This window comes from Mauremys reevesii, linkage group 27 (genome assembly GCF_016161935.1).
Source record: "Mauremys reevesii isolate NIE-2019 linkage group 27, ASM1616193v1, whole genome shotgun sequence".
Taxonomy (NCBI): domain Eukaryota; kingdom Metazoa; phylum Chordata; order Testudines; family Geoemydidae; genus Mauremys; species Mauremys reevesii.
In genome coordinates this window covers 8,685,036-8,737,927 of record NC_052649.1, presented here as the reverse complement: position 1 = coordinate 8,737,927, position 52,892 = coordinate 8,685,036, and the positions used below count along the sequence as shown (strand labels likewise).

General features: G+C 47.4%; 1 protein-coding gene across 4 annotated transcripts; it reads right to left on the bottom strand.

Annotated features, from left to right (window-relative positions):
• Nucleotides 1-6,422: 6,422 nt before the first annotated feature.
• On the bottom strand, nucleotides 6,423-52,434 carry ATP6V0A1 (ATPase H+ transporting V0 subunit a1). Of its 4 annotated transcripts, XM_039516323.1 has the most exons (22): nucleotides 52,287-52,434; nucleotides 50,116-50,276; nucleotides 49,716-49,794; nucleotides 49,233-49,330; nucleotides 47,497-47,625; nucleotides 41,349-41,452; nucleotides 40,306-40,432; nucleotides 38,421-38,503; nucleotides 37,537-37,630; nucleotides 35,219-35,431; nucleotides 33,335-33,485; nucleotides 31,527-31,666; nucleotides 30,566-30,723; nucleotides 29,833-29,923; nucleotides 28,810-28,928; nucleotides 28,148-28,364; nucleotides 27,223-27,330; nucleotides 26,415-26,489; nucleotides 23,367-23,474; nucleotides 19,380-19,497; nucleotides 17,263-17,434; nucleotides 6,423-7,505 (listed from the first exon to the last, which is right to left on the bottom strand). In XM_039516323.1, exons 2-22 carry the CDS (start codon nucleotides 50,230-50,232, stop codon nucleotides 7,412-7,414), a joined length of 2,595 nt encoding a protein of 864 aa, XP_039372257.1. In that variant the 5' UTR covers nucleotides 50,233-50,276; nucleotides 52,287-52,434; the 3' UTR covers nucleotides 6,423-7,411. The 4 variants fall into 4 exon arrangements, with proteins under 4 accessions (XP_039372257.1, XP_039372253.1, XP_039372254.1 ...); XM_039516319.1 differs by lacking the exon at nucleotides 26,415-26,489; XM_039516320.1 differs by lacking the exon at nucleotides 26,415-26,489 and having other exon boundaries at nucleotides 7,368-7,505; nucleotides 41,349-41,431.
• Between the last annotated feature and the right edge of the window lie 458 nt (nucleotides 52,435-52,892).

Here is a 52,892-nt window from a genome sequence, read left to right as displayed (position 1 = left end):
TGACTGGCCAGTGCCTCTGCAGCGCCTCCTGGGGGGGCTGCCGCTGAGCACAGCGGCTCGGACCTGCTTTTGGGGGCTCCGCATGGCACCAATGGCCCCCGAGCGCTGCAGCTGCCCCTGGGGAGTGCCTGCCTGTGGGAACCCTGCCCCCGCCCCGTGGGGCCCAGCCATGTGGCCATGAGCTGGTTGGATACCTGCCCGCTCTGCCAGGAAGGCCGATGCTCAAAGGGGGCAGGCAGCCTGCGGCCCTCCAGCCCCCCGAGATTTAAAAATCCAAGTGAGCAAGGACGCCCCTGCTCCAGGGAGCCAGCCCCCGGGAGCTCCCAGCGGTGCCTCACTGTCCTGTCTCCTCTCCGCACCCCATGCCCAGCCGCGCCCCCCGCCCTTGCCCAGCTCTCCCTGGGGCCGTTTTCACCCCATCCCTGCCCTGCAGCCTTGGTGCTCCCGCTGCGATCTGCCCCCCGTGCTTGGCTGGGCTGTGAGCCCCTCAGGGCAGCTCCCCCTGCCCCCACCTCTCCCATGGGGAGCTGGACCCCTGGGTGTGGGGCAGCTCTGCGCCCCAGGCCCCTTTGCCCAGCCCAGCCCCACCCCAGGCCCTGCTGTTCAGAGGCTGCCCCACTCCTGTCACCTAGCCAGCGCTCAGCAGCGCACGGGCCTGATCCCTACGTGCCGGGCCAACAGCCCCTCGCAGTCGGGCCTGGCCTAGCTCCATCCTGCTGCCAAGGCAGCCGCGGCCCCGGCCCCAGCAGAGGCGAAGGGCTGCAGCCAGGGACCCCAGGGTGCTGGCGGGTGGTTAGCACTGCTGGGCAGCAGAGGGCAGTGCAGCTCCAGGCTGGGATGGGGCGCAGGCAGCTCCCCCCTCTGCCCTGGGCATTTTCATGGGAACCTGCAGGGGCAGCATCACCCCAAGAGCAGAGCCAGTGCCCGGCCCCACAACCCTCCCTCCCCTGGCCCCCAGGGCAGGGGAATCACGGGCCCCAGGCAGGAGCTGGCACCGAGCTCTCTGGGCAGCCACTCTTCCAGGGAGGAGGCCAGGGCTGTGGCCACGCCTTGGCCCAGAGGAAAGGCCAGGCTCCCGGCTGTCTCCCTGCACAGAGGTCAGGGCTGGAGCCCGGGGCCCCGCTCAGGGCTGTGGTGCACGGGCAGCCGGGTGCCATGGGGGGGGGTAAGGTAACCTATGGGGCACGGCGGGCAAAGCCCCCCAACCTGCCCCCGCAGTTACAGCCTCCTTGGCCCTGAGCCACGCACCTGCCTCCCCCTCCCCCCGCCTCAGGCTCTTTCTCTCCCCGGGGCCCAGGCTGCAAGGTGGGGTCTCGGCCCTGGCACCGGTTATCCCCCCTGGGCTCAGGCGCTGCACAAGGTTGGCCCAGGTCTCGCCCCCCCCCCCAGCTGTGCCCAGCCCGCCAAGGGCAAGGAAAGGGATTGATCTGCCAGCCTCAGGGGCCTCCCGTCATCTCTGCCTTTAGCAGCCCTTGGAAATGGGCCCCTGGGCGCAGGTAGGGAATAGGGGCAGGGGCTTCCCCCACGCTGCCAAACCCCCTGAAATGGGAGGGCAGCAGTTGAGATGCAGGAAACCCCCCTGCAGCCGGGTTAAGGGCTCCTGTCCCCTGTGGTACTGAGGGCAGGGTGGGGAGTGCAGCCCCCTCCCCAGCATTACTGGGGGCAGTGGGGAAGGGAGGGTGTTGCCCATTGGGAGGCGTGGGGAGATGCCAGGGGGCGAGTGGCACTGTGCTCCAGGGAGGGGCCCGGGTGCAGCATGTCCTGCCAGGGGCGGTGAGCCCAGAGAGGAGATACAGACTGTCCTGCTCTCTTCCCAACCCCGGGCTCCTATTTCCAAATGCTGGGCTCCAGGCCAGGGGATTCCTCACAGGCCCAGGCTCTGGCCGGCACCCGCAGTGGGAGGAACACGAGAAGGGGAGGCCTGAGGACGGAGCAGGTTTGGAGCGACGGCACAAGAGGCTGCTTTCACCCACAGCTCCTGGCCCCCAGGAAGTGGCTTACGGGGCCACTCCTCCAGCCCCAGTACCCAGGGGCCAGGCTGGAGCAGAGCTGCACCTTGCTGCTGTGAGACTAATACCACAGGCAGCATTCCCAGAATAGGGGGGCAGGAGTCAGAGAACCCCCCTAAGGAGGGGCCAGGCTCGCCCTGCCCCCCCCAGCCACTCCCACCATGCACAGCCCAGGGCAGCGGGGCACTGTGTCTCCAGCTGTGCCGAGCGCAGAAAGGGGAAGGTGCTGCCACAGGCCAGGCCTAGATACACCTGCGGGCTCAGGCCCTGCCGTCTGAGGCTGTTCTACCGAACGCAGCTGCGGGAGTGGCCCCCCAGTACGGTCAGCGATGGCCCTGGGGGGAGCTCAGCCTCTGGCCACGTGGGGCCTGCGGTGCGGGGAACACGGGGCAACCATTAAAGACAGATGGGGGCATGCCCCAGGGTACAGGTTAATCTGGGGTCTCCCAGCTGTGCTGCTCCTGCCTGCAGCCAGCAATCAGCTGCCAAGAGGGCTGGTGCCCCTCAGACAGCACTGGGGGTAGGGGGGCAGGGCTCCATGAGCAGGAAACAGCAGGAACAGAGTAAAATTAAGCAGGATCCTCCCCCGGGGAGCCAAGCACTGACCTGAGACCCAAGGAGATGGGTGAAAACCCCAGTTCCATGGGGCCAGCAAGCACCAGCCCCACTCAGCCCCACACACTGGTGCTGCTGCAGCAGGAGGGCGAGGTGGCAGATGCAGACAGGGCTAATGAGCCTAGGGGGAAGCAAGTCCAGAGAGCTGCTTGCCCCCCCTTTAGCCAACTCCTCCACTGGACAGCAGGGGGTGGGGGCACGGCCAGGAGCGACCGGCTGGACAGCGGGGGGTGGAGGCATGGCCAGGAGCGACCGGCTGGACAGCAGAGAGTGGGGGCACGGCCCGGAGAGGGTGGGGGCACAGCAGTTTCCTCAGCCCCTGGCCACGGCAGGACCTGCTGCCTGTGGGACAAGAGCCGATGGGGCTGGGTTTGGAGCCCACAGGCCCAGAGAGAAGGAAACACACAAAACAGCAAACGTGGGGGGAGGTGAGGGCTGCCCCGTGGTACCGATGCGGCACATCTGGCTGCAATAGCCCAGGGTGCGCTCAGGACAGACTGACCCGTTCCGGGCAGAGCCCTGGCCGGAGGCTTCCCTCTGGCTGTCTGGACAGGCTGGCTGGGGGCAGACATTCCTTGGCTCTAGCCAGCGCTCAGCCCTGTCAGCACCCTGCCCTGGCACCAGCTGCGGCTCCAGCACCCCCAACAGGGCACGGGAGGCGGATGCTGGCTCAGGCAGCCATGGCAGCAGCACAGGCAGGACTCTCCCTCCGGCCCGGTTTCTGGGGGAGGGTGGTCACTGTTAGAGAAGCAGCTGGCTGGTGGGTTTTGGCTCCCAAGGCTCGCCCGGCCAGGCCTGAAGGGGAGTAACCCCTAGTGCTGAGATGGCAGCCAGCCATGGGCTCGGACTGCAGGCAACCCAAGGCCCTTCCGCAAGGTGAGCGCGGCCCAGGACAGGCCCAGCTCCCCTCAGGAGCCAGACAGTGGAGGGGGGCACAGGCATCAGACCCATCGCTCCAGAGCGGTGAGCGAGAGACCGGCACAGCGCCAGCACCAGGCAGAGCCACGAAACCACCTGGGTACGTGGCCCAGAGGCGTGAAGAGCCGACGCTGCTTGGAGGGGGAGCCAGCAGGAGTTACCAGGAGGAAAGTACCTGGGGAGGTGCACAGTGAGCGAGAAGCCCCTCCCCCAGCCCCACTCCAGAGCTCCCGGCTGCACCCCCTGGGCCAGACCCTCTGGGCTCAACAGCCAGCGGCCGGCTCAAGCCGCAGCTTTTTTTACTGGAAAGATCTCAGGCCACAGCAACACAAACCCAGGGCTCAGCACAACTCAGCCCTGCCCCTCCGTGGAATGCAACGGGGCCCCGGCAGCCTGCGCCAGGGGAAACAGCCCCTCCCAGCTGCCCTGCGCCCTGGGAGCCCCGATCAGCTCGCCAGCCCCAGCGGGGAGGCACTGGGCTCAGCTGAGAGGTTGGGCCCAGGGAGGGATGCCCTTGCGGGGCTGGGGCCCATCTGCCCTTCGTGGAGAACAGAGGGAGCCACTAGCTGGAGCTCGAGTCAGCCCCAGGCCTGTTAAACACCAAACCCCCGAGTCACGTCCCAGGAGGATTTAAAAGTTGGCCTTTTGCCCCCCCCAGCCAAAGGCTTGTGGGCAGGGGCTGGTCTCCCTGCCTAGCGACGCTTCAAATAGCCCCAAAAGCGCTGGCTGGGGGGGCGGGGGGGGGCCGAGCGACCCTGCGGAGGTGGCCGGGTCTAGAACAGGGCTGACCAGCGCCGTTCCCTGCCCTGCGCCTGATCACTGCTCTGGGAGCTCACGCTCTGGCCTCCCAATTTGGGCTCTGTTAGACGAGTGCCATTTTATTGAACAGCTTCATCTGTCGTCCCCCCCTTGGGTTCCATCGCTCACTGCGGGATGGAGGCAGCACTACCCAACCGCATCTCAGTGACCCTAACCTGGCCCAGTGAGTGCCCCCAATGCCGGCTAGGCTCCAGGCGGAGAGGAACAGGAAGGCCCTGCCTCAGCACCCGTGGCTGGAAGGAAGGACTAGATGCAGACAGCTCAGGTTACACACAACTCCAACCATGTAATGTGTCAGGTGAGTCACAAAGCCAGCAGGGGAGTTAGCGTTACTGCTTCGGCTGCACACCAGACTTCATGTCACCTCGCACTTCGCACAAAACAGGATTGTAAACACACAGTGAGATCAACATGTAAACAGAACCCGGCTCAATTAGTGCAAATCCCTGTGGGCGTCCCACACCCACCCCCTGGGATAGTCACACAGGCTTGGCTAGACACACCCGGCTGTACCTGTCTGCCCCACCCAGCCTCGCTCAGACATTCGGACTGTTCCTTTCCGTGCTTGCTGCGCACTCTCCTCACGCCACGCTGGAGAATCCTGCATTTCATGGCATTTTCCCATTGGATGGCCAGCTCTCAATGATTCCAGCCACAGTTTCATTAGTATCTATCTGCCCCAGCGCATCCATTACAGCAGACTGTGCCACCCAGAGGGCTTAAACACACATCACCACTCCGGAGGCTGGGGAAGGCAAGCAACCAGTCACACCCTGCACAAGGGAACAGGCACCTGCTGCCCTCTGAGCAACCCTCTTTAAATCCTGTTCCCACAGAGGCCACTGCAATGAGCCCCAGCCTTTGCCCCTTCACAAGGTGACTCTTTGGACAGGACAAGTGCAGCTGTCAGGCCAGACAGTGTAACACTGGCCGTGCCTGGGAGGTTCTCTGGGGCAATTATCTGCCATCTAACGCTTGATCCGATGTCAGACTGGGTGGGAGTTACTTAGCACGACCAACCCTCAGAGTCCCTGGAATATCGGATTGTACTAACTTCGGGTGCACAACTGACAGCCTGGCAGCCCGGAGCCCGTCTTTCAGCCACACCCATCCGGCAGGGAACGCAATGCCCACATCCCGCAGAGCGACTCCTACCACTCCCCTCCACTCCATTGGGAGGGGAAGAATGTGGAGTTTCACATGGGTCTGGTATCGTTACCAGCCACCCCTGCACTTGGTGTCCAAGTCCCAGAGACAGCATCACACAGCCCAGCCCGAGGGGCAGCGTGATCAACAACAGAATTTTCTGAACAAAATGCCAAGAGTTCACTCTCCTTGGTTGCATGATTGCTAAGAATAGGCCGGCGTTGGCAGAGGGAGAGATACAGACACAATCGCAATGGAGCCTCTGAAACCAGAAGTGAGACAGGTTCCATGGTAGCAGATGCGTGACAGAAGGGAGAGAAACACCTTCATGACTATAGGCTGCAGCTCCAGTAGGGACCAAACAAGTGCGCAGGATGTCCTGCTTCCACCACTCCGGTCCATTATGGACTGACATCTGCCCAGCCCTCCCACACCACACGGACCGTCCCCAGTTCAAAGCAGGACCCTGGCACTGATCTAGTCACAAGGTCTCTGAATCCAGGGCCTTGCTCTCTGGGTCAGCCAGAGCTGGGAATTTTGTGGAAGTCCAGCGTTCGGCCCTTGAGGGAACTGAATAGCCCAAAGACCCTGCCTGGTTCTCCACTTTGCCAACAGCCCTGACTGATTCTGTGGGGAAGGTCACTGACCCCAGTCCTAGAGAGGAAACAGAAAACACTCCCTGCCCCACTGCACCAGCCCTGGGTTTGTTTGGCTTGCGTGCCTGGAGCACATGTGGATCTGGGCTGTTGGAGAGTTGTGGGAAAGCAGGTAAATTCTCTTTGCACAGACAGCAGGGCAGACAAACTCCAGCCCCCATGACAACACAAACGTGCAGGCTGCAGGGTCAGGCTGTGCCAGGGTAAGCCAGTCCCTGCTGGCAGGCCCTGCAGGATGCTCCCCAGATTACAGCAGAGCATGGATGCTGGGTGCTGTTTTAGGTAAGTTAGGTGCAGACCGTGGTGGGCAAATTCTGGGCACAGGCCTGTGTTGAGTTTGAGAAATGCTGGGCCATTGCTGAGGAAACAAGAGACCCGCCTCCCTGGGCTGAGAGTACAGGCAGGGCTGGAAAGTGTGAGTGGACCCTTCCGCAAAGCGTGCCAGGACCCATCCACCAGGCAGTGGGAAAGAATGCCGCAGGCTAGAAACTGCAACTGCAGACGGAAGGAGGCTACAGCCGAGGGAGGGAAGTGTGCTCTGTTGCCCCCGGCTCCCTGAGCGAGGATGCACCCAGCAGTATGGTGTGAAGAGAGCACCTTTCACAAGAACACCTCACTCAAGCACAGTAAGAATGCTGCACAGGTGGAAGCAAGAGGGACTTCTCTGGATTGCACATGGCCCCAGCTTTCCCCAAGACCCCTCTGTGCATCAGGGGATCTCAGTTTGTTTAAACAGAGGCAGCAAAGACAGTTAGAGGGAAGAGTCTGATGCTTCCCTCTCAGATTAGCTGGGCTATGGGCAGGCTGAAGTTTGCACGTCCTGTTCCTTATACAATAGGAGGCTGTATTTTCCCTACAGTGCTTTACGGGGATCTGCCAAGGAGCTAATTACTGTACAACATCATAAACCGATACATGATTAAATACACCAAGTCATGACATTTCCTATGCAACCCCCACTGTAAACACATCCAGCACTAAACAAGCTCTTTGCTTAGGGCGGAAAGGAGTGACTCTGAAGCAATGTCAGCTAAGCTTGCTACAGGGACATCACAGCTCTCCACTTAACAGCCTCAGACAGATACTTCGGGCGCTGCAGTAGAAGTTATTTTCTCAGAAGCAGCACATCATGGCAGGGGAGCTACACATAACTTCACAACACAAAACACACAGGGGACAAGGGCTAACCACAGCACAACACACCAGCATTCGAGTCTAACACTGCTCAGTTAGGCTGAGGGGGAGGGTCTAATCGTCCAATTTTCCTTCACGGATGTTGTCAAATGAGAACGGGAGGAACTTGAATCCAGTGCCAATGTAGAACTTATTCTGGAACTCCACCCTGCAGAAGAGACAGAGAAAGAACGATCAGCAGCAGCTACTTACCATGTCAGAAGCTAAGTGGGTACTGGCTACAACCTCATTAAATCTGCACATTGGGACAGGCAGATGAAATGAAGCTTTCAGCAGGAGGGTAGGGATCAGGACCCAACCAAACTATTACAGATTTCTCCTCTCCCCCAGCTCCTGGGCAGAATGGAGAAAAAATTGTCAAAATGCTGCTTTCACGGAGAAAGATCAATTTTACACAAGCAACAAACATGGGGAGAAATCCATGAAGCTGGTGTCACATGGAACTATTTAGATGACAACGAAAGGAACATGTGTTTCTAAAAGAAATCACGTTCTATAGATTACATTTATACACACACTGATCTCATGGTCTTATGCTGGGGCTTCCCATGGCAAAAAGACCCCCCAAAACCCCCACCAGAACGCTGAAAGAACAAACAAGTGAAAACCATCAGCACCAGCTGTGTACGTTTGCATTTCCTTCGTGCTGAGGGCTGTAAGAATGCCTGCTGGCCTCGTCTCTCATTGCATTTTTCTTGAAAAATTAAAAAAAGATTGAACCAACACTCAGGTGCAATCTAGAGACCCCCTCTGCTCCAGCCCTTGGGAAGGCCCAGGATGGTTCTCTGCCGAAGATTCTTGAGGGCTTTGCCTAGTTACGCTTTAAAACATCCTGTGCAACTGAGTTTCCACCAACTTACCTTGGAAAACTGATAGACCACGTCATTAGGACATTATCCCCAGACAAAGCTTCCCTCCTCACCCCCTTTGCCCATCGTGGATGGAGCCCTGCACCCAGGGGGAGCCTGCTGAAGGGTCAGGGCCTTAGATCAAGCCTGGCACAATGGGGCTCTGATCTCAGTTGGGGCTTGGAGGTGTTGTGACCTGAACTAGTGGTTTTCTCAGAAATCTGATCTGGACCTGCCCAATTCTCCGTAAGCTGCAAGTCGTTGTATTGGGAGCCCTCGTAAGCTTCAGGCACAGTTAACCCTGAAGGCTCTGACACTGTCCCCAGCACATCATAAAATAAAGCCATGCGGAGCGAAATGGCCTTTCCAGGCTCCGACACCCTCCCGTGGGAGCATTTGGTCTCCCACAGATTGACGCCAACATGCTGTAATGCCAGTAAGTCCACATGACCAACGGTGGCTCTTGCTAAAGTCCCGGGCGGGATTATTTCAAAACGGTACAAAAGGGGACAGGAATATTACACAGTCCCCCTCTCCCCCGGGCTACAGAAAATGTGCTACAGCGAATGAAACATTTCATGTTTGAACTTTTCTCATTAAATACTTTAGAAAGTGCGGGGGAGGGAGAGGGAAGTTCTAGAGCCCCCTCAGTCAGTCGTCTGGGTTTAGCTGTTGAAGCACATTTTCCCTGTCCCTCCCGGGTGCTCCTGGAGAAACAGAGATATCTGTTATCTCACAACCTCGGCAGTAACTTCGCTTTTTCGCTTGTTTTCCCTAATAAATGAAATTGGAAAGGAATGACCCTGGACAGCTGCCTGAGGGTCAAAACACTGCCAAATATGGAAAGAAAACCCATGATTCATAATGAAAACAAGTGCAGTGTTTCTGTGTGCCCCGTGAGAAACACTTTCCATTCTCCTGTCCACTGGAACCAAATCGGCACTGAGGAATCAGCTGACTCTCTCAGGAGCTTTAGCAGAATCATTTTTCAGCATTATTTTAGGACATTTTACATGATGAATATTTTTAAATGGAATAAACTGAAAAATGTCACAAGAACACTGGGAACATTCTTTGGAAAGCGACCGAATTCGAAAAGTCCCAAGCGACTACCACGATACAGCTCACAAAGTCACTGACGGCCCAGTCTGCAAAGATGACACTCTCCTGACAAACAACATTTTGCTGATAGATTCTCCTCTCTGCCTGTGCACACAGGGACCGAGTTCCCTGCTAAGGAATCCCTGGGATGAGCAGCAGTTTCCGCGTGGGAGTGAAAGCTTCGTTGCCAAGGTCCTCGGGTTTTGCAGGAACCCTGCCAATAAGCACCCTGTGACTAATTCCTATTCTGGAAGCAAGGGGAAATAAGAGGGAGAGGGGTGAGCATTTGGGTCCCACACAGAATCACAAGCAGATGACATTGTAACCATGACTGCTAATCTTTCTGATACCCCTGCTCAGGCAGCTCCTATCAAGCATGCACAAAGTCCTTGTCACCACCTCAGGTACCCTGAGTCTAAGAGAAGCTGCTGCAGCACGGGAATAGAGGGGTGAAGTAGATGGGGATACCAGGTCCCTTTCATTTAACAGAACTCCAAAGCTGAATGAAAAAGTTCCTGACATGCTTCTTCGCATTTGCTCCCAGGAAGGGCCAGAGCACACGGCTCTGCTTTGCAGCGGTGGATGCCTGCTGCTCCCGGGGGTGCTTGCTTCACTGCATAACTTTGTAGAGTGTCTCTTGTTTCTGATCAAGTGCCATGCAAGAACTCACTAAATCGTTAGCTCGGCACGTCAAGTAAACAAGGACTTTTTCAGTTTGTACTAAAGCCCCAGGACCTTCCCTGTGAGTTTTCATATTAACAGGCCTCTCCAACCAACTGCTCTTTGGCACAGCAAGAGATCCCCAGGAACTGCAGGGTCACACGTAAAGTACTTTCCTCAACCTGAGATCATCTACAAAGGCGTTTTGTTAAGCCATGAAGTCAAATTTTTATGCTTGTGTATAAGCTGCATCCAGGTGCCTAAGTGGGTGCTGAAGTGTTGATTTAGGAACCTAATTCAGGGCCTGCCCTTGAAAGAGGTGCCTGCTTTGCTTTGAAGTCAAGGGGCCTTGCCTGTGGTTAGATTAGTCAAGATTATTCGGCCAGGCTTTATCTTCAGCATGGCTGGTCACCCTTCCTGCACGCACGCAAAATGGCGATACCCTTTTAAGGCCATCGCACGCGGCTTATGGTCACGAGATTTGCCTGGAGCTCAGGGCCTTTTACAAACTCAAAACAACAAATAGTTGTGAACCAGTGGGCGGGGATCTGGGTCTCACTACACCCACGTCTGCCCACTGGATTCCAAGCCGAGTCTGACTCACAGCCCATCCCTGCCTCCTGGAAAGTAACATTCCCCCTCTGGTGATGGAACACCAAGAGCTTTGCAGGGCAGTCGGTGTGCGCCTGCCCATCCATCCCAGCCTTAGTTCTCAGTTTACAGCTCAGAACAGCTGACCACAAAGCAGCACATTAATATTCCTTTTCATTTGTTTTACACAGCTATTTGCGGCTTACCACGCTTGTTGGGTCTGAAGTCTATTTTGACATCACCATCCAAAACTGTGACCCTCCCGCCCGGGGACCCCTCCATTTGGAGCGATCCAGACATTGTGAGACTTAGAAGCAATTAATGCTTCACGGCCAAAAGGGATATTTAAGATCCATGTCACCGTCCTCCAATGGGTGAGCAACAGCACATTCTATGAGCATTTGTGAATCAGTGGCACACAGCTCAGGCAACACAGAGCACGAAAAAAATCCTCTCCACATGCCTGGAAGAGAAGCACCCTGAGCTGCAAGCGCCTGCCATCCGCATTGTCTTATACACTCAGAAATAAGAACAACACAGACTTGGTGAACAAAACCTTCCCCCAAATTCAGCAACCGCTGCCAAAATGACAATTCACTATCAGCTAGCTGACCTTCCTCAACTTGGAGTAGGGCTGGGTTCTCAAACTGGGGCTTGGGACCCCTCAGGGAGTCGTGAGGTCATTACATGGGGGGGGTCGCGAGCTGTCAGCCTCCACCCCGGACCCCGCTTTGCCTCCAGCATTTATAATGGTGTTAAATATATTTTAAAAGTGTTTTTAATTGATAAGGGGGGGGTCACACTCAGAGGCTTGCTGTGAGAAAGGGGTCACCAGTACCAATGTTTGAGAACCACTGGGCTAGAGTATTGCTGGGGTGATGGAAATGGGTCTGGGACTCCAGCACAGAAACGAATTGGGATTAGCTGCTCAGGCAGTGCCTGGTCATTTTACTGAGTTCCTGCAGCTCCAACAATTAGGCGGGTTAAATATCGCTCAGAGAAAAAGTCGGCACAGCTGACTCCATCTCTAATCAAGTTTCCTACAATAGTTGCAAGGACGTGGAACCTCCCTGTTCTGTAACTTTAACACCACATTAGAGATGGGGTGCAGATGCGTGGCAGCTGGTTAACGCCATCCGCAGGGTGCTGCGTGGGGTTAATTCACTGGAGTCAGGGCTGGGTAACAGGTTGGGAAAAATGGATGCTTGAGTCCGAATTGCATGGTTCCCCTGGAACATTAGCAGGTTGCAATCCATTAGTTCTAGTGCTTCTCACGCCTCAGCCTGAAGCTGACAGCATGGCTGCCAAGATAATCCTCTCCCCTGCAACAAATGCCAAGCCAAAAACTTTCAAACCCCCCACCCTGCCCCAGCTGACCTGACTTCTCCTTCTATCTGAGACATGCTGCTACTCATCCGTTCCACGCTGAACCCAAGGAGTGCTCCTAACCCTGGTCACAGGGAGCTTCCACACATCCCTCCCAACTGGAGCACACCAGCATCCTTCAGTGACTTCCTGGCCAACTCCACAGCCACCCCTGGCATTCTAATGGGTGGGAAGGGGACGCTCTCATTTAGCAATGCTAGTTTATAAATGCCAGGTCCATGGGGGCTGGCTGATCACAGGCCCCTGTCACTAGATAAGCTCTGTCTCTCTCCAAGGTTTAGGAATAGGGGTTTCAAGGAAGTCAATGACATGCCCGGCTGTGTTTAAGCCAAACAGCGATGCCACAAAATGTATTAATGAAAAGCAAATACAGATATAAAGGAGATATTTAAAACAAGCAGCCAAGTTACTAGCCACAGGGAAATAAAAGCCAGCCTGCATTCCCAATACAGCTGAGTCAGCAGCTTTTCATGTTGCAACAAAGATCTCAATCACAGAGTCTCAGGATTGGAAGGGACCTCAGGAGGTATCTAGTCCAACCCCCTGCTCAAAGCAGGATCAATCCCCAACTAAATCATCCCAGCCAGGGCTTGGTCAAGCCTGACCTTAAAAACCTCTATGGAGGGAGATTCCACCACCTCCTAGGTAACCCATTCCAGTGCTTCACCACCCTACTAGTGAAAAAGTTTTTCCTAATATCCAACCTAAACCTCCCCCACTGCAACTTGAGACCATTGCTCCTTGTTCTGTCATCTGGTAGCACTGAGAACAGTCCAGATCCATCCTCTTTGGAACCCCCTTTCAGGTAGTTGAAAGCAGCTATAAAATTTGTCCTCATTTCTTCTCTTCTGCAGACTAAACACTCCCAGTTCCCTCAGCCTCTCCTCATAAGTCATGTGCTCCAGCCTCCTAATCATTTTTGTTGCACTCTGCTGGACTCTTTCCATTTTTTCCACATCCTTCTTGTAGTGTGGGGCCCAAAACTGGACACAGTACTCCAGGTGAGGCCTCACCAATGTTGAATAGAGGGGAATGATCACATCCCTTGATCTGCTGGCAATGCCCCTGCTTATACAGCCCAAAATGCTGTTAGTCCTCTTGGCTACAAAGGCACACTGTTGACTCATATCCAGCTTCTCATCCACTGTAATCCCCAGGCCCTTGTCTGCAGAACTGCTGCCTAGCCACTCAGTCCCTAGTCTGTAGCAGTGCATGGGATTCTTCCACCCTAAGTGCAGGACTCTGTACTTGTCCTTGTTGAACCTCATCACATTTCTTTTGGACCAATCCTCCAATTTGTCTCAGTCCCTCTGTATCCTATCCCTACCCTCCAGCATAGAGATAGGATACAGGGGGAACTAAAGATGTGCAAGGATATCACTGCCAAAGTTTGAGAGCTTTATTGTTTCAACAGGTAGTTAAACATTAGTCAAAAACATAGTCCAGGTTACTGATGGAGGAATCTGTATTTTCTGAAAAAGTACAAAAATAAATCTTCTCCAACTGGGCGTGACAGGCAGACCTCACATTAATCTGTTTTTCCACCAGCAAGGCATATGTTAAATGACTTCTCTGTTCCATGAAGACTCAACGACCCACCCACCAGCCAAAAATTCCTGATAGGTGACTCCTCTTCCCCAGCTACAAACAGCCAACTAATCTGACACAAAGCTCTTACAGAGCTGTTCCTCCTAGGACAGCTGTACTTGGTCCTATTGTTCTTTTGAGTTTCCCTGTTAGAAAAGACAGCACTGGAAGTGCGTGGATTTCATGGTTAGACTACAAAGGAACGCTCATAGGAGATTATTTGGAGACCAAAAAACCTATGACTGTTCCACAGGGATGAGAGTCACCCAAGTGACAGTCTCAGCATAGTCCTTGAGATCTCATTTTATCTTGCTAAATCGCTTTTCCCATCGCCAAACTTTTACGAGCAGATTTGCTCTTACGGAGTTTACAGGTTTGAGGCACTTACGTTTAGGGGAAATAGGACTTTACAGAAGCATAACTCTGGAGTGGTTTCCCAGTAATTGCTCTGCAGTTGTTCTACACAACAACTGTGTTCCATGTTGTTATGGTCATTTCTTGGCTCAAGAAGTGTCTCCCACTGGGATGGGGCCACTTTCCCTGTAGTGTTTCCATGAGCTTAATATTTTTTAAAAATTGTACTTAAAAACCTGGCATCGTGCAAAGCTCCATTTCAGCTACGTTGTGGACAATATAATCACACCTGGTCTGACCCACTGATTGCAGGGGGCTTTGAATCAGGCCTTACCTGCGTGCGCTCCGGGCATACATACAGAAGCTATGACTGTTCAGCAGAAGAGGTGTCTATTTTAAAATATACCTGCTTTGTTTATTTCAGTCTATACTTTCAGAATATTTTTCTTGTGAAAAATCAAGGGTTTTTTTTAATTTTGAAGGAAAAAATTGTAAAGATTTTTTTAAATAATCTACCACCGCTGTGCAAATGTATGACCGAACGTTACAGCTCAGAGAGGAGACTTAGGCCTGCTACTAATTCAAAGATGCAGTTAAACATCTGAAGAGTCAGAAGACTAGCTGATGCTCTGTTCAATGTCTGGCCCTGTCTGCTGAGATAACTCACTACAGAGGGTGCAAGATCAAAGTTCTTTTCATTGGACTTTGCTGTTACATACTGTCAGTGACCGTTGTGTGAGGACAAGGAACACCAGCTAGAAGCAATGGGCTCTAACGTAACCAATGTGAAATTTTCTAGGCTGGATGCCAGGAAAAACAGAAACGCCATCCAACAGCCATTTTCAGGAGTTGCAGACAACTGTAGCAGAGATCCCCTCCCTACATAAGATGGCTACGCTTTAGAATTCCTGTATGAATCATGACTGTGTGGTTTGAATTCTGAAGATCCCTGAACATACTGGAAAGCTTCAATATGCACCTGGAAACTGTGCCATTAGGGGGTGCAAAAGGACTAAGATTTCATCCCAAAAAGAAATCAGAGGAAGTCCCAAAGGCTGCAGTTGTCATTACCATCACATTTGATTTCTTACTGGAAAAAAATAAAAATAAAAAAAGACTTCAAACAGTTTTATTTCTTCTCCCTGTCTCGAAGACACACTGGGTTTGGCTTTCCAGCCACAGGACTGCCAAGGCACCCAGGACAGAAAAAGTGGTGCTAGGTTAGGTGCTTGTTGCAAATAAAAAGCCCTGTGCTCCTATTTTCAGACTGTAACCGGCACATTTCACAAAAGGAAACGGACAGAACCGCAAGCAGGTGAGCTCGGAGCAGGACCAGACACCTCACAAGCTACGTTTGCAACTTCGCTTCGTTCTTTTGGCCAACCATGAAACACTCAGAACTGATGCAATAAATTACTGAAGGAGATGGGAGAGGAGGAGGAGGAGGAGAGAGTTACTCACAGGCTCTCCTGTCTAGTTCTGTGTGTAGCTGGGGAACCCAAAAGCTAGCTCCATCAATTCCTTGTTTTGTACTGTCCCTATGATCACACCAGAGAGCCAGCCACACTGGAATTCCAAGTGGAATAAGTGCTCTTTAAAAACAGGGACAAGGAACTCACTCTGGACCTGGGTGGAGAGAAAGTGATTATGCTCCACTGAGTGACCTCACTTCTCTTCACTTACTGACTCCCTGAATACAAACAAACAATCTGAACTGCTAACAAAGAGCAGTGGTGAATGTGTCTTCTCTAGACACACAGAAGGGTAACATTGAGGCTTTGTCTACCCTGCACTTTCGTCAGTAAAACTCAGTTCAGGTGTGGAAACCCTCCCCCCCCAAAAAACCAAACAAAAACAAAAAACGACAAGCGTTTTACTGCTGAAAAGCGCCGGTGTGAACAGCGCTTTGTCGGCGGGAGAGCCTCTCGTGCGGGTGGATTTATTTTGTTGTTGGGAGAGCTCTCTCCTGCTGACAAAGTGGCTACACTGCGCACCTTTTAGCAGCAGTGTCACTAAAAGGTGTGTAGGGCAGACATAGCCTGTGTGTGTTCTGAGCAAGTTACATGTAAGGAAGGGTGTGATGTAAAGAACAATGGACAAGTCATTTGATAGCTAGACAGAGGAAACACCACAGAGAATCTGGGAACACTGGCTGTATAAAATCCAGGTCCTGGACTGGACCAATGGCCTACAGCTCAGAGAGCTCCTAACGTTAGATTTAAAAAAGTCAGGGCTGACTGTGACCCACCATTGTCGTTTGTTGCTGGGAGTAAGGTGTATATCCACGATAACCACCACCAAGCTACCTGAAAGAGAGAAACCCCTCCAGGCTCTCCCGCTGCAACCCTCTGCATCTGTTAACTGCTACAAAGGGATCAGTAACAGCCTTCTTCATCCCACCCGCTCGCACTGGCTGCTGTCTAAGCAGGGCTTTCTTTCACTTTAAGCTGAATGGAGAGGCACATAACAAGTTACTCAAAGAATCAGGGTTTCAGCCGTGACCTCTGCCCAGACCACTGGCTTAATCTCTCCTATCTCAAAACACAGCTGTCCTTTCTGGAAACAAGTCTACTTCTCTTGCAGAAGAAATGGCCAATACAGACAGTTCTCCTGACCCCAGCACAAGATCTGGATAAAACGTCTGTTAGTCTATAAGGTGCCACAAGACTCTCTGCTGCTTTTACAGATCTTGATAATGAACCCCCCAGGCTGAGGTGTAACTGCTATTGTTCTGTTTTCCTGAGAAAGAACGGACTAACGATATTGCTGGCCGCACATGGAACTGCAGTTATCAATCACCATGTAACATCATTAAGGAGACAAGAGAAACAAATGCCATTATCAGGCAACACAGAGAAACTGCTGAAGGGCCCAAACGTTCCATACCCCAACACAGGCTGCCGAGAAAGGTTTAGCTGGTTTCAGTGGAACTTGTGTAGCATAGAACAGTTATGCCAGCTACTCTGCAGTAATGCCTAGTGACTTAACTGTAGAGGATGGGAGTGAGGACTATTACTGGGACCACCAAAGCAGAAAATACTCCACCTCCCTGTGGGGAATAACGTACAGCGCTGGGAGCCGCGCTCCCAGCGCTGGGGCTTTGACCACACTGGCACTTTGCAGCGCCGCAATTTGCAGCGCTGGAGAGGGTGTGTTACATTCAGTACTATTATCCACACAATGTCCCAGCAGCACCAGGCAACGCCGGTTTCAGCACGCCATTACCAACTCTCTGAACTTTATAACTGAAGCCTAAACTTGGGGTGGGGTGGGAAGTGTATACAGCTTCCTAGGAGACAGCGTTCATGGTGGCGGTGAATCATCAGTAATCATCTTGCTTATAGCAGCTTTAAAACCTCTACGTTCCAGGAAACTTACCAGTGCAAACGGAGCGCATGAAGGAACGCCGACAGGCCCTCCATGATCAGAAGGATTGCCACAGTCAAGGTAGCGAAAGCAGCAAACATGAAGAACAAAGCAAAACCTCCAGCGAAACTTCTCACACTGAGGCCAATGTGAATCACCATGGTCCAGAGCACCTCGGAAAGCTCTGCAGGAAGAAGGGCAGGAAGAATGCTGCTTATTTCAGGGTGGTTGTGAAGGGAAGTTTTATTTCACTGAGAGTGGGCTTCACGTAACATTCCAAAATAACCGTTCCCACCCCGCTGGGACTGTTTCTAGCACTGCAGGAGCCGGAAGGATGGTTCCACTTGAAGAACAGGAAGTGCTTGCAGCCAGGTAACTCAGGACCTGAACTCCAATTCCACCTACCCCTCCTGAGCCCAGGATGCTCTTCATAACCACAGCTTGCATAAGCAGACTCTGGGAAGCAACGACTCCTGCCTCTTACTACAGATACAGTCACCCACACAAGAATGGAGCGACACTGCATCTGCCGCACTACATGAGAGCGGCAGGGAACTTACCAATTAAACTTGAGCCAAGGATATTTTTTGGTAGGCTGAACAATTCTGGTCTATGAAAACTAACACATGAAACCGATTCTTCGCACACAGACCATATCACAGGTTGGCCAAAGCACAGCCCATGAGCCAAAGGTGGCGGCATGGAGATCTGCAATGGATTCCACTCATCCAGCGTGCAATACTTCATCCCGGGATTTATACTCTAAAGAGGTTGCAATTCTGCGTTAAAGGTGAAGGCAGCTGCAATCTACTCCATTTTATGCAGATTCCTTTGGGCTCCTGACAAGTTATTACTGCAGCCCCCACCGCTGAGCTAAATTTGGGTGCCATTGTCACAAATGCCACCAGTCTATACACACACTAGGACACACTGAGGTTCAGGATTTTAGCCTTTGCTTGTCATTGATTACCCCAGTCAATAACATCTGCCAACCATGAGCCCAGCACAGCCTGACCCTATCACACTGACCAAACGCACTCCTGTAGTTACACTCTCCATACTAGTGTAATCATCTTTGTACAAAATATGCCTTGTGAGGTATCATTTGAAAAGATAATATCATGGAGAAATGTGTACAGCAATATTACAGAGAAAGTCATGAAGATGAGCTGAAATATGTTTATCAGACAAATCTGGGGAGGGGGTAAAGCTGGTTTCTCAAAGACAAAATACAAGCTGACCCCCTCTCGCCAGGTGTCAGAGTTGATTGGCCAAAACCAGGCAACTGGCCTTGCTTTGGCAGCAAAGCAGGGAGGGAACCGATCAATTTTCGTTTTAACAAATGACATGAGACTCCATGCCTCCATCCTCGCATCTGGAAGGAACTGGGGACTTTGTGGAAGATCCTGACTTGAAAATTTGCAGGGAACATGGTAAGGACAAGCTAGACTTAGTTCAAGGTCAAACCAAGTCTTCGCTACTAGGAAGCGCTTTATCTTTCTTTCTCTATTTCTGACTTTAGCACCTAATACTTGTACTCGCTTAAAACCGCTCTTTGTAGTTAAACAAACTTGTTTTATTCTTTAATCAAAATGAATCCAGTGTTGTGTTTGAACAGAATTGTTTGGTAACCCCAATTAAAGTAGCAGACTGTTGTACACTGACCCCTTACAAGGGCACTGGACCCCAATATCTGAGCTGTCCAGAAGGCTGGGCCATGCAGAGCACACATTTTGGGGGAAAATCTAGCACTGGGAGTGTGTTGAGATCACCCTACAGGTAGTAACCAAGGCTACGGGAAGCCAGAGAGTAGCTGGTGTTTGCTGACAGGCTGCTGGGCTCAGAGTGGCTGGAGCAGGACTGCAGCTACACACAGACACTCAGGGTGTGACCTGCATGCTGTTTGTGAGCAGCTCACACTGGGAGCTACATCAGTGAGACACTATGAGGCACCCAAGGTTGCAAAGCAGGTGGTGACAACCCCTCACTGGTCCAGAGTGCACCCCAGAATACATGACACACGCACTAGGGCAGTTTCTCTCTGTGGCACATACACACATGCCTAGGCCAGCTCCCCAGGACATTTCTGAGACACTGATCAAACCTCCAGCTTTGGGAAAGATACTTACGAGCATGGGCCAGGCTGAGTGCCCAAAGCCGCAGGTAGGATGCTGTGTTGGAAATGCACCCCAGGCAATACTCAATGGTGTGGATGGCCTGATGGACCACCGTATCCCCAAAATCAAACTGCAGAAAGAACAACAGAGCAAAGAGGGAGTAAGACCAGCTGCACGACAGCTGTAATGAGCAAGGGTTGGCAGATTAGGGGAGCGGCACCACTGACTGGGGCTATTACACGGGCTCTTACTGATCATTTCTTCTACTGGCCATTTGGATACAGATCATTTAGGAAGACTATCAAATAGAATTTCACAATTGCAGTGACAGTTGACACTTTATTTCTAATTAGTTTCTCAGATTTAGCAAAAATCATTCAACACTGCAATTTGTAGACTAAAAAATGTCGACTTTCACATGACAGGCAATGAAAACAGTTATGATCGGACCCAGGATTTTACCAGGAAAAGACTGTTCAGTAAAAAGTGGTTCTGTATGAACACACTGGTAAGGGGCATCTATTTCTACAAGAGGAGAGGGATTACAAATACGGTTTTCCTTCTCCACAGGAATGAGATAAATGTATGGGGAAAAAAATCAGACAAAGCCTGAGACAATACTGCATCTTTCGCACTGCTGTGGGAACAATGGAAGCAATCTTGTAAGAGCAGGAACTGGCTCTCTGTGAAAGAAGAAATAATGCACAAAAAGTTATCTTGAAAATCTCATCTCTGCTTCACTTTTTCCATCTGCAGTCTCTATGCCTTCCAAGCATTTTGGCAATCAATTCAAAACGATTTCAAAATACATGTAGGATAGTTTGCCACACTGCAGCTTGGAAAAGAGGCCCATGTTTCTGCATCTTGGCGTTAATCCATGCTCCGTGAACTTCTCCAAAGCACGTTAAAGGGGATGCAGAATTTTATGACACCGAGTGATCAATGTTCTGAAAGGAATGCAGCATGCTATTTTTAGTCTTGTTCCCCCCTTAAATAGCCAAAGCAATAAACATTTCAAACAACTATGTCAAACTAGCTGTCGAGAGCCCAGATCTCTCTCTTCACAAGAGCGTAAACTGCAAGAATTCCTCAGTAAAACCTGCTCTGGTAAACAGAGTCCTCTGCCCAGCATGTACAGCAAGTCAGCGTAAAATAAACTGAAACCGACAAATATTTAAACAATACATACAGCACATGGCAGAGTTCGTGAATAACTGCCAGGGAGACGACCACTCTTGTGCTTCAACCCAAAGGCTCTCATGGGATGGCTTTAGCAGAGTTCCTGCAGCCTTATGGGTTATTTTTCACTCTGCTTATTTAAAAGAAGGGTTTATGTGCCTTCCTATCATTCAAATGTGATCAGATCTCTCTGCATTATGCCTATTTCACCAGCTCTAGGATTCATCCCTAAGGGCAACAGCTCTCTCAGAAAGATCCATGTTCAGCAAAATTTACAGAAGCAAAGAAAAAAAGTGTCTCACTGCGAAGTTTCCACAATTCCTCGGCTTTTATGCACACTGCCAGCTGGTTCAGAATGATGCATTCCAGGTTTACTATTACACAGCTGTTCCAGTTCTGAGGTCCTACCCTCATAAGGTAGTACAATAAAAACAGCAACTTGATCAAGGGGAGATCCGAGATTACACCATGGTGGTACGTTTAGAATGTCACCACTGTCTGTTCTAGGAGACTTCACTCAACACATTAAACATTCACCTCAGTCATACACCTGAGATGGATAGGACCAAATTCTGCTTCTAGTTACATGTGTGAACTGGACTGGCATTACTGGGGTTACACACGGGGAACTAGAAGCTGAAATCTGACCCTTCAGGGCAAGTCTTGAAACAAGCCAACAAGTGCTAGTGTAGGGGGAGGTTATCCACTTAGGCTTCTCTGCTGTACTGTTTGGATGAACCGAACATCCTTGTTCTTGAGGGTTGAGAAGAACTCTATAGTTATTTCACCATCAGACCAACTTCTGTCATTGTATCAACATTAGTTACCAGAGCCTCAAACGTTATAGAGCTAGATAAAAATGTAATGATCTAAAAGGTCTTGTGGGAACTGGAACGGAAAAGGAATTTCTATTTTTCTTGGCTGTGTGGAGATGATGGAGCTACATTAGTACATTCTATCATCATTTGTTGCTATGAAGACCAAGACCCACCTATAACAAAAAATCTGAGGAAGGTTTTGTTGATGGTGAAGCAACCCATATCTTTATCATTGTATGCACCAGCTTTCTTGGAGAAGAATGTGCATGGGCCTTTTGCATGGACACCCCACATACCAATCTATTTCACTTAAAGCTAAAACAAGGACAAATGAAGCACCCAGGTACACTGACAGTACAGACCCATGAACAGAACAACTGCTCTTAAGGTTAAACTGCTTCCCAAGAGACCACCTGTTACCTTGGCACCGCTGCAGTCTGGAGACACACCCACCCACAGAGCGTAACTTAGCATATCAACTCTAGGACCAGGGGAGGTAAGAAGAACATGAAGAATAATGGTTTTTCATATCAAGAAGAGCAGCGAGGCTGGTTAGATTTCACAGTCTGTTCCCAAATGGTATTTTATACTTCAACGCTCAGAGAGCCTAACTATTTGTGTTTGAATATGAGCAATTCTCCCCCCTCTTTTAAAGAGAAAAATATTGATTCTCTGGTCATCAGCTAGTCCAATTGGGTGTGTTCCAATATTTGGCTGCATGTGTTTAGGGCAACATTCAGTCAATAAAATACCTAGCTCTGGATGATAGCTGGGGGGGGGGGGGAAATCTATAAGCAGTTTGCAAAAAAAACCTAGACATTCCCATTGACAAAACAGATATAACGGTCTAAGTGTTAACAAAGAGAGTCTTGCTTCTCCAGCAACTCTATAATATAAACATTTAGAAGCCCCTTGTAGATCTTTTGATCGACAGCTGTGCAGGGCAACTGAGAAGCATTTGCAATCTAAAAATCAAGGGAGATAAGAAAGCAAACAATTTAAAAAGATGCAGCAATTCAGACAAGGTATTTTAAAATGGAGATGATATTGTATGGAGTATTAGAAGTGGCCCATACATGTAAATAGCTAGATCTCATGGAAAAACAAGTCACATGGCATGAAAAAAAATCGTGTTAATTCAGCAGATGATTTACATCGATGGGAAATGGCGCAGATATGTATGAATGCAAAGCTGGCTGTCATCTTACCACCTCATCCTCTGCAGGCTTGTAAACATAAATTTACATTTAGTGCCGAATCTCACAATCAGAACATTAATCATGAACACGAGTTTAACAAATCCCTTATTCACATGCCATAGTTAAGTGGTAGCACTTGGTTAGCACACACTGTGCCGCTGCGTAATGCCTAAGAACAGCAGTCCACTACCCTGTCCGAATAGGCAGCAGAATGTCCCTGAGATGATAAATATCACTCTCCCTTTTTCTCCCCAGGTGTGGTAGCAAAGGCAGGGCAGTTAGGAAAACATGTTAAAGTGAATTTGGAACAAGAGTTGAGTACTCAAGAAATACAGCACTTGGATTTATTTTAAACACAGGCTTATAATGTCAGAGAGATAAATAAATAAATAGGGTAACTCAAATAATAAACACACAATTACCATTTCAACTGGAGAGTAAACTGGGTAAAATGCATCTGTGGCAACTAACGAGATGTTACTGTTTAGCCTAAGGGGCGGGGGAGGGGAAGCTTGCCTATCAGATACCCATTCCTTGTCATAAGAATTCAGAGAGAAAGGGCCACACATGTTCCTTGACCTGTGCCGAGAACTTTCATTGATGTTAACAGTCACGAGGATGAGTGGAAGGCAGCGTGAGGAAGCAGGAAATTAGAATGGATATTAATTTCTACTGTTCCAGTTCCACTGGGCAATGTTGGTACCAAGTTAGATCTTAGAAGCTAGTAAATATATTAAGCAGGAAATAACCCCTTTCATTGCCAGTTTTATAGTTACGAAGTAAAGGATTAATCAGGCGCTTACCTCATCCCCATCTTCAGAATGGGTAGAAAGCTGGTCATGCTGAATGATCTCGGCATCCTCCTCAGTTGGTCCATTGCCCACCCGGATCCCACCGAAGTTGTGAGTTCCCTAAAATGTGAACAAAGAGAAAGAGCTGAGTGTTGCTGTGGTTTAGTGAGACACTTGCGGAGGGGATCAGAGAATGCATTTTGTACACCTCCAGAAAACAGCAGCAGCTCAAAGAAAACCACATATTAAATGTTAAGAGTCAAGGCACACAAATGGAGTATCCTGCTCTTCCTGACTGAGTGGGAAACATGTGCTCATAACTGCTGAGTCTGAAAAACAAACCAATTTTGAATTAATTTTTGATGTTATAAAAGCTTCACACAAAATAATTTCACCTTTGACCAAGAGCCACATTCTCGCAAAGTGACAGATAGGCTGAAATTGATGGGTTTTGTGCAACAATTTGTTAAAAATTTCCAAGAGCTTTCGGAACTCCTGGAATCTTTGACAGAAAGACAAGTACTGCTGTATATCAAATAAATCACTTACTGGCAGATAGCGAAGCAGCATTATCCCACATGCTAACAACAAACATATATGCTTGCTCTGCACCAATTTGTACCAGGCATGCCCACGCCACACATTGCCACGGATGGGGTTGGGGTGGGAATCAGACCTTCTCTTACATGGAAGTTCTGAACTGTGCAAATGATTCCTTTAATAAGCATTCAGTACTTAAGACACAACCGTTCTTTGGTTCCTCCTCAAACATTAAAGGTCATACTTAAAAAACAGACTCTTCTAACTTCACTTGGTCTTAACTGATCAAATTAGTAAAGTTAGGGCTGTTTCATTTTGCACGTTCAAGTGTAATCATTGTTCAGTTACAGTAAACCTGCTACAGGCTTCATACTCCAAGTAAACAACACATCCCATCAATAATGACACAGCCCATTCACTGTCTGACAGGTTCTCTTACAATAGAGTTTTCAGGCATTGTAAGTGGAGTTTAGGAAGACAATGAAAATCTAATTTGCACTTAACCTTATTTTCAGGATTCTAAACTGCTAGCAACCAACCTTTGCATATTGTAGGCAGATTTCTATTTTCATTCAAAAATACCCAATAACATGGAGTAAAATACTTATCGGCAATCTGAGACTCTACTTTATATGTTCAGAACTTTAAAATTTGACGGACCTAAAGGGTGCAAATATAAAATGCAGTGAATATATCATGTGACCTACAACATCAGCATCTGCCCTTACAGAGTGGTGCATTTAGCAGTTATAGGCGTGCATATAGTAAAGGTGATTTTGGAAAATTCCCATAGAACAGGTAACAGGAAAAGTCAATTGGATACGACTTATTCAGGTGCCTCTCTCTCTAATACCTAGGTGTCAGAAGTATTTCAGTGTTGACACAAATAAATATTTTGGGGCTATGAAATGTAAACATGGCTTTAAACTCATAATATTATAATTTAAGGATGACTATGAAAAACAAAGAAGATCAAACTTAGTGTCCTCCATCTCTGCTTTCATAGTTCATCAGGATTCTGGTGATACTTAGCAAGTCTAACATGCTTGCTTTTCTCACACTAATGCACTGATTATTAGTACAATGCACTTATAAACAGACTGGTTTTCAAAGCCTTGTTTTTGTCTTGATACAATTTATTGTCAGGCCAGGTGTCAAACTTATGACAAGAATTAAATAAATCTGTTCCATTACCTCCAAATACACTCCAGACATCTTTCTTTAATAAAAACAGAAAACAGAATACAGAAAAGAGTGACACACATTAAGATAGTAAGAAGCATATTTCAAGGTAAGAGCAAAAAGGCGTGTGTTTGGATTCTGTTTTTGAAACTCGTATCAAAGTGGACCAAAACTGAGTGTTAGGTGGTGTTCTGCTAGTCACATTTCTAGGCACTAGAGATTTGTGGTCATGAGTTATTTCATCAAACACAAGAGTAGCTTACAGCTTTTTCTCGTGCACTTGGCTAATGTGTATTCTCTTTGGTCTGGTGTCAATTGCTTTAGCTCAGCTCATATTACTAGAGCCATGAGCTTTTCCACCACATGGGGATCCGGCCCTCCGCTGTGCATTGGATACGATTGTGTTAGAAGAGGTGTGTCAATAGCCTCATTCATAGCTGGCGTTTTTACACACCTAATACATTTGATGGATCTCACACAAATGCAATTTTCCAGATGTTTCTTAACACTCCTGAAAGCTTCTTGCAAGGCTATTGTTAAAGATTTGTTATGGAAATGTTTAATATCTAAATATTAAACCTGATTTTCAGTTGGTCACATAGTATAAGGCTGAATGCAAAATCCAATTCAGATGATTTAGTCTCTTTGGAGAAAGAGGCCACATTTCATGTGTGTGACACAACAACTTGAAATAGGTCCTCTGGTGAAGCAAGCCCTGAAGGCTGCTTCACTCACCAGCTGGCCGTGGACTCTGCACATGGATGGTAGTTACAGATTCACACCCAGCTCTGTTTGGTACACAGCCATTTCACAGTAACATCAGATTCTGCAAGGCCCCATAAAGAAGCAGACAAAAAAAAAACCCCATTAACTGTTGATGTGAAGCCACAGGGTTAGTGCTGCTGAGAGGACCACACACACGTATGACTTTTTGGCGTATGGAATGTAAACAGAAAGGTTTCAAACAGAAGAGGTCAAATCTAGTTTATAAAAACAAATATGCAAGAACGTAAAACAAGGGGATTTCATCCTGGAGGTCTGAAGACAAGGCAGTCTTGTGAGCTAGGGTCTCCCCAGCACTTTCCAGAGAAGGGTCTTTGCATGACAGGGTCACTTAGTTATTCTCTGTCATTCGTGTGTATGACTATTTAGGAATGCATCACAATTATATTGAGGGTACTGGAATTTATCTTGCCGAGACAGGGACTGTTTTACCACAGGGGGGGGTCTCGTTAACCACTTCGGAAGTGCAGATGTGTATCTAAGATTCCAGAGGTTCTGGAGTGTCATTCCAACTCCCCATCTTTAAATCCGCCACGTGATTTTAAAGCCACTCACTGTTGCAGCCGCTGCTGCCTCTAGTGCCTGCGCGTTCTGGACTGTGCTGACTTGGCCCTCCAGGGGTTGCCCTTCCTGATAGTGAATGGAAGAAAGAAGGGGAAAGAGGAAGAAAAACAAAAGAGAAAGGGAGACGAATGGAGGGGACATGGGAGGATGGAAGATGGTCAGAGAAGGGAGAGGGAGTGTCTTTAACTGAACTGTACTTTGACGGACTGTAACATCCTAACAGTTCTCTGCCGTACATGCAAGGAGAATTTTCAAGTAGCCTCAGTGCATGTATGCCAGGTGCCTACATTTTATAGCTATATCTAAGTACAGTTGCAGAACCACAAAAGACAAAGATACCCTAAGAGAGAAGCTCCCACATTCACAAGCAAAGATTAGTCTCATTTTTAGATCCAAACTCCTTTAATCAGGTTGATGACATTACTGTCAACCAATTCACCATTAATTGTATCTCTGCTTCTGCACTTTGGCCTCCAAGGAAAGGCACGGAAACAAGTTCAATAATCAATGGCTTCTGTGCTCCTATATGGGCAGACAGTACCCAAGTGGGATGTATTTATTTTACAATGGCATCTACACACAGGTTTTCTAATGCAGAATCAGAGCTAGATCCAGATCTCAGAGGCAAGCAAGCAACACCTCATGTCCGGTAAAACCCACTTGTCTTCGTGTGTGCACACACGCAAAGGGGTTTGAGGTCATGCCCCAATGTGAACCTATGTATCCAAGATCAAGACAGAGCCTACAGCTTTTGAACTATTAATAGTTGTAATCAGAAATACCAAAAACAGTCACCCACCAAATGCTTTCTTCTTAAATATTGATGGCGAAGGACCAAGGGTTTAACTACCAGCATCCATGGCACACATAGCAGCGCGACAACCACCAGGAAGCACTGAAGCCCTACCTGTGGAAAAAACAGACACGGTACAAGGTGATGCAGTGAATGTTCCATTCCTGCTAAGGTACTTTACAGAACAGGTCTCATGCACATTGCAACTTTCAACTGTGAATAACTCCCATATACAAGTGTTTCCCTGGTATACAGATCCTTCAGCTCCTGTTATAACTATCGCTTCCCAAACCAGCAGACTGAACTGTTCTTATTGTTTGTCTGAAGCTGCATCACCTCAGGCTGTGTTCGCATTAGACTGTACACCCCAAGCAAAGGAGGCATGGTCATCACTCGGGTTAGAGACCTCCAAGGGAAATCTAAGTGGATTTGCAGGGAGAGGCCGTTTGTCAGGTGGCAAAGGGAGCGGCTCTCGAGTCTGTCGGGACTAGTGTCTTAGCACAGAGTTAGATGGCACTATGCTACTTTTTTTTTTTTTAAATGTCCACTTCAGTAAGTCCTAACCACTTCTGGTTCCTAAAGAACCCATGGTACTTTGTGACAAATAGGGTAGGGCATTTGGTGTCTTGAGCATGCTCAAGATCTGAGAGTTACTTTCAGAAAGACCTGGATTCTCTCCTGGAGAAGTTATTCTTTGTAATGTTTCAGTTCAAAACTGTTTGTGTTCCTATCCTGGGAGTGAAAACAATTGCCACAAAAAGAGCCTCTCCAACACCTCAGGATGCTTCAGGATAAAGTGTGCTACCCTCAATCACTAGGCTCTTGTTTCATGTTTCATTTCCTCTGCAGTAGTTAAGCTCTTTGGAGTGAAAGCCTCTCTCTCATATTACAAACCATCATTCACCCTGTATCATTGTAGTGAGACACATACCTGTCCTTTATAAAGCATCTTGTTACTGGGATCGGTATAGGAGAAAAGAAACATGTTGATAAAATGGATTAGAAGGCTTGGTGCATCCTTTGAAGTGTGAGCATCATAGGCAGACCACTTGTAGAAAATTAGGATAACAAGGTAGCCAAACAATGATGACATGAAAATCATTTCAGGAATAAACCCAAGATAGATGTTCAGTGGTTTCTTGAAATAGCTACAGAGAAAGAGGAATTAGAGAGAGTTTGACATATGTTAGAGCATCACCACATTTGATGAGTTAGATAAATTTAATGCAGATTAAGACAGTGAAATTAACTTTTAACGGATAATACAAGAGGAAGAGTCTTAGAACAAATGAATTGTGAGTTTCTGCATTTCTAACCATCTTTAGAACTAAATTTTTGATAAGAAATATTTGATATGCAAATATAGTCTCACAGGATGGGAAATATCCATAATGAAATGTTTCCTGACTAATGAAATAACTCATGTTGAATTCTCTCCATCTTAAAACCTGCTGCAAGATCCACGGTCTTAGAGGCGTAAGGAGTTAGATGAGAAAACCTAAGAATCTGATCTCACCCTGATAAATCTAATACAAACATTCTGCACTAGTGGAAGTGTATTGTCCTAGTAAAACCAGACCAAAGAGCACTCACATGTGGTTGAGAAGGCTCAGTGTGACACCAAAAAGCATGTGGATGATGCCAAGAATCACAGACATCTTCATCTTAAAGGAGTTGAGGAAGTTCAGCTTGTTGCTGGCAATATTCCAAATCTGTCTCAAACAACATGGATTCAACCCGAATTAATGAGCGAAAGGAAGACAGTTGAACCAAAGCAGCATTTACAGCACAAGACGCTAACCAGGAACAGAAAATAGGCACAGACAAACACTGTACATTTTACAAACACATTTTAACATAAAACATTTAATCATCTTGTTTCTTCACTTACCAGCCAACCTCAAATTCAGGGATGTGGTTTCCCTTGTAACAGCTGATCTTACCAGCACCTAAGCAGAGCAAGGTCTGAGCCTTGCTCACTTTCAAGGTGGCCAGCTGGAGTTCTCAGTTTTTCTCCTGCCACAACCTGTGCTGTTGCTTGAGAAAGAATCGTGCAGTTCCCTTTTTGAACAAAGTGTCTTCTGGCCTCTAATACCAGCAAACCCCTCTAACGTCAAATACAGGATCAATTCAAATGCAAATCAACTCTTAAGGGCAGTTTTCTGAATCCAGGTAGCTTATAAAGAGACAAGTCAAATGGTGTTACCCGGAAATACACATTTCCAAGGCACCTGGGTGGCTTTTAGCAGAAGATACGACAAGTTCACTAGGAAATGCATGACAGGCTCTAATGCCTAATGCCAAACTTAACTCCAGTGCTGTGGGATACTGCAGCCCTAAATAGCTGGGCAAACGGGGTCAAAGAGAGACCTTCAGAACTCCTACTGGTCACCATTTCAGTACTCAGAAGCCATCACACTAATAGGTGACATAGTAGAGATCAGTGATGGAACCCACTCCACCATCCATCCCAGTGTTTTCCTCAACAGTTCCTGCCCCGAGTTTGCTAAGATAACACTTACACCTTTAGCTTTTTTAACCATGCCCCAGAAAGTTACAGTTACATAAGCCAGAAAAGTGTCGAAGGCCACGTGTATCGGAAGGAAGAACTCTTACCGGGTCAATGCCAAATGGATATGGTCCACCAAAGACCCCTGCCACGGCAGGATCCAGCTGCAGGACAGGGGTGTTCTGAAGCAACTCTGCTCTGTTTGGGTTCAAATAGATATAAAGCTTTACAAACTGTAAAAATTGTACTCAACAAAAAATACGAGACCACAGAACAGCAGCTTCCTCCTGATCCATGAAGGGCAAGTGCATCTCAGTACAACGAATGGGAGCATCAGTTATCCTTGCGCCACTTGGGAACCTGCCTAAGGAACCAACGTTTCAGCCTCCACGTGCAGTTCAATGCCCATGTGAGACTTCGGCAGGACCTTCCTGCCTGACTCTGAATAACCAGGCTCTTTGGCAAGACAGCTAAATAACTATTTTGGGTGGAAGGGGATCACCAGTGAAATGCACACACAGGAGGAAGGGAGGAGAACTATAGGCAGTTTGCTTCTTTCCATGCATTTTAATAGTGTGTCTAAGGCTCTGCTGGGGGAGCTAGACCAGGAAGAGACAACTGACACCCAGTTTATCCAAAGGCCATTTTCACTGAAACATCTGCAGCTCTTTGTATTTCTTTACACAGCATGTGGCTTCACTCCCCCAAGAAACGTTTCCTAAAGAAATAACACTGCTGCGGTTCCTGCCATGCATACATTCCTATGCAATTACAAACCTTGACAAATGGATTCAGGAACTCGGCCCTATGGTTTTACTTCTCAAGCACCTAATTACTTACGTCCAGTTGCCTTTCGAGAACATCGGCCGGACACTCCATGATGAGCCAAACATATTAAGTGCTTTGGAGAAGCAGTCATTGTAGATAAGGCCAGTGTACATGGAGAACACTCCCATTAGCAGAATGATGTACCGACCACTAAAAATGGTGTTGAACATCTGTTTAATAAAAAACGTCAGTGAGGACAAGCACACACAAAAACAGAGGCTGAAGTCACCCAATTCAAGGGCCCAGGCTGCCAGTCCTGGACTAAAGGACTTTGCCATTCTATGACAAGAATTAAGGCTGCAGGGGTTACAACTGCAAGGACAACGCAAACTGGACCCGGAGGACAGCTGGCCAGCCTACCAGAGTGGGTTAGGTGGGACTGTCTCACCTTCCAGCTCAGGGGACGTACAGAAAATATCACATTTGATGAAATTTCTTAAAATTTCAGTGTGAACAGGTGCCGGGAAGATAGTCAGAGCCTGGGCAGGTGCTGTAACAGCTTCCCCCATGCTCTGCCCATGTGTTTCAGTCCTGACAGATCTGTTCATCAATCCAAGACCTAAGCGAGCACGACCAATTTGACTAAGTTATGGGAATGTTTAGGACAGTGGGCCGTGAGTGAGAACACATCTGATTGCAGCTTAGTCTCTGGTTTACAACCACCTATCTCGGGAACTGGCACCCCCAGTGGTGAAAACCTCACAGATTAACCATCAAACCACGGTCTGTCTGAATCATTGTTTCAGATACTTATATGCAAACCAAAGGAATCCCCACAATTTTAAGAAGGACATTACTCATCGTCTTGTGGTCTATGGACTTTTGTTTGCTATTAGTTTGTTCATGTTCTTGACAAACTGGATGTGGAAAAAAAAACCTGTTGTACTATTGGCAGTTTGGGGGGGGGGGGGGAAGAGGATCAGTTTAGGTCTCTTTGCTTTAATACAGAACTGAGGTTGACCTAGCTCTTTACCTCATTGTCATTCTTCTGTGACAGAATGCGACTTTCCCTAACCACCATCCACACAGCAATTAACGTCATCAGGATTCCATGCCCAAAGTCTCCAAACATCACAGCAAACAGGAACGGGAAAGTGATAATCGTGTACGGAGCTAGAAGGGAGGGGAAAACAGACCAGACATCTCTCTGTTTGGCTCTCTGGTTCCACTTATTCCATTAGCAATACAATTCATATATTCATTCCCATCTTCCAAACAGGATCAACCTCCACTGGAGATACTGGAAGAAACTACATCACCATCATGGGACTTATAAAAGCAGCTCTGTTCATGTGTGGAAGTAAGCTTCTGGCAACATTTAACTAAATTGAAAAGGAAAGACATTTATATCCTCTCTGATGCTGGCAATTGCTAGCCAATCTCTCATCCTCCTCAAGTCTCAGATCTGTGCCCATGCTGACTGCTTCTTCTTTCCCAATGCATCCATGATATTTCACCTTAATCATCTTCCCTGTGGAATCAGTGGATACACCACCATCAAGTCACTGAGAAGTAGTAAGACTGAAGACAGGCACTAGAAAACCCATCTGGAACAACTGCGTACTGATCACTAGCCTGGACTGCGCAAGAGAGAGACTGGACTGTGACCTCAATCATCTCCACTTCTCTCAAATGGTAAGAAACGCTTCTCTATATTCTCTGGTCCAACTGGTTCCCAGATGACCTGACTGCAAGGTCTCATTTTGTGGCTTTTTACTTCTTTAAACCTAGCACATTAACAAGTATCCTCAGTTGCCAAAAAAAAAACAACCCCCAACTACTTGTGCTACTTCTAGGAGATCATGGAAACAGATTGAAATTGCCACCTTCACACAAGCCTGCAGCAGCTTGATGGGATGCAGTTGCTCAAGTACGCAGAAGCTACAAGGTACTAAATCTTTTAATCTAAACACAAATATGATTACAAGGGGACAGGAGAAATTAAGTCATTCATACCTTTAATTTACAAATTACGAAAGATTACTTTTTTGGAGTACCTCTAACTATCAGGAGTGCAAATTTAGAGTTATTAAAAAAAAAATCAAGTTTAAATGCTCCAATGAGTCCTATCAGCCAGTCAAAAAGGTCAAGCAGCTATTTATACTCTCATGTCTCTGATGGTTAGATGCAGGTTTGATGGTAAGAGCAGGTTAGACAAACACCTGTCAGGGATGGTCTAGATAATGTTTAGTCCTGCCATGAGTGCAGGGGACTGGACTAGAGGATCTCTCGAGGTCCCTTCCAGTCCTATGATTCTATGACCTATTTCTACCTGCTGTTACATTCTGATCTGCTAAATCCACACCAGCCTTGAGTCTGCATTTTGTGGCCCAGTACTCTTGTAACGTGACCTGCCTGCATAAAGCAGACTACCATCATGACAATTTAGCCTGAAATCAAAAGTTTTCTGATAAGACTGATCTCTCAGAGCACTTCTGCATTTGCCACTCCAGGAAATGCATTTTACAGCTGAAAGGGAGTCATCCTTGCTTTGAAATCTACCTCTTGGCTTAGTGCCCAGAAAATAACTCTTTGCTGGCAACAGTTTATCATTAAGACAATTTTGAGCATAATGGGGTAGATTCTGCATTAACATACAGATGATTGGGCCTATACATTTTCAAAGATAGCCAGCAATAACGTTTTACAATTCACGGTAACAGAGGCTACGCTTGCTCAGATTGCTGGGTCAATCCTGTGCAAGGGCTTTGAGCATCAGGGGAGACACCAGGCCACCCAGTCATCAGATCAGAGGGATGAACAGGCAGATTGTGTGTTTACCTGGATTTATCTCCCGGTAAGTTCCAATGCCATATGCGTCTACTATATTCTGAAAGCCAGAAGTGAACTTGTTGGTTTTGTTGTAAGTTGGCGGGGTCTGATTGGTTTGCATCCTATTCAGGATGGATGGAACAGTGGATCCGCTGTGCTCCTGTATTAAAAACAGACAAACTGAGGTTAGCGACTCCTCCTTCCCTAGACAAGCCAAGAACAGAGGGGCAGGTTTGCCTCTCATTGGCATCAGGAAAGCTACAGGGAACTTGCATGTTTGTGGTCCACTTACACAATGCAGGAACACACTGTGGCCCTAGGGAAAAAAAAAGTTTCCCCTGCCTTTGTGAGCCCCGTTTGCCCCCCACTCCTCCAATATTCTCCATTCCGATTTCTCCTGTCTGGGACAAAGTCACAGGCATTAACATTTAGGAACCGTAGTGGGAGGATGGGCAGCATCGGGGTGGGGGGGGCGCGCGGGCATATGCGGGAATTTATTAATGACTCCCATCAACTAGTTCTTTGATCTATAGCCAATTACAGAGGTGGGTGCGGCTGCTGGCTCTGCTAACCAGATGCCAGGGTCTCTGCGTGTTCCCCCTTCTGATTTTCCAATTTTCCCCAAAACCATTAAGGTTCTCTCCCGATGCCTAGAACATTGCCTGAAATTTTGGAATTGATTGGATGGACAGTCAAAAGTTATTGCATTGCAGAGTGACAGAAATACTACAAGAATGGAGCTTGGCCAGACAGGTCTGTAGGAGAGTAAGTGTGCTACTGTGCCTGACATGCCACTAGTCACATCTCGTCAGGTCCCAGTTTTCACCACTCAGACATGGCACCTACACAGCATCTGACTTGCTTAAGAGGCAGATCCGACGGACGAGCCATTATTTGAGGCTCAGTGCCTGCTGCTAAGAAGCATAAAAGCTTCACTTCAAAACGGTGTCTATCTGAGATAATAGACAAGCATGTCAATACTGGGAAATGATTTTGCGCAAAGGTTGTGTTCCTGTTTTATCATGAATCAAGGCAAGTACCCTAGTCATATGAGGAGAGAGAATACAGGAATCTAGATTAAAGATCTTGTTTGCTTTTATGGTTGAAGGACTTCAGATCAAAGAAAGATGGTGTGGGCATGGGGGAAGGATTCAGAACAAGGGGAGCCAAACATCCAGGGCCTGATCCTCAAGGAATACAGACCCCAAAAGCACGTTAGGGTTTTGCAGGAGGGAGACCTATAGGTCAGGAAGTAGCTCAGCAACGGATGGGGAAGGTGGGTTTCATAAAAATGCTGACGACAGGAATCGTATTTCACTGGTGGACTTTGCATCTCCGAAGAGGGACGTGTCCACTGTGCCAGCTACCAGGTTCCCTCCAAGCATTTCTGGAGGGCAGTTGGTGGGTGGGCTCCTTGTTGGGCTTGCCAACTTGCAGAGCTCTAGTCACCTCTGTCCAATGAGCAGAGTCAACCCAAGCTGCAAGCAGATCAGCAATCAAAGGAAAAAGCGCAGATATTGTTCTGGACACGTTATCTCCGATTTTTCACTTTATGGCATTACATGCCCCTGCCCAGGCAAGCAACCAACTCTGAAGTATCCCCAATGTTGGTTCAGTCCATCTCTCCAACAGCCAGTATTTTCTGGAGCTCTGGGTGAGAGCTTTTCTGGTAACCATAGTTGCTACAGATTAAATGTATCCTCTATGAAGGTTGCCATTTTTATATACAGCCTAAGAGATGCCTTTCAAAACTCCAGTCCAATCTGGCTTCTCAGGTGCAACGATTCGTCAGGGTTCAGCTGGCTGAAAGGGGCTGGTCTGTTGAGACTTGCATTGGGGGGAGGGGGGGGGTAAGTGACAACTGCTGCAGTTACAAAGCGAGGGGATACTCACAGTGCCTCTTCTGAGAGCAAACTGGATGGAATCGAGGTCAGCGACGGGGCACCAGACTTCAGCAATCAAACACTTCTGGGTCACGTCAATGTTACACAGGTTCAGGGTATGGTAGATAGCCTTCATCTTCCGCACTTTGATGAACCAGACACGGATATTTTTAGCAGCTGCCTGCAGGACCCGCTGGCGATGATCCTCTGTTTGGTTCAGCACCTTGCATGGAAAAGTGGGACAAAGACAGCAGTGAGGGATTCGGTTGCAATTTGTAGCACACAGTAGGGCACAACACAATAGCGGCTAGTGGTCAGGGCATATGGACAAGCCTGAGTCAGTGGAGGGCCGAGAGCCCAACGCCCCCTCACTGCTGCATGTTTGGAGCATGCTCTCCAGTCTCCTCACAGGCACCCTAGTTTAGCCAAAAGATACTCCTGGAAAGAAATGTACAGAACAGCTCTAGGCCATTCTCCTCCTGCCCCACCTCACCCCAGCAGAGAATTCCAAGGGGAAAAGCAGGGCCAGCTCTGGCTTTTTTGCCGCACCAAGCAAAAAAAAAAAAAAAGGGGGGGGGGGAGCGGAGCGCCAAAGCAAGAGGGGAAAAAAACAAAACAAAACAACCTGTGGCGCGGCCGGAGCAACAAAATGGGGGTAGGGGAGAACCTGCAGCACAGCCGGAGTGGCAAAGCAGGGAAAGAAAACAACAAAACCCTGCCAGGCAGCCGGAGCCAGGGTGCAGGGGGACTCCCTGTGCTGCAGACGTGCAGCAGAGTGCGCACCCAGTCTAGCGGGGAGGAAGGGGAGGGAGCGGGGAGAGAGAGCAGGGGGCGGCCAGGGCTTCAGCGGGGTGCTTGTCCCGCGGTCCCGACCACTGTGCCGCCTGCCGGGAGGGCTCTGCTCCGCTCCAGTCGGTGGAGAGGGAAGAACAGGGGCTGCCCTGCCCAGCTTGCTGCAGGGCGCTCCCCTCCTCCACACTGCCGCCCCCTACAGGGAGGCCGGAGCGGCAAACCAAAAAACCCACAAAAACCCGGCCGTGCTGCCCTAGGTTTGGGCGGAAGCCGCCCCATAGAATATGCTGCCCCAAGCACCAGCTTGCTCAGCTGGTGCCTGGAGCCGGCCCTGGGAAAAGGGAAATGTTCAGATTCCCAAGGGGAGATTTTTTTCTCCACCCAGATTTAACTGACATTTGCTTTCGAAGCTGCAGAGAAATGACTGTGTGCTGTGCACTGCATGAGCTCCACCTTGGGAGGTAGGGGACGCAGGGGGCTTATGTTTAAAGGGTCAGAATTCATTCACATTTGGCTCTCAAAACTGGCTGAGAGGAGGAAAAGAGAGAGAGATCTTTGGCGGGGTCTGACTGGAATGTGCCTCCAAGGCAGTTTCAGAGACTGTAAAGCCTCCCAAGTTCAAGTGGAAATGGCAGTAGGTGACACAGTGATCAGGTGCAGCTTGGAATTAGCTTGCTCCTGCATTCTTGCCCATTTTCTGACTGCTAAGCAGCTGGTCTCAGCAGCTTCATGCTAGGAGAGTTGGCATCTGTAAAAGCAGGGCCCTGCATTCAACACCTTTCGTTGTAGCTTTTGCATCTGATTCCTCTCGACATTTTATTTCCATAAATCTCTCGTTCCATTAAATCCCTTTCTATCTTCCTGATGTGCATCGTGCTTCCCTTTCCCTGGTTTCAGCCGTGACAGAGCTGGCACCAGGCAGCTTACAGGTTGCTGATTCAGCTCTTTGCTAACCACTTGTTTATTCATTGCTTTCACTGACACCCAGAGCTGCAGCACAAGAGAGATCAGTTTTTAAAACAGCAGACCTCCAGGGCACCGTGATGTGAAAGTACACAGACAGGCAGAAAACCTCTGGCAGCATGAACTACTGCTGGCCTTTTAATCAATCTGTGAGCACAGATTTCACCATTTTCATTTACAAAGACCCTAAAGAAGAAAGCCTCAGACCATCCTGCTTCTAGCTTTGAAGACATACACGCCTCTCTGACTCCCTTGCTTGCTAGTGTGAATTTCAACACCAATGCTAGTATTCACACAGAGGGTTAGTCACTCAGCCTCCTGGAAAAATTAAACCTAACTAGGGAGCTGAATGGAACCAAGTAGAGAAACAAAGTTATTCTCGGCTCTTGCAATTGTTTAATCTCACAGCAGATTCTTGACCTCGTTTAACTGGAAACTGTTAGCACAAGCTGTATCTGCATCTAGCCTGGCCAATTAGTCTCAGACAAATGGGATCCACCCTTCAGGTCATGTGAGCCACCCAGCATTCTACAGGCTAATGCAGCACTGACCCAGTTTGTTCTGCGTTATTACCATTTGAAGATCGTCAATCCTGGTATTGACTCCAGAAGCCATTTCCTTCCTCTCCTGCGGTGTCTCTGGGCAAGGGTAGAGGGAGGCACGGAACCTGAATGGTTTAAGACAAAAAGCCAAATTGATACATAATGCTCAGTAAAGGAGTGGTTTTTAGATTATGGGCTTTGCCAGTGAAAATGTCTCGCCGTCATTCACCAAGGCCGATAGCTACCACGCACGTTTGCTCAAGGCCAAACCATTATCTGACCACACTGGCATCTATATTCAAGTCAGGCCCCTGACATTAACATAGTCCTTTGTGCAGGTGTAAAATTCATTCTCAGCAAGAGAAAACCTGAGGAAAAAAATACGTTGAGAACTTGGGCAACAGAACAAGTCTCAGCAGCACCTTTAACTAGTGATCAACGGTGCATTCGACTGACAGCTATTACACCAACGTAACTGCCCTTCAGAAGCACTGGCTTCCACCAGCAGGAAATCTTTCACGTTTCTGATGAGAAGCACGAGTTAATTTCAGTGATAACTTAATCGCTTTCACATTTTTGCTATAACAGCAAAAGCAATTCATCCACTTTATGGATTAAAAACTGGGGGTGGCTAATTTGGTTGTCCAACAACTTTCAGTAACACATATCGTGCTGATGTTTATTAGGTTTACTATGTCAAGGTCAACTAAGGATTTCTATTATGCTACTCTTTGCATCATCCTAGATTTTCTGATTAATACAGGCTTAAGGAACTGTTAAAGTACATATTTAGACACTCAATTTGTATTTCAAGATGCATTACAAATATAATACATGAACAACCTGATTTTCAGAAGTGCTGAGCACAGCTGAACAGTCAAGCCACAAGTGTTTTTAAGTCTGATTTCTTCTTACCCTTCACAGATTTTCTTGACTCTATTTTTTAGCTGATCACCTTGGAAAAAAATAATAAACACAGACTTGTGCACGTAGTCTCCCTGGAACAGACAAACACAGATGCAGTGCAAGACCCAAGTATTACACAGGAACTAGGTATTATAGCAAATTACCACACAGCTCTGTATTTTCCCTGTTGCATATACGAATATACAGGAAATTATAGCTGCACGTTGAGTCAAGAACATACCCTAACACAGTCACAAAAAACTCACTTTGAAAGGAACTCTCTCTCTCAGCCTTGGTCTACACTGGGGGGCGGAGGGGAGAGGAGATAAATCTAAGTTATGCAACTTCAGCTATATGAATAACGTAGCTGAAGTCGACATACTTAGACCTACTCACTGCAGTGAGTCAACTGCTGCTGCCCCCACGTCAACTCTGCCTGCGCCTCTTGTGGCAGTGGAGTACAGGAGTCAATGGGAGAGTCGACTAGACGCGATAAATTGACCCCCGCTGGATCGATGGCTGCCCGCCGATCCGGCAGGTAGTATAAACATACCCTTAGTTTAGTGGCCTCATTGTGCTGGAGCTAAGTGTTCTAAATGGTCTATTTGCTTATCAGATCTATAAAATCTGTGCAAGAATAAACTGAAAAATCATGGGGAAGTTGGAAGTTTTTATTGCTTAACATTTGGCTGCAGTTAGGTGTGTATCACTATCTCTTCCAGCCAGCCCCACTCTGACTTAAAGCAGCAAGTAAAAGAATGAATGGAAATAAGGTGATGTATTTGGTATATTTAATTACAAGAATGCCCAGGGCCTAAAAACCTGGAGTTCTCCAGGGAGGTTCACAGCACATTCTTTGTGCAGCTGTTTGCATTTAGATATCTAACTCCCCTTTCCTGCATTTGTTAATAAGATGTTGTTCTACCTTACATAGGAAATTTAGCTTCATGTTTCTGAGAATAATTACACTAGATGTAACCTCATTGTCCAACACTTCCTTAAATTAAGAATATAGTCCCTCTCTGGCAGACAGCTGGTATTCAGTTCAGCAATCAGTAGAGCAACACAGCAACCAAATTCATAGGGAAAATAGGAAGTAACAACTGAATGTTTCAAATCTTTATTTCACCGCAGCCCACAGTCCTCCTTTTGCTAATTCTTAACTAGCAGCTATGGAGTTGCAGAGTTTCCAATGTTTGGGTACTATAGCTCAGTGGATGCTATTAACAAAATAAAATAAGCATCCTTCCTAGTCAGAATGTTTGCCATTTAATTTGTAAGGAAGGCCAACGGAACTAAGAGCAACTAAAAGACCTTGAAGCTCACATTTGGTGACCATCTTTGAAAGATTTTTTTTAAATAGTGCAAAAGACTCCAAATGAGCAACAGATTCTATACAGAGACTTCCAAACTGGTCACCACCCAAACAAGGCAAGAGGTTGCTCAGCCTCTGTTGCAGACAGGAATAACTTACACAGTACTGTAGATGGGCATGGCACTGTACTCATTGTCCCTATCCCAAAGAGGTTACAAGTGAAGGCCCTGATCCTGCAACTCTAGCCCCAAGAGGAGAGGGGATGACTAATACAGGGAGCAGACAGGGAGGACCATAGTGAAGACAGTGCAGTCATGCACGTCTCAAGAACATGCAATGCCAGTGAACTTACAATGCAGGTGAAAAACAACTCTGAACTCAGGCTGTTTCAGGGAGAAATCACTTCTTCTTTGTTACTTCAGGCCCTGACCCTGCAATGAACTCCATGCAGGTAGATGGGGTGAAGAGGCCCATCCTCACAGAGCTCATTGCAGGATCATGGCCCAAGTCTGACTGTACATTTGTTACTCACTTGGGATCTCATAGTATTTTGCCTCCATGAAAAACAATTCATTTTACCGTCACAGGATCCTCCAGGGGGATTTCGATTTCAGCCTGACGCAGGAATACGTTTCCTCGACACACTCGCCACAACATGCGCTCAAAGGTAGGGATTCGCTCACGGTTGATCACGCCGGCCACAAATCTGCAGGAGGCGGAAAAACTGTGGATTAGGTTGCTGCCCCTAGTAATGTTTGTAGAGCACAAAGAACCTGGAGCTCCAAGAGGTTAACTGGAGGCTAGCTGATAAATCAAGGTTTAAAGCTACAAACTCCAGCTGACTTGTTTGTGGTTAGTTCTATAATCAAGAGGGGACGGACGGACGCCCGCGGGCACACACACAAAGAGGAAACAGCTAGAACATGTCGAAGGCTGTACCCTCCATCCCCTCTGAGAGCAAGCCTTACTGTCTGCAGATTAAGTACCGTACTTACAAAGTAAAAAGCACTTTACAGTGTGAATGCATTAGTTTCCCCTTCAGTCATAGGACTTCCATGCCTGCTGCTGTCAGTTTCACACTGCTCCTGTAACTTCCACGCCAAAGACTGTACAAGGCAGGAAGGGCAACAACAGGCTACACAGCTTTCAAAGACCACAGGCATTTGCTTTAGAGACCACTGGGGCAAACTCCTAGGTCCAGGTAAAGCGGTATGACAAAAGTGCTTGTGGCTTCTACATTTCTGTTTCAAAGATGACCTGGAATCAACTAATGAAAAGGGATAAAAAGAAGTGGCCTTATTGTCAAAGATGCTACGCTCTTATTGACTAATGGAAGCTCTGAATTTTCTGTAAGTTTGAAAATCAGGCCTCAAATGCTTACGGAATAGGCTAGCTCTACGTTTCTGTGCTGCTATGCAAGACACTAGAGAATGACTTCCTCTTTCAGCTACTTTCTCCCTGGGCTAGCAGGGGCTGGAAAGTTAGCAGATGTGGGGTGGGGAAGGATGGAGACCCTTACTAGTTGATTGTGGATTGACACTGATAGGCCGAAGGTTCCAGTGTGGAGGTCCTCAGATTAAAGGCAAAACAGACAAAACGGAAAGTATAAAAGCTGCTGTTACCCAAGTCGTAGAGGGGCAGCTCTTCCAATCTCACTCGGCTCCAGGAGCGAAGAGGATTCCTCCAGCAGGTCTGGATCCGCCATCTGCTGATGATGCAATTCAGCCTGAATTCACAAATCAATTAATATCTAATGAAACTAGTTAGTGGCATGCAGGGAACGAGGAACCAGGAGACAGTTTTCAGTAGAGGGGGAAAAAAAAATACCCCCAAAGGACACCAAAAAAAGAAAATGAAACAACAGAGACCAAGGGTCACACAAGGGAGGGGAAAAACAAGAGGTAAGCAGAATGGCTCAGCAAAGCTTCTGTGAAAAAGGGTCTGGAGATTGCAAAAGAAAAACAAGATGCTTGTGGGATATATAATTCTGCAGATGGGTGGAACTTAGATTTTACCTAAAGTTATGTTCCCAAAAATGTTCTTAACTTTTTGAATATGGTGTAGAGTGACCCAATATGCTTCCATCACTACTTTCTGAACTTAGAGGAAATGGATGAAGAGAGGTACAGATAAACATTCATTTATGTACCGTAATACTGCTGCGTGTCTGTGCATTTTCAATATATTTACCAGCGGCCACAGGCGTTGCAAACATGGGTTGCCTTTTTAAGTGGAACAGCAGTCAGGATTCTTTCACTCTCTCAAATTCAGTCCACTCTGGCCAGATTCAGAAGAATGCTGCCCAGGCAAGATTTCTGTAGTAGGTCCAGTTGATTAAAACATAAGGAAAGTTTGCACTTCTGCTGCCCCCAAGTCTGCATGCTTTACAGATCTTTAAACATCACAATATCCCACTGAGGAGCACAGGTAGCATCATTTCATTCTAAAGATGGGTGACCTTAGCCTAGCATTGAGAGATGAAAGGACTAAGTCAGTGGCAGAGCCAGTAGTAAAACCGGAGAGTCCCAGCTGCTAGATGTCCTGTCTATCCATGACTCTGACTCTCCCTCCATAAGTGCACAATGCCTATAACTTGAAGAATGCACTTTTGAGAGTGAATACCCGTTTTTTTTTCCTTGTAAGATATATTTATCTAGGTGCTGAATATATGCCAGTGATGTATATAGACCTAATACCACCAATTATGCCAGTGCCACCAATTCAAACAAGCACATGACTTGACTTGCTGGTCATCATGGAAAGGGCCATCCAAATACAGGAGAACCTGCTTCAACACAGGAAAAAAACTCACTGACTGCACACCCCGAGTTGCCACTTACCATTCCACAATGGAAGCCATGCGGTGCATCATCAAACTACAACCCACACCTGAGGGGGGCCACATCTGAAAAGAAATCTTTCCTGAGCTCTTTCTTCTTGTCTTTGAATAACCCCTTAACTTCACCATGCTCATCATCAGAAGCAAGCTCCCCAGAAACCAAGACGCACTCAAAGCGGCACCAGACCCAATGAGAGTAACAGATACAAAACCTGCAGACGTATCTCCACTCCCACAATGATCAATACCCCCACAACACACCTTTCCAGATTCATGGGTCCTAGGCATGCCTGTCACAACATCGAGTGCATCTAATGCCCCAACAACAACTATATGGGTGAAACCAGACAATTGTATGCTCTCAAATTAACTCCCACAGAACAATGATAGAAGCCAACACCACCAGATCACTGGTGGGTGAACACTCTTCAAACCAATCACTCCATATCCGATCTTTCAATACTTGCCCTCAAGGGAAACCTGCACAACACCTGCCAAAGGCAAGCCTGGGAACTCAAATTCATAAGTCTGCTAGACACCAAAACCCCAGGGACTTAACGGGGACAATAGTTTTATGGTTCATTACAACAATCTGTGAACACACCACACTTCCTACTACCCTTAATGGCCCACTTCAAACCCTTTATGCATAACAATCTAATGCCCAACTGCCTGCTTCATTTCAAGTGACCAACTCCAACATCCATTACCCCTTCTGCTTGTCCCACCTTCTATTTAGCTCAGACACTCTGCTTCTTTCCCGAGACCTGAAGTGCTCTGAACAGCTTGAAAACTTGTACCTTGCAGCACCGGAAGTTGGTCCAGTACAAGATATTACCTCACCTACCTTCTCTCTCTCAGAAGGTAAACTGAGAAACTGTAAATTATTTTCTATTTATTGTGACTAATTTACAGGCTGAAATTCCTGGGAACATAACTTGTAAATATTAGTGATTCAAATTAGGAAGGGTGTTAATACCACATCCTCTTACAGAGCATTAACACAATGCATCAGTAGGGATTCTGTCCCAAAATTTCCACCCCTGCAGTTTATAAAAGGAAATGGAGAAATTAAGGAACTCTTCTGTGCGAAAAAGGACCCAATGCTACCCTGAGATGTGCACAGGTTTCCAACTGATTTCAATGGGTGGTCCCTGCACACACACACACGAAAGCAGAATTTGTCCCTAAAGATGTAAATTGTGTGTACACTACAGTCTTGTAAAAATGTTATGCAAGTTTATGAGTGCAGGCACAAAATCCATCTGCCCACATATTCTCATAATGAAAAACCCTGGAAAGATATTTTACTTGCCAATCAAAAAAGGCCACTTGTTCTGGGAGAGAAGTTTGCCAGGCTGATGTACCACACACAAGATACAGCATAACTGCCTGCTCATGAATACTTAGCTACAGCTTACAAAAAGTAAAAATAAATGACAAAATTAAGGTAACCATTAGTGTACTTCCAAAGAGTGATAAAGAAATGGTTTTCCCTTATAAGCCAATCCATTCCACCCTTTTAGGCATTCAATCCAAATAAAAGTAAACTGCATGGAAACCTTAACATTTCATAGAGGAACATAACCAAAATAGACAAGGTCCCCAAATTCCCCCCCACCCCACACCAGACTGAATGACTTTAAATTACCTTTTGAAATTAAAATGGCAGAATTCCTAGATCTAACAAAATTACAGAAAATAAGATCAATTCTACCAAAGGGGCTTGTATTGCATTTGTTAATAAGATAATATTTACTGTTGCTAGAATTTTTGTAAGGTATGTGTTAGACTAGAGGAGGCCTGCCTCACTTTTGACAACACATTTTATATTTCAGAGTATTTGTCAAGGCAGAAGGATAGTTTCTTGCTTAAACACATCTGTGGAAACAGCTCCAGTGCTTGACTATTAGCTAGGCTAGTTAGGGATACAACCCGATGCTTTGGTGTCCCTGAGCCTCTGACTGCCAGATGCTGGGATACAATGACGGGGATGGATCACTTGATAACTGTCCTGTTCTGTTAATCTTGATAACAAATCCATCTTCTGGCAGGGTCGGTTATTACATGAAATGTACCTGTAGCAGGACTATTCAGACTACTGGGAGTTTGTTAGGGAAGGTGAGAGCTGTTCAGACACAGTGTAGAAAGATGGAGGACTGGCCATCCCATAAGGTCTCTGATCATAATTTTCACCAGCTTGCAGTAGAGTATCACAGAGAATCAGAACTCCAAAGAGGATTTTATCTTATTCGGAATAACGAACACCCAAGCCTACACTCTCCTAGGTATATGACTATATAAATTAGAAAGATGATGGGAATGACATTAAATAGTCATTTAAAGCAATTTTGGAGGATCAGTCTCAGACTAGGAGTCCCTTAATTTCAAGGCCCAAAATTAGAGATTTAGCCATCTTCCTTCCCTTGATTAGTGAGAAAACCACATCTTGAATGAGAAACAGCAAGAAACAAGAAGTTCTGCTCTGCAAATGTGCTCGACAGGTATAAGTAGCACACACAATTCAAGCCCCTTCACCTTCATTTTCACAAGAAATGAAAGGGATTCAATTCACTATCTAATTTATTAATCCAGAGCCCAGAGGGGGATGACAGATGCAAAACAAACTAAAGAAAGCAGATGGTGAGAGGAGTTAGAGGAAAGGGAGACAGGGGACTGCATGCCATTAACCATTACTTTTCCAGTCTTCTTTACGCTCTCATATTCTAGGATGCTTATGGTAAAAGATTCAGAGAAATCTCTCCAGCTCATACTGCTCTTCATAAGCAAAGACAAGAAGACTGAGAAAAGGATCATCATCATCATCAATATAAATATATATATGTATGTGTTATGTAATGGACAAGAAATGGCTACATTGGAGACGTGTCATTTTGTTCTTTTATGACTAATATTCTATTCATTCTCCCTCTCCCACTACCGTTTTTCCAGAATGTGCAAAGATTGAGTACAACGTCATTTCAATTGTGAGCCATTTCTTGTGTAACTAATTACTACAAACAACTGAGAATACACATACTTTTAGTTACAGATGAAAAATGTCTTCAAGTGTTGAAGGCTCTGTGCAAAGATGGTCTTTTCAGTGAAGAAATAAAACAGTGATTAGTGATAATAGCTGGCCTGCATGATCTTAAGAGTCTCAAGAAGTCTCTCCAAAGGCCGATACCAGCCATTGGGCCTAGTCAATGTGTGTGTGGCGTAACGTTACGTACACTGTAACCAGAAGTAGTTAGCCCTAAATGTAATACGTTCAGTGGAAGGTAACACAATAAGTATTTATCCTGAGACCGTATTACAAATCTCAATGTGTTATTGCTTTGCTATAATCTATATGCTGCTGTGTAACATCTGCTGCTCCAATTGGCTGATAGGAGGGATAAATATTGATATTAATTTTGCCTGGTGGAGGTGGTGAGCCTCATGGGAACACTTGTTACAAATGCCTTAAAATGGGCAGAATGACCCACGGTTTTTGTTTCAAACATTACATGGATTTTGATCTGATTCAATTGAAATATGATGTTAATACTGTACCTGAAGAAAAGCATTAACTAGGTGTTATTTACTATATACTGTGTCAGTGTAAGTACCCTGAAAAGAGGTGCATTAGTAATGATTTTATACAACACTAATTGCACTTGCTCTATTTTTTCTATGTTCAATTAGAACAGGCAGGTAATAACACTTGTTACTTATTGCAATCAAGCAGTAGATCATCAGGTTGGCATTGTCCAAACAGACTCACCCAATGGAATCAGCAACTTGCAAACTGACATTCAACACTTGAAGAGGAGACAATCATATAGTACCCAGCCCGTTGGCCGATCACAGCCAGTAGCACCCGTGTTATCAGTCATGATGCATGTGAGAGTCTGGGCAGGACAACCTTAACGGTAACTCTTTTGCTCATATAAAAACCATGCCTGCGCCAGAGGAGAATAGTTAGATAACGTTTTCAGGAGGCCAACTCTGCAGGACTATGAACTTTGTGCCTTTACAATCAGCAGGGCACAAGGCTCTTCAGCACTCCATGGCCAACTCCGGAATGCGGCACATACTGTGCAAAATATTTCCCTCCCCCTCTAAGAAGGTACATGGCCAGTTTCCTCTCCTGAGAGCGAGCTAGATTGTAAGGTGCTTATATATGTTTTAATACGACTTAAAGGCATTTTGTAAAGATCACCTGGGCTCTTTATCGGCATGTCTCAGTTTTGCTTTGCTGCTGTACCCTGGGTGACAGCAGGGCAGCATTTCATTGTTCTGGAGAAAGCGCTTGCAGTGCTGCTGTCAAGCACTGGTCAAAATGAACATCAAGCCAAAGGCCCAACTGTACCTCTAAACAGTAGCACTGCTCCTGAACTTGCCACTGAGCATTTTAGAGCTTGAGCAAAGCCTCACAAATTTGACAGGAGTCTTGCTATTAATTGCAAAGGATTTTGGATCAGGCCCATAATGGCAAATCTACAGAATCCAAGTTTTATATTCATCCCTCATAACAGGGATTTTTGGGGTTTACTTACATACTTGCACCAAGCAGAAAAATGCATATTGGAGGGGGAAACGGCATTAGTCTCATAGTGATGCTGTCATCTACTGACCTGCTTAGGTTTTCAGAAGCCAGGAAATAACGATTTATTCAGAACCTGTCTCCACACAATTAATTCTGTGTTTTTACTGGGAACACACGCAGCAAATATAAATAATCAGAAAATGTAAAAGCCATGATTGGCTGTGTGCGCATTGCATGAAAAACTGAAAATGATTTGAGGGAAAGTTTCTTAAACCAAAAAAAGTATAGAAATGAGTCATCCAAAACAGCAACTGAAAAACAACACTCTTGAGAATAAAAATGGCAATTTGTGACAATAAACCACCAGCTGATTCAGTGCTAACCCCCCCGATATTCTGACCTCATCAAAAAACTGCTGAGTTTTGCGCAGTATACATTTTAATTCTGTCAGCTCTAGGAAGTTTCTCTTCAGAGCTTCCTGGTTTGTGTTGATCTCTTTAAGCTCATTTTCAATTTTTTCAAAGTTTGCCTGGGAAAGAAAAGGAGAGGGAAAAAAAAAGTAAAGTGAACCTAAAAATAAATGCTATTCATCCCTAATTAAGCACACAGTTCAAAGTGTGCTGTGCAAGATCTTGTCTTAACTGCATTCAGGTTACCCATAATTACTAGATGCTGCCTGCATCCTGTCTTCTTCACAATGCACCTTAAAACATTAGCATCAGACTATTATAATGCTACTCTATATAAAAAGATTAATAATTAGATTCTTTATGGATTGAGGAAGGCTTCTACAAACTTCCAACGCAGTATAAACTGGTGTGTAACAGTATAAACAGCAATTTAGAGGACTTGTACAGTAACTCCTCACTTAAAGTCCATGTTTCCTTGTTACCTTGCTGATCAATTAGGGAACATGCTCTTTTAAAGTTGTGCAATGCTGCCTTATAATCTTGTTTGGCAGCCGCCTGCTTTGTCCATTGCTTGCAGGAAGAGCTGCCCCTTGCAGCTAGCTGGTAGGGGCTTGGAACCAGGGTGGTCCTGGACCGCCATCCCTCCCCAACCCCCCGCCCAGCAGGCTATCAATTGCCAGCAGTTCAGCTGTCCCTCCCTCCACTGCCATGTGCTACTCTTGTCCTCTGCCTTGGAGCTGCTCATGGGAGCCTCCTGCTTGCTGTGCAGGGGAAGAGAAAGAGGGGGGCTAATGTCAGGGTGTCCCCCTCCTCCCAGCTCCTGTGCCCCCTGCCCGCTTACCCCTTCTCCATATAGAGCAGGGTGGGGACACTGAAAGGGAGGGAGAGCGCTTGCTGCCCACAGCTGCTGTCTCAACTTCCTGAGAGTGGTGTCAGCCTACTTAAAGGGGCAATGCGTATCTCTCTCTCCCCCACACACAGGGGGTGTGTCTATCTCTGTCTGCCATGGTGTCTCCCCTCCCACCATTCATGCTGCCTTGTAGAGTGTGACAACAATGGGTTAACCCTTGAGGGCTCAGCTGAATGCTAGTTCATCATTTAGCAGTACGGCATTCCCTGGGAAATATCCCACCCTTTGACTGCACCACCTCAACCAAACTTCACAATACTGTGTACAAATTGTTTAAAACTTATACTGTGTGTGTATTCATTTGCATCTTATACATACAGAGAAGTTACAGCAAACTATGCAAACCTCACAATGCTTATGGGTCGGATCCTCAGCTGCTGTAAATCAGTGCAGCTACACTGAAGACAATAGAGCAGGGGTCCCCAACACGGTGCCCGTGGGTGCCGGGGCAGCTAAATGCGCCTGCGTCCTGGCTGGCGATCAAGCAGCTGCCGAAATGCCACCAAATTTTGGCGGCGACACCTCTTGATGATGCCACTTGCTGCTGACAAGCGGCATCATCAAGAGGCGTCGCCACCGAAATTCGGCGGCATTTCGGCGGATGCTCAACCGCTGCCTTGGTCCTTCATCTGGCGCCTGCTCGACGAAAAGGTTGGGGACCACTGCAATAAAGCTTTGCTGAATTAAACCAGGTGGGGATCTGACCCTGTATGTTCTTACTACTAAATTCCAAAGAACTCAATTATTGAGACTAATTAGCACAACTTCTGCTATCTAGACTGAGATACTAGTTCAGCCTTAATGAAACACTATTACCTCTAAATCGATCATGTCACGTGGGAAAGGCACCTCTGGGTTCTCACCGGTGTCCAGGATTGGGATGTTCGCTTTTTTAATCTCCTTCTCAACAAACCCTAAAGACAGAAAATGTTTCACAGTGAGAATCACTATGAGAAACAAAAGCAAGAAACTGGAACATCAGTCTCTCTGCACCTTCACATTCCCCATCACCTCACCTGACCAGCAGCTGCATATCCCACCCCCACACCCATCCATCCTATCTGTAGCAGAACTCCATCAGAATATAGCTCATGTGGTTGCTTTAAAAGATCCACAAGTTCTCTTCTCCACAGGAAACAAACCTTTCCAAAAGCAGCCTAGCCTTCTGGGAAACGAATGTTACCTTACCACTAACACAACACTTAGCTATGGCACATAATTTCAAAAGTTTAGACTGTTTTCTTCCCTTAAAGCTAGTATAGAATTAGAGGCATGCATCAACATAAAGCAAGGACATACTGAGTTTCCGGTCCATCTCCTCACATCTCCTGACTTCGTTAACAAACTTACGCTGGAACACATTCACATCAGGGTTCAACTGCAAACAGAAACACACATTTCCTTAGGAGTGTTTAAATGTGAAGGATCATGATTACTAGTTTATCAGGGTTGTGGGGGCGTTTTTGGCGAGTGGTGGTTTGTTTTTAAAGAATGATGCAAGGAAAGTGTACAGCAGATATGATTGTTGTGCAGCATAACCTACTTTACTGATAAGTAACAACTAGCTGGAATATATGTGCCTGTGGCACAAGTGGACACTGAGATAGCAAAGATGAATGATAACACTTGGCCATATGAACAGCAGCCAGGATCTTAATGATCTGATGCACTTTACTGACACAGGAAAGCAGCCACTTACATCACGAAACTGAACCTTCCCAAGCTCTCCTAACTCGCTGACACAACAGTATGCAGCTTCCGACTGGAGGAAAAGCTGGGCCAGGGTCATCTCCTCACTTCTGAAAAGCTCCCCCATGATGAAGGGCAAGTGTCGGTCAAACCAGGAGTGGAATTTTAACCCTAAAATAAAAAGGTTGTAGGTCTGAGAATGTACAGCAGAGTCTGAATCCCACATTTGTGAAAGGACAATTTGCCTCCTATAGTCAGAGGAGAAAAGGTATAAAACACAGTCCCATGGAATAATTCTACACGCTGCATGCAAATATCTTGACTTAAAAAGAATACAAGAGGAAGTGATGATTCTTTCATAAGATGCTTGAGAGGTCAAGTAGTTCTTCAGCACCTTTTGATAAAAGGCTATTTCATAACTTTCTAAGGAAACACCTTAGTGAATCATGATAGATCTTACTCAAGGGAGGGGAAACCTGTTACATCACATGGTCTGCAAAGCACCACGGATAGTTATCACACTACAAACAATTCTTTCTTCAGCAGTCTAAGAACTCTGCTCTTCCGGGGCCATCTCTTTCTGCTCTAAGCATTGCACTTAGCGTGCAGCTCTCAGAGGCAACCCAGCTCACATGGTATCTAAAGGCCAAAGGCTGCCTATTGAAGTGCCATCCTGGAAGCAGTCAGCTTTCAGCTGACAGCGTCCCTGAATTGGCAGGGACGAGGTCTCCCATGAAGGGACCAGCATCACCATCACACAACACTAGTGCAGTTCAGGAAATGCAGCACACTGAATACTGGAAATTTCCACTGCTTGCATCCGAAGAAGTGGGTATTCACCCACGAAAGCTCATGCTGCAAAACGTCTGTTAGTCTATAAGGTGCCACAGGATTCTTTGCTGCTTCTACAGAACCAGACTAACACGGCTACCCCTCTGATACTGAATACTGAGTTATAGTGCATCACTGTTGGGGCAGAGAACACCTTCTTTTGCTCTTCTCTTCATTCGGCTGCTAGATTTTATATTTCCACCCTGCCCACTACAGCCTATTTGGAGGTCTGTCAAATTATCATAACAAGCAGGGTAGTGCTTCACTCAACACAGGTTTTAAAACACAAGCAATACCACACAAGAGAACCTGGCACCATCAGTGGTCCTGAATTATTATTGGCTCAAAATAGCTGAGCCTAATAGACCACAATTGAAATGAATGACACTATTTCAGTTCTAGCCACACTGATTCCTGACTTCACATTGCTGAGTAGAATTAGCTGCTGGTACGACACAGTCTCTCTGTGTGGCCACAGGTGTTGTTTGTAATTATTGTATCTATGCCCAGATGCTGTGTGAACATGAGCATGTAATTAAAAATCCATCCACAAACACTGTATTTCCATTTTGAAATCTACAGAACAACAAGCCTTGAAACTGACTGGATGATTTGTTTGCTTCTGGGTTTATTCAAAATATGTTTTTAAATGGAATAATATACCTTACAACACACGTATGCAAATGAGAATGATAAAATATGTATTGTTAGCTAAATCAAATAAAAACCCGGCAAAAAAGCATGTGTGATCGTCAAAGTAAACAACATGCTTAGACCTGAACACAATCTGCTTATTAGCCTCTGGAAGCTATTTCTGTTGTGGATGCGCAAAAAGATGGAGCCTGGGAAGGCGCAGGCAGAACCCGAGGTTCCCGAAATGCCGCAGATGCCCAGCCCTGGCACCAGCCGCGCAGGACCCTTGGGTGCAGGGACGGGCATGTCAGGGACACCCAGTGAGCTCATCAGGATCGTTAATCCACAGCCCAGGCACACGGGCCCGCACAAGCCGAGGGCAGCGATGGACACAGAGGAATTAGCAGACCCCCCCACACCCCCGCAGCCGGGCAGACTGGAAATCGGGGGGGGGGGGGCAGCCCGAGGGCTGAGCTCCACCTCAAGCGCCCCTCCCCTCCCCACAACGGGGGGCTCCCCGTGGCCTCTCCTGGAGGGGACCCGCCCCCCAAGCGCCCTGCAGAGCCGGGTGACCCCAGCCCCGCCCCACCGCTCTGTGGGAGGAACCCCCGGCTCGGGCGCCCCTCCCGCCAGGGGGGCAACACCCCGCCCCCAGCTCAGCCACGGGGGGGGGGGGGCGCCCGCAGCCCGCCACGGCCCAGAGCCCCCCCCCCTTACCTGCTGCCCACTCCGGCCCCTACTGCGGCCGCCGCAGCCGCAGCATTAGCAGAGCCGCCCGCCCCCTCCCTGACGTCACCGCGCACGCGAACGTCTTCCCCCCGCCGCAGCGCCGGATCACGCGAGGGCGTCTCCTAGCGACGGCCCGGCGGCCATCTTGTTTCCCTTTGGCCGGCTGGGCCCCTCCGACCGGAAGTGCCCGGAATGGGGGGAGGGGGAGACAGACCCTCCCGGCACCGCGTCCGCAACACCTGACGTCGCAGCAGGATCCGATGACGTCACGGCACAACCTGCTGATGTCGCCATGGGCACAGTGATGTTGTGATGCAATATTGATGATGTCATGACAGAGCAGGTTGTGCACTGCAGCGTATTGGACTCAACTATTGCATCGGGGAGCACTGTCGCGTCTCGGTGCGTTAGCGCATCCCCCGGCGCACCAGCGCACGATGTCACACCAACATATCACCATGGCGCATCACCATATGATGGCACGCTAACATATCACCATGTCGCATCACCATATGATGTCATGCTAACATATCACCATGTCGCATCACCACACGATGTCACACCAACATATCACCATGTCGCATCACCACACGA

Bases quoted from the DNA above. Each gene is read 5' to 3' on its own strand.
- ATP6V0A1 (XM_039516323.1), bottom strand. From the start codon at position 50,232: ATGGGGGAGCTTTTCAGAAGTGAGGAGATGACCCTGGCCCAGCTTTTC. The intron at 40,433-41,348 runs GTAACAGCAGCT...CGCCTCCTGCAG, and splicing joins GCTGCCCCTCTACGACTTGG to ATTTGTGGCCGGCGTGATCA. The intron at 37,631-38,420 runs GTAAGAAGAAAT...TAAACCATTCAG, and splicing joins GTCAAGAAAATCTGTGAAGG to GTTCCGTGCCTCCCTCTACC.